The sequence below is a fragment of the Sapajus apella genome, unplaced genomic scaffold (genome assembly GCF_009761245.1).
Source record: "Sapajus apella isolate SASKATOON/1434 unplaced genomic scaffold, GSC_monkey_1.0 scaffold134, whole genome shotgun sequence".
Classification (NCBI taxonomy): Eukaryota; Metazoa; Chordata; class Mammalia; order Primates; family Cebidae; genus Sapajus; species Sapajus apella.
The window spans coordinates 1,790,151-1,862,239 of record NW_022437074.1 but is presented as its reverse complement, the minus strand read 5'-3'; positions in this window follow the sequence as shown (position 1 = coordinate 1,862,239).

Sequence of the window (72,089 nt, the reverse complement as noted above, 5' to 3'; positions counted from 1 at the left end):
AGGTCTGTGGTCCCTATTTTCTTTATTTCTTTAAGATGGAGTCTCACCCTGTCACCCAGGCTGGAGTGCAGTGGCTTGATCTCCTCTCACTGCAACCTCAGCCTCCCAGCTTCAAGCCATTCCCCTACCTCAGCCTCCTGAGTGGCTAAGATTACAGGCGTGCACCACCACACCCAGCTAATTTTTGTATTTTTAGTAGAGGCGGGCTTTGGCCAGACTAGTCTTGAACTCCTGACCTCAGGTGATGATCCACCGACTCCACCTCCCAAAATGCTGGGATTACAGGTGTGAGCCACCACACCCGTCTGGTCCCCATTTTTCTCACTGGCTGTCAGCTGGGGGTTGTTTTAAGCTTTGAGAGGCCACTTGCATTTCTTGACGCATGTCCCTTTTCCTCCATCTTCAAAACCAGTAGTGGCAGGTTGAGTGCTTCCATGTTTACATCGAATGCTTTCATGCTTAGAAAATAAGACCTCCTTCTGTCTCATCTCCCCCTGATTTCTTCTTCCACCACATTTCTCCCCAGACTCTTCTGCCTTTCTCTTCTAGTTTCACAGCCTCATCTGGATAATCCAGGATACTATCCCAACTTTAAGGTCAGTGTATGCTTAATTCCACATGTCAATCCCCTTCACTGCATCACCTAAATTAGTGTTTGATTGAATAATCAGGGGATGAGAATTCATGCCAGGGGGCTCTTTGGAATCTGCCTACCATGAGCAGTCCTTAGGTTATCTATGTAGCCTCCATTGCAGCCACAGAATTCACCAAATGCCTTGTGAATAAAATAGAACAAATATATGAGGTTGATCATGTTCCCACCCCACGTGTTTTTCAGTCTATTTGACTGTTAAATTTTTTTTTGTGTTTTTCTTTCTCCCACCCTGGTGTTTTGCAGTCATGCGCAATGTGCAGCTTATACCCATGACTGGCAAATGTCACTGGATGGGCAAACAACTAGCAACAGTTTACTCGCAGCTCACCTAAGAAGGGTTCTGCTCTCTCTGGATTGTAATTCATCTAGTTTTGGCAGGCTTATGAGATTGATTTCATTTATTCTGTAATTATCTGATGCCTTTAAAATTATATTACTTCTGTAAGTTATCCGGCTTTTTCCTAAAGGTTGCAAGGGTGGGAGGTGTGGTCCTACACAGAAACGTAAACCCTTTGCTTCTATTTAAGTTAAGTAGAGCAAGTCTCTGAGCACTGGCTAGTAAAATAAATTTAGTGGCCCTATTAACCTAGTTCTGAAAGTTTTCCTTGCTATATAACTTTCTCTTAGGTATTAAGGACACCTATTAATAATCCTTTTTTTATTAATAAAACTATAATTAGTTTTAGCCTGGTAGATTCTTCTTTTTTATCTCTTACTTTTTACAGCTTCTATGTTAGTTCTGGCTTTTCATTATCGAAAAGAATTACTAAAAGACTTTCTAACAGTTTCCCCTGGCAGTTAACTTATGTCCTTCATTCTTGCAAGTTTTCAAATGCAATTGTATTTTTTAGTTCAACTAGAGAAACAAAGATTTATAGGACATGTCAAAGGAAAGAAGGCTTTTGGCCAAAAGAAAAGATGTTTCATTTTCCAACACCAAGAAGAGTTGGAAGAAGCTGCTATACTTCTGAGTGGGACATTTAGTGACTAATTTAAGCTAATTGTTTAAAAATTTTGTTACATGATAAAAATAACAAAAAGAATCTTCCCAGTGAAGTTGTATACACTCTGCTACTGGAATTGTTCACTAAATGTCAAAATGCCCACACCACATGTGTGGCACTGACTAGAGAGCTACACTAATTAACCTCTAGAAATCTTTCCATCTAATATTTTATGACTTAATCAGTCAAAAAGTGGTACAGACAAAAGACAGAGGGTTGTATCAGTTGCAGTAAGGGAAAGATAGAAGCAAGGATAAATAAAAGACTCTTCAAAAATGCAGAGATTTATTAATATATACATATATTTATGTTTCTAAACATTAAATTGAATAGCATATGTGTATGAATATATATATGTATGCATACATATATGCACATATATACACATGAACATTTATATTTTCTAATTTAAATTTATATGTAAAAGAATCAAATTTTCATATTATTATGTAACATTTTCCCACTTAACACTTAGTGTTCCCACATCATTTCGTATTTTTTCACAACCTGGTTTTAATGGCTATGAAATATTTTTTAAATTGAATTTGCCACAATTTATTAAGTGAACTTACTGTCATTATACATTTAGTATATGCATACTTTTTACTTTTATAAGGAAATGTAAACATTGAGTTTATAGAGTTCTTCATGTACTCAGCAAATTTGATACTAGTTTATAGATTATTTTCACACTGCATTGCCCAAGTGGATCATAATGGTGTATTTTTCACATCCCATTAGTAATTATTTTAAACAGATTGTTTAAAAATGAATAATACTTCTGAGTAATGTGCAAATGGCAGGCCTTGTGAGATCCGGTTCCCTTGAGACACAACAGATTGAACACACAGTTTACAGATGAAGGCACAACAGCAGAGCACACTACATACAAGGCAAGAGTCTTTGTGTTCCCTTGGGAGTGACAGCCACAAATGAAAATGAAAAGTTAATTGCTGTATTTTAGCATCTTATCAACTTAGCATTTACAAAAACATTTGCTCTAAAAAAGAATTTTTCATAGAATAAAATGAAAGCAAGTTTATTAGGAAAGTAAAGGCAAAAAAGAATGGCTATTCCATAGGCAGAGCAGCTTTGAGGGCTGCTGGTTGCCCATTTCTGTGGTTATTTCTTCATCACATGCTAAACAAAGGGTGGATTATTCATGAGTTTTCCAGGAAAGGGAATTCCCAAATTCCAAAAGCTGAGGGTTCCTCCCCTTTGTAAGCCATATGGAGTAACTTCCTGGCATTGCAATAGCATTTGTAAACAGTCATGGCGCTAGAGGGAATGCCTTTTAGCATGCTAATACATTATAACTAGCATATAAAGAGCAATGAGGGCTAACAGAGGTCACTTTTGTGGCCATCTTGGTATTGGCTGGTTTCTTTCCTCATGCTGTTTTATCAGCAAGGTCTTTGTGACCTGTATCTTATGACAACTGCCTATCTCATTCTGTGACTGAGAATTCCTAACCTGGTGGGAATGCAGCCCAGGGGGTCTCAGCCCTATTTTACCCATCTGCTAGTCAAGATAGATTTGCTCTGGTTTAAACATCTCTGACATAGCTCCCCCTCTCCCTTTTACAAGGGAACCCTTAATCCTAAGAATTGCAAAGAGATGAAGATCCATCTTCTCTAACTTCTTCAGACTGAATGGGGGCGATAATATTCCTTCCTATTAGAGTCTCTTGTATTCAGGGTATAGAGAAGCTCAGTTGAGGGCAATTTACAACTCTGAGTACTAACAAAAGGTGATATCTGGGAGATTAATAAGTGTTCAGTTTAAGAAAACATTCAGTAAACTTATCTTGCATTCCTACACACAGCAATATGTTCCACAGCAGTAAAACCAAGTAAGTATATTATCCCAGGAAACTAAATAAAAAGGCTTTCCATGAACTGGGAAATCACTGGAACCAAGCTAATATGGAGTTGTTAGCTGATTCCATTAGGATACTGATTTTTTTTTTAATAGAGTGAAAGCAAGTTTATCCAGAAGGTAAAGGAATAAAAGATTGGCTATTCCACAGGCAGGACAGCCTTGAGAGCTGCTGGTTGCCCATTTTTGTGGTTATTTCTTGATTATATGCTAATCAAGGGGTGGATTATTCATGAGTTTTCTGGAAAAATAGTGGTAATTCCCAGAACTGAGGGTTCCTCCCCTTTCTAGACCATATGGATTAACTTTATCTCTCTTGTTTCTTCTGAGCAGAAGCCAGAGATCACTAGTTGACTTACAAGAATAAGCATGGTTAGTCTAAATTGCAGAAAAAAACCTCAAGGAGGAGTTTTTTTTTTTTTTTCTGAGGAGGCTAGACTCTAATAACAGGTATACCATAGTTCTAGAAACATAATTTGTCTTTATTCCAGCCCTCATTTTTACTAAAGATAAATCATGATAGAACAGACTTCTTTTTATACTTGGCCTGATTATTTGTATAAAGTGCAGCAAGAATAATTATTTTTTCATATAGGCTTTTTAAGTTGGCTTTGATGGAACTCTGTTCCATAAGGTATCTCAAATAAGACTTAAAAAAAAAAGCCAAGCCCAGCCATCGGTTTTTACCCTTCAATACCTATATGCATTGGGTAAATTCTTCTCCTCTTGAGGTCCCAAGATAACTTGGGACTCCTGAGCCTATCAGAAAGTGACATTATTTACTTACTACAGGTCAGGAACCTTGTACAGGGACTATGTAGACAAGTTCAGAGGCCAGCTTTCCCCAGGGACTTTTATTGGCTCTATAAGTCAAGTTTGGGTCCTTAAAGGAAAGCATCACATTTCAGTCAAAGCCACAGCAAAATAACCAGTTTCTTCAGTTGTGCCCTGTTGCAATGAAAACAAATTCTTTTTACACCTGTGTAAGTAACTATATTGCCATAAGTTAAGAACACTCACAACTAGTTTCCAAATTCTGGAAAAATCAGGTAGTAAAAAACAAATAGGCTCTAAATTTTGTTTATAGGAGTATATTTTACAATTGCTACAAACTATAAATAGCTTAAAATAAACGTTTCCTTGTCTCTGAAAAACAAAACAAGGGATTGGGAATGTTATAAGCAAAAAGTTTGAAAAGATTACTTCAGTCTTGCACTAGTTCAGTCCATGCAGTTAACTCCTGTTTTGCTTGATATTTCTGAACATTCCAGCTCTCCATGAGAGTCCCAGAAGTTTTTTCCTCTTTTTTTAATGTTTTGATCTGCAAAATTATCAGAAACCTGTATTCAAGAGTACCTGTTAAAGTCTTACAGCTAATTATAAACTACCTTTTGAAGAGGATCAAAACAAGACAATTGTCTGTGGACGTCAAAAACTCTCAGGATGGCCGCTATTAGAGGCACAATTGACAGGGAATTTTGGTTACTTCTGTGGCATACAAAAATTGTTTGTAACAACTATAATTATTACCGATAATCCACACTAAATCATATCAAAATGATAGGAGTTTTTCATAATTTTGGAACACATACCAATAACACACTTATACGAATATAACTCAGAGTATAACACCATTTCATATTTGTAAATATGTCCTATATGATTTTTATACCAAATAAGTCAGATTTCATCTTTACTTAGTGTACTATTAATGTTAAAGCCAATTCTCTAAAACCATATAGACAAATATACCCAATCTTAATCAGTTTGATCATAAGGTAAAATTTTCATAAACCTTCTAAAACCCTTTATAATTTTGGCTAAAGAACAGATCAGTACTCCAAGAAAACCTTATTGTGCTTTTATTCAAATGTTTAATTTATGGAAAAACTTAAACTTTAGCCAATGTTTACACACAGAATTTCTTTTACAAAGTTATTTTTACCAAACTTTCCACAATTTGCTCAAACCTTCAGCTTTACCTAATCTAACTTAAAACAGTCCTTTAACTGTCTAAACTAGGAAAAAAAATCCACTACTCATGACTTATAATCTTTTCTCAAAACTACACTTCTCCTTTCTAAAACATCTTGCATGTAAAACTGTTTTTATTTCCCAAAGATTACTTAAGACATGATTGAAAGGCATTGCACTTTTTACTTTTCTGATAAAAATTTGACTTAAGCCTTATTATTTTTAAGGCAATTAATTAAAGCTCTTTTATATAACACACACAACACATATAAATACACAGATAGATGAAGATCCAGTAGTTATATAATTTTTTATTTATTTGCCAGTTTTTTAATTGGATTATTGGCTTCAGGGTGGAGCCCTTGGAGGAACAGGGCTAGAAAAGCATACAGTTTCTATGGCCTAATAAGTAGGCACAGTCATAAGGCAAAAACAGATCCCTGAAATTAAGGATCCCACTTTTATACCAGATCCTGGATCTCAAAATGAGGAAATCAATTCATCCCCCACAGAAGCCTTCTCTCTCAGTTTTGTAGGGGAAAGGGAAGTGGGGACATTTCCAGACTTTCTAGGTGGCCAAGAGTATGCTTCTTTTATCCAAATGTGCAGATAGCCAAATATCCCTTGATAAATACCATTAGCCTTCGCTAAAAGTGTATCTCCTGGGACTTCTGTCAAGATGGCCAAATAGGAACAGCTCTGGAGCTCAGTTCCCAGTGAAAGTGATGCAGAAGTTGAGTCAATTCCGCATTTCCAACCAAGGTACCAGGTTCATCTCAATGTGAGTAGTTGGACAGTGGGTGTAGACCAAGGAGGGTAAGCTGAGGCAGGGTGTGGTGCCACCTCACCGGGGAAGTGCAGTGGGCTGGAGGATCCTACTTCCTACCCATAGGAGGCCGTCAGGGACTTTTCTTGTCACTATGGCACTCTGGTTCAGATACTTCGTTTCTCCCACAGTCTTTATAGCCCGCAGACCAGATTCTCCTGGTCAGCTGGGCTGACAAGTGCCATGGGTTTCCAGCACAAATCTGGGCAGCCATTTTAGCTGGCTTCTGGAATGACTGCAAGACACAGCCACCCATTCCACTGAAGAGAAGGGGGCTGAAGGCAGGGAGCCAAGTGATCTGGCTCAGCAGGTCCCACCCCAGAAAGACCAGCAAAATGAAACCCACTGGCTTGAGATTTTCACAGCCAGCTCAGCACTTTGAGCTTGACATGGGACGGTTGAGCTCGGTGTGGGGAAGGGCATCTGCCACTACCAAGAGGCAGTTCTAACCTTACCTGTGTAAACAAAATCACAAGAAAGTTTACATAGCAGCTAGGTGGAGCCTGCAGCAGCACAGCAATGCCTCTGCAGGCAGACTGTAACTAGACTCCCTCCATGCTGGCCAGGGCATCTCTGAAAAAAGGAAGCAGCCATCAGGGATTTATAAATAAAGCCTCGCCTTTCCTGGAGACAGCACCTGGGAAAAGGGGCGGTTGTGAATTCCAAGCAGCAGATTTAAACCTCCTTGCCCTGCAGCTCTGAAAGGAGCAACAGAGCTTCCAGCACAGCACTTGAGCTCTGATAAGGGACAGATTGCCTCCTCCAGTGGCTCTCTGAACCCCATTTATGCTAAGAGACACCTCATGCAGGAGAACTCTGTCTGACATCTGGCAAGTACCCCTATGGGATAAAGCTACTAGAGGAAGGAACAGGCAGCAATTCTTGCTGCTCTGCAGCCCCTGCAGGTGTTTCCCAGGCAAGCAGGGTCTGGATGGACCTCCAGCAGTCCTGCAGCAGAGGGGCCTGAGTGTTAGAAGGAAAACTAAAAAACACAAAGAATCAGTTTCAACATCAACAGAAAGGACGTCCACTCAGAGACCCCATCCAAAAGTCACCAACTTCAAAGACTAAAGGTAGATAAATCCATGAAGATGGGAAGAAACGAGTACAAACAGGATGAAATCACCAAAACCAGAATGCCTCTCCTCCTCCAAGGGATCACAGCTCCTCACCAGCAAGGGAACAAAACTGGATGGAGAATCTGTGTGATGAATTGACAAAAGCAGGCTTCAGAAGGTAGGTAACTACAAACTTCTCTGAGCTAAAGGAACATGTTCTAACCCAATGCAAAAAAACTAAGAACTCTGAAAAAAGATTAGATGAAATGCTAACTAGAATAACCAGCTTAGAGAATAACATAAATGACTTGTTGGAGCTGAAAAACACAGCACGAGAACTTCGCGAATCATATGCAACTTTCAATAGCTGAATTGATCAAGCAGAAGAAAGGATATCAGAGATTGAAGATGAACTCAATGAAATAAAGTGAGAAGGCAAGAGTAGAGAAAAAAGAGTGAAAAGAAATGAACAAAGCCTCCAAGAAATATGGGTAATGTGAAAAGACCTAATCTATGTTTGATGAGTAAACCTGAATGTGATGAGGAGAATGAATCCAAGCTGGAGAACACGCTTCAGGATATTATCCAGGAGAACTTCCCCAACCTAGCAAGGCAGGCCAACATTCAAATACAGGAAATACAGAGAACACCACAAAGATATTCCTCAAGAAGGGCAACCCCAAGGCACATAATCATCAGATTCACCAAGGTTGAAATGAAGGAAACAATGCTAAGGGCGGCCATGGAGAAATATTGGGTTACCCATAAAAGTAAGCCCATTAGACTCATAGCAGATCTCTTGACAGAAGCCCTACAAGCCAGAAGAGAGTGGGGGCCAATATTCAACATCCTTAAAGAAAAGAACTTTCAACCCAGAATTTTACATCCAGCCAAACTAAGCTTCATAAGTGAAGGAGAAATAAAATCCTTTAAGGACAAGCAATTGCTGAGAGATTTTATCACTGCTAGGCCTGCCTTACAGGAGCTCCTAAAAGAAGTACTAAACATAGAAAGGAACAACCAATACCAGCCACTGCAAAAACGTACCAAATGGTAAAGGCCATCAACACAATGAAGAAAACTGCATCAACTAATGGGCAAAACAACCAGCTAGTATCAAGATGGCAGGATAAAATTCATACATAACAATATTAACCTTAAATGTAAATGGGCTAAATGCTCCAATCAAAAGACACAGGCTGGCAAATTGGATAAAGAGTAAAGACCCATCAAGTGTGCTATATTCAGGAGACCCATCTAATGTGCAAAGACACACATAGACACAACATAATGGGATGGAAGAAGATTTACCAAGCAAATGGAGAGCAAAAAAAGCAGGGATTGCAATCCTAGTCTCTGATAAAGTGGACTTTAAACCAATAAATATCAAAAGACACAAAGAAGGCCATTACATAATAGTAATATGATTAATGCAACAGGAAGAACTAACTATATAAGAGCATATATATATATATATATATATATATATATATATATATATATGTATGCACCCAGTACAGGAGCACCCAGATGCATAACACAAGTTCTTAACGACCTACAAAGAGACTTAGACTCCTGCACAGTAATAGTGGGAGACTTTAACACTCCACTGTCAATATTAGACTGATCAATGAGATAGAAAATTAACAAGGATATCCAGGACTAGACCTCAGATCTGGACCAAGCAGACCTAATAGACATCTGCAGAACTCTCCACCCCAAATCTGCAAAATATACATTCTTCTCAGCACCACTTCGCACTTATTCTAAAACTGACCACATAATTGGAAGTAAATTCCTCCTCAGCTAATGCAAAAGAATAGAAATCATAACAACCAGTCTCTCAGATCACAGTGCAAATAATTAGAACTCAAGATTAAGAAACTCACTCAAAACCACACAACCTCATGGAAACTGAACAACCTGCTCCTGAATGACTACTGGATAAACAATGAAATGAAGCCAGAAATAAAGATGTTCTTAGAAAACAATAAGAATGAAGACACAATGTACCAGAATCTCTGGGACACATTTAGAGCAGTGTCTAAAGAGAAATTTATAGCACTAAATGCACACATGAGAAGCAAGGAAAGAGCTAAAATCGACACCCCATTGTGAAAATTAAAAGAACTAGAGGAGCAAGATCAAACACATTCAAAAGGTAGCAGATAACAATAAATAACTATATCAGAGCAGAACCGAAGGAGATAAAGACACAAAAAACTCTTCAAAAAATAAAAAAGTTCAGGAGCTGGTTTTCTGAAAAGATCAACAAAATAGTTAGATCACTAACCAGACTAACAAAAAAGAAAGAAGAAAAAAATCAAATAGGTGTAATAAAAAATGATGAAGGGGATATTACCACCGATCCCACAGAAATACAAACTATCATCAGAAATTACTACAAACAACTCTATGCACATAAACAAGTAACTCTGAAAGAATGTATAAATTCCTGGGACTTACAGCCTCCCAAGAATATACCAGGAAGAAATTGAACCCCTGAATAGACCAATAACAAGGTCTGAATTCGAGGCAGCAATTAATAGCCTACCAAGCAAAAAAAGTTCAGGTCCAAACAGGTTCATAGCTGAATTCTACCAGAGGTACAAAGAAGAGCTGGTACCATTCCTTCTGAATCTATTGCAAACAATACAAAAAGACGGAATGCTCCCTAACTCATTTTATGAGACCAACATTATCCTGATATGAAAATCTGGCAGAGAAACAACTAAAAAAGAAAATAACAAGTCATGAGTGAACTCCCATTCACAATTGCTACAAAGAGAATAAAATACATAGGAATACATCTAACAACGGATGTGAAAGACCTCTTCAAAAGGAACTACAAACCACTGCTCAAGGAAATAAGAGAGGACACAAACAGATGGAAAAACTTTCCATGCTCATGGTTAGGAAGAACCAATATCCTGAAAATGGCCATACTGCTCAAAGTAATTTATAGATTCAGTGCTAACCCCATGAAGCTACCATTGACCTTCTTCACAGAATGGGAAAAAACCACCTTAAACTTCATATGGAACCAAAAAAAAGAGTCCACATAGCCAAGACAATCCTAAGGACAAAGAACAAAGCTGAAGGCATCACTCTACCTGACTTCAGGCTATACTACAGTAATCAAAACAGCATGATAATGGTACCAAAACAGAGATGTAGACCAATGGAACAGAACAGAAGCCTTAGAAGTAACGCCGCACATCTACAATCATCATATCTTTGATAAACCTGACAAAAACAAGCAATGGGGAGAGGAATCCCTGTTTAATAAATAATGTTGGGAAAGCTGGCCACCCATGTGCAGAAAGCTGAAACTGGACCCCTTCCTTACACCTTATACAAAAATGTACTGCAAATGGATTACAGATTTAAACATAAGATCAAACACCATAAAAACCCTAGAAGAAAACCTAGGCAATACCATTCAGGACATAGGCGTAGGCAAGGACTTTATGACTGAAACACCAAAAGCAATGGCAACGAAAGCCAAAATAGACAAATGGGATGTAAGTAAACTTAAGAGCTTCTGCACAGCAAAAGAAACAATCATTAGAGTGAACCAGCAGAATGATGAAAAACCAGTTGGTTTTCCCAACTAACAGAATGGGAAAAACTTTTTTGCAATCTACCTATCTGACAAAGGGCTAATATCCAGAATCTACAAAGAACAAAAACAGATTTACAAGAGAAAAACAAACCCATCTAAAAGTGGACAAAGGATATGAACAGACACTTTTCAAAAGAAGATATTTATGTGGCCAAAAAACATATGCAAAAAAGCTCATCATCACTGGTCATTAGAGAAATGCAAATCAAAACCACATTGATATACCATCTTACATCAGTTATAATGGCAATCATTAAAAAATCTGGAGACAACAGATGCTGGAGAGGATGTGGAGAAATTGGAATGCCTTTACACTGTTGGCAGGAGTGTAAATTAGTTAAACAATTGTGGAGGACAGTGTGGTGATTCCTCAAGGGTCTAGAAATAAAAATACCATTTGACCCAGCAATCCCATTACTAGGTATAGACCCAAAGGATTATAAATCCTTCTATTATAAAGACACATGCACACATATGTTCATCTTGGCACAGTTTATAATAGCAAAGACTTGGAACCAACCCAAATGTCCATCAATGATAGACTGGATAAAGAAAATGTGGCACATATACGCCATGGAATACTATGCAAGCATAAGAAAGGATAAGTTTATGTCCTTTGCAGGGACATGGATGAATCTGGAAACTATCATTCTCAGCAAACTGACACAAGAACAGAAAACCAAACACCGCATATTCTTACTCATAAGTGAATGCTGAACAATGAGAACACATGAACACAGGGAGAGAGAGTAACATCACACACTGGGGCCTGTTGGTGGGTTGGGGAGGGGCAGGGAAGGGATAGTAGGGGGTGAGGAGATTGGGGAGGAATCACAGGAGAAATACATGTAGGTGACAGGGGGATGGATGCAGCAAACCACCATGGCATGTGTATACCTATGTAACAATCCTGCAAGATCTGCGCATGTACTCTAGAACTTAAAGTATAATAATAATACTAAAAGTATATCTCCAACATAGTTAACATACCAAAGCTCTCTCATAATGCAAAGTACTTTCTGATTGCTCCCAAGAGTGAAAAAAGTCTGATAATGCAATCCACAAAAGAACAAAGCCATAGAACTTTAGAGGGATCTATCTATATCCAATTCCTGGGGAATGAGAAAAACATTTTTTTGTTTTTTTCAAAAATAGGGTTTGTGGCACATCATCTTTTTTCTCTAAGGAGTCCCAGGCTGTTAGAGCTTGAATATCTGCTTTTAATTAAGCTGATTTTTAACCATGCCACTCTTTAAAAAATACGTTTACATTTTTTATTTACCTGACTTTAGCCACACCAAACCTCCAATATTTCTGGCTTTTGAACTTTACCAAAAGTAACCTCACAGGTGAAACCAATGAGTCTTAGTTACTAAGCTACAGTTTTCATTGCTTTTTTAAGAAGGAGCATAGACTAGTCAATTTTGAACTTGCAAAGTCTTTTAACTGCTCAAGATAATTTTTAGGACTACCTATGACATGAGTCGCAAATTCCTGTTCTTGGAAGGCAGAGACGAAGAAAAACTACCACCATGTGGTTACAAGGTCAAGCTCCCAAGGGCATTTTTCAACATGTGGTCTCTGGGCAAGGTGAAAGAGCAGACAGCTGCCCTGAGTAACATAAGTGATAGAAAAGAGAAAGGAAGAAAAGCATTGCCTGTGGCAGGGTGGGGAATGTGAAGAGCTCAGGGAGGCCAGAGAAAGACCCACCCATTGCAGTGACACTGAAAAGTTCAGGCGGCCTCTTATTAGTCATGGAGGTATATTTTCCAGTAGTTCCAACAGCTCTCAAGTTTCCCCTTTTAGAGAAGAAAAAGCCCCCCATGTCCCATGGTCCTGTATGTGCCTAATTCCAAAGCCCTCAGCAAAGAGTTCAAGGCAGATTAATCCAAAGAGAGAGTAGCAGTTAACATTCCATAGTGCCAAACCTGTTTTTTTTTTTTCCATTTATTTTATTGCATTTTAGGTTTTGGGGTACATGTGAAGAACATGCAAGATTGTTGCATAGGTACACACGTGGCAGTGTGATTTGCTGCCTTCCTCCCCATCACCTACATCTGGCATCTCTCCCCTTGCTATATCTGAGAGAGTCTTCACTGAGAAGGGCCTCTAACCCCCATAAATCTTAGGAAGGACTCTGACCTTCCTAAGCTAGGTCTGGAACCCAAGTTTGGCCAAGTGTCTTTGCCTTTTATTAAGAGGAATCTTTAACCCTTTCTGTCTTATGAGAGACTCGCTCCCCTAAGTTGGGCTTCTAACCCAATGCCATCCTCTACCTGGGTACTCTATTACTTACCCAAAGTTGGCCAATTGGTCCTGCAGTCTATTTTCACTGGGTTGAGGGTCTCCTCAGTATTGTCCCTTCAGTGCTTACCAGGAAGATATTACTGGAAAGCGGTCCTGATCTAGACCCCAAGGGAGGGTTCTTCAATCTTGCACAATAATGAATTAGAGGCAAATCCATAGAATAAAGTGAAAGCAAGTTAATGAGTAACATAAAGAAATAAAAGAATGGCTACTTCATAGGCAGAGCAGCTAGAATATTTAAACACTAATGATTTTTCCCTTATTTTCATAAATCTATATTGTCACCAATGAAAACAACATTCATTATTAAATGATTGTTCTCTTGATTTAACATAACATGCAAGTTTTGATGATGACTGAAATGCCAAAATTTTTCCTTTTTTGGTTTGGTGCTTTCAAACTAAAATGTCTCCTTAAAGTTCAGCATTTTGTTAGCCCACACATCCTATACACCTCCTTAAAACAACTGGCAGAGCTTAATCACAACTAAAATGCAGAAACCCATTGTCTTATATCACATTTTCTAGAATTAGAGCCTAGGACGGAGAATCTTTTGAATGTGATGTTTGAAGAAGGGGAGTTAGAAAGCAGGATAGAAAGAAGAAAGTTAAATGGGGACATGTTCTCCACTACAGATGAGTTTCCATCTGATCCTATGAATGGCACCACAGAATTAGTCCAACCGTGGGGCAAGGAACCTTTGTATCCCCACTTTAAGCAATACTGGTAAGTGGGCATCTAAGAGCCATCAGCAGCCAATGTTCACAGCATATCTGAGTGAAGGACCAACAGCAACTACTATAGTCCAATATTTACATTGCTTTGATCCATTTTCTTATCTGTTTATTTATTTTGAGGCAGGATGTCACTCTGTCACCCAGGCTGAAGTGCAGTGGCGCCACTACAGCTCACTGCAGGCTTAACCTCCTGGGCTCAAGTACTCCTCCCACTGCAGTTTCAATCCAAGTTATGTAGCTTGGACTACAGGAATGTGCCACCATACTCAGCTAATTTTTGTACTTTTTGTAGGGACAGGATGTTGCCATGTTGCCCAGGCTTGTCTGAAATTCCTGGGCTCTGGGCTCAAGTGATACACCCATGAAAGAAAGTGAGAGAGAGATTTTTTTTAAATCAGATCTTTCTGTCTCCCTTTGCTACACATTCCTTTTCCATTGGTTACTTGATCAAGGTGTCTTGCCTAATAGGATAAACCATTTATTCATTCCTGAGAGGTCTGAGCATGAAATATCCATCCCCTTATCAGTCATTGTATTAGTCTGTTCTCATGCTGCTGTGAGCAAATACCCAAGACTGGGTAAAAAAAAAAGAAGTTTAATTGACTCACACTTCTACGTGGCTGGGTAGGCCTCAGGAAACCTAGAGTCATGGCAGAAGGGGGAAAGCAACATGTCCTTCTTCACATGATGACAGGAAGGAGAAGTGCCAAGCAAAAGAAGAAAAGCCCCTTATAAAACCATCAGATCTCATGAGAACTCACTCAGTATCACGAGAAGAGCATGAGGATAATGGCCCTCATGACTGAATTACCTGCGACCAGGTCCCTCCCATGAAATGTGAAGATTATGGAAACTACAATTCAAGATGAGATTGGGTGGAGACACAGCCAAACCGTATCAGTCATGGTTCTTACATTTGCCCATTTACAGTTAAAAGATGTGAAGACAAGAGATTCTGTTGTCTCCATTGCTACTAGGGAGCTCAGTTTTGTAGCAGTATATCCAGCCATTATCCTTATCTTACACAGGGCATGTACCATTGAGCTTTTCGTTAATGGTGGTGATCCATTTAGCTGCACGTTTCTTATTGCCTTGATACAGGGCAATAAGAATATCTCTGAGAACTGTTGAGACTGAAAGTCACTTGGTAGATTTTTCTGAACCTATGTAGTAACATGCCTTATTCTCTGAGTATTTTGATTGCTTTGCTGTCTGCCACAGTCTCTACTTATTTAACATGGGCTATTGCTTCTTTCAAGCTTCTGAGAACCATCCCAGTCATATCTTAGATGTTGTCCCTAGAGAACTTGGCAGAGTGTTAAATCCTGTGTAATGGTAGTATGTCCACATATCAATGCATTTTTACTTACTGGCTGAAACAACATCTGAGCATATACTCCCAGGCACTGACTCCTGGTTCCTTCTGGGACATATTTCTCAGGTACTGCAGTGTCTTTGGTGTATGATTTCTTTTGTCCCTTAGCAAGAAAGCTTAACACTTTTAAACAGATTTATTGAGGTATTATTGGCATATAAAAGTCTGAATATATTTAAAGCAGACAATTTAATACATTTGACACACATGTAACCCTCAGAAACCATCACATAGTCAAGATAATGAATATATCTGTCATAACCAGAAGCATCTTCTTGCATATTTGTAATCTCTCCTACTACCCCTCTCCCAGTCCTCAGGCCATCACTAATCTGCTTTCTATGATAATAGCCCCTATGTTCTAAAGGGTTACATAAGTAGACTCATACTTGTATACTCTTTTCTGTCTGGCTTCTTTCACTCTGCACAATTATTTTAGGAATTATTCATGTTGTTTCATGTGTCAACAATGTATTTAGTTTTATTGTTGAGTAGCAAACATTCCATTGTGTGTATATACCATATTTGTTTCCATACCAATGCAGAAAATTGATTGTATTTGTCCTCAAATCAATACGTTGTGCATTTAATGGTTATTATTATTTCTAGGTAATTTCACTAAGTATTACAAACACAGATGAAATTTACAAATAATTTTTTCTTCTATGACAACAAATTATAACATCTTAGAAAGAACAGATAAACTCAAGTTGCTTTAGAATATTGCTTCTAAATTAATAATCAGCAGAGGCAAATTTAGCAGGAAGGGAACAAAACTTAACTTTTAGGGCTGCTCACAGGCACAATTTCCTTCAAGGCCTGGGGGAGACCCTCGCAATGTGTTTTCGTACAATTTGTAAAAGTAAAATATGTTAACTGCCATCAGTTAGGGCTTCTGGGTGTTCCACTGCAGTTTGCCTTGTACTATGCTTCACCCCCAATTATGTGCTCTTGGAAGCAGGCAGCTGTTGAGTTATAACTAATGGGGTAAGTTGGGGTACAGTGGTCCAGGTTTCATGCAATATATTTTTGTTGCTTGCCCAAATGTGAAGTTATTATTAACTGTCCTGCTGTAAGAATGACTTCCAAGAAGAGTACTAAGGTTCATTGTGCTCATTCAAGGCACGATGAAGGGACGATCACATATCGGGACTGGAACGTATACCATGATGCTTGGCACAAGAAATTATGTAGGTAAATTTGAAGTGCACAAAGCTGAAAGCTAGTCTGTGGAATGTTTCAAATCCTCAGACCTGTCAAACTCATAATTTTGCAATAGCAAAGACATACTTAAAACCTGCTTCATATGTGTTGTCAATTCAGAGTACTTAAAATTAACTAGTATTTCATAAAACTCAAAATGTTCTATACGAATTTGATAATCATCCTAAATATGTTTGCCATTACTAATAATGAATCATAAGGCTGAAAACTCAGTAATGAAAAGATAATTTTAATCAATCAATTAAGAGGAAAGTTTAGTGATTTGCTCACTATGTAATCAGTATTACAAAAGTATTGTCCTATGAAGAGGTAATCAAAATTATGTAGCCAAAGAGGCAATCAAAAATATGTAGGAAAAATGTATTAGAGGGTATGTCAAACAGTTGATTATTGAAAATAGTGTATTTGGCACTTTGTGATTTTGTGATATTTGTCAGCTGTTTGAAATTTTCTAATTTTGTGATTGCTTTTTTCTTTATGAATACTCATTTTCTTGCCTAGCTTTGTATTCATAAATTTGTATCATTTTTAAAAATGGAACACAAAATTAGATGACCCACAAGTCCTGTAACACCTGCATTTGCTCTATGAGCAAGATGACTGCAAATGTATGGAGAGAAAAATTATAACATTTTGGCGACATCTATATTCAGTACAGTACTTGACATGCCATTATTAAATCTTATTTCACTCTAGGTCAATAAAATTTTGATGAGCAACAACAGTTAGAGAACAAGCCTTGACCCTACAGGATGATTGCTAAATGCATATAGTGTCTTGTCATGAAACAAAATATTTAAATTTAGGTGTGCATAAGTTTTAAAGATTACCTGCTTCAGTTAATCTTTATTTACTGATCTCATGATCATTATCATTTTTAAAAAGAGTACATCTGCTACAATACCTTGATGGAATTGTCACTATATGACAGAAACTTCTTGGCCTTTCGACATGTATTCTTATTTCATAGAATAACCAAGAGTGGCTGGGAGCCCACTGTCTGTCTAATTTTCATTAATCCCAACAAAGTCCCTAAATACACCCATGCATTTGCACGTGTGTGTGTGTGCATGGTCACACAAACACACACAGACAGAGCTTTACATCAAGTTACGAAGCATATCGTTTTTCTTAAACTCTTGCTATATAGAAATTTTGAAATTTCCATTGATTTTATTCCATTTTATACAACCCAGTGTCGTACATGGAAAAAGAAACTGAGGCATTAGAGATACAAAATACCATGCCCACACTGACAGTGCTCAGAGTAGGTAGAGAGAAATGAGCTGGAATTTAATACCAAGTCTCACCCCCAAAGGGTGGCAGAATATGCCACCACAAAATAAGCCTTATGCCAGAATAAGCCACTTTGGCAGAAGGCTTACTTTGAGCTGAACGCAGTAGAGAAGATGCAGATAGAAGAAGGAAAGCTCTCTGCCCTCCCCATTTGACTAAAGCTGGGCATAAATTGACAAAGCTGTCCTTCCTCCCCTCTCTACTGGAATGACAGAGGTTGATCACTGGAGACAATATTAGGCTCCTGTCAGCCTGGAGACTGCACCTGAGGAAGCTACATAACACACTTTAAAAAGTATCCTCTATCTATAATTTCTCATAGATTTGCCTTCCCGTAATTTGCTGCCATTGGGACTCAAGATTCTTTTCCCTAGTCTTGTAACTTCTTCAAATACTTCTTGTTCTTTGTAGAAGATGGTATGTAAGGGACAATGCTAAACCACCTCTCTGAGAGACACTTTTTACCTTTGTTTTCTCACCTATGTATATTAAATTTACAGGTTAATAAACTTCTGCTTGTTTTCCTCTATTGATCCAATGCAGAATTTAGAATGATAGAAGAAATACATTTTTCCTACTCTATATCCCAAATTCCACCCTCCAAATCCTAAGGATTTTCCCCCAAAATTTAACCTCATAATTACCTCTTTTACCTCACCAACATTTCAGAACTGGATGTCACATTTTATTAGCTCTCCCATTATTGAGTTAAGTAAAATCTCTCTAATGTGTGTTTTATGTGAGTCATGATTTCTCTTTTTAAAATTATCCTTTAATAAAATATAATGTAATCTCTGTATTTTAAAAAGACATTTTATAAAATCTTCTGTCTGATTTCTGATTTCTCCTCTTGCTCCCTTTCACCACTCTGTAATTTCTGTTTCACAATAGAGTCTATTTGCTCTCAGTTCTGACTGTTGGGTCTTCATCTCTCCCTCATACTAAACTTGCTGGATTTTGTGACAGTTATTCTTTTTATTTGGAGTAAAGAAATTTTCAAACTTACTTTGATGTAAACAGTTGGACTTGTCAATGAAAAAAAAATCAACACATTGAGTTTCAAAGACATTGATAAAAACTTCAGGCACATTAAATTTAAAATTTAATTTAGCAATGAACAATTTGCAAATTGGGCAACCCCCAGAATCACAGCAGATTCATATCTGACCGTTTGTCTTTGTTAATAATCTGGTTATTACTTGAATTCATTTCCTTGAATGTCTAGCTAAACAAATGAATTAGACAGACCTGCACAGTCTTTTTTTCACAAAAGGGCTGAAGGTAGCTGAGAAAAAAAAAAAAAAAAAGTGAATTTCTATCCTCCCCAAACACCACTTTTATATTCATTATCTGTTAGAGAAGCACCTTATGGGTGTAAGAACTATGGTCTTTTTCTGGTTAACCCGTTGCATATAAGGGGATCCAAATATTTTTCCTTCTGGTCTTCCCAAATTGTGCAACACGATTGTCTAGGCTTTCTTTAGCTCCTGATCCTCACTCTGTCACTACTTGAACAGAAAAGATTATACCAGATTTTAAAAAAAATGTCATGTTGTAGAAAAGTTTCTTAATGAAGCAAGCCCTCTAACAGAAATAGTCTTTAATACCTTGAGGCTTTGAGACAAGAGGAAATGGTGAGATGTATTTTAATGGCTTACTGGTTTTATTTTATTTTATAGTCAGGTATGCCATTAGAAAACTTTAAGTGTTCTTATTGATGTAAAAGCCTAGAGCATAAGAAGCAATCCTTACCTTTTATGAAAGCTATTTCTTTTTCTGAGAAGTCCATAAAATCAGGCTAATTGACTAAATTTTCTGTTTAAATTGAAATCTCTCTGCTTTAAAATATGCAGTGGTCTGGATACTTTCTTCCATTCCTGAGTTAAATGACAATCCCTCTTTTATTTATTTTGTTTTTAAACAATTATAAAGCTGATGTCTAAAATATCCTACCCTAGCTGCAGTTTCGACTTCTTATAGTGGTGAGAAATGGTTCATTGATTGAGATAACACATGAGAGAATAAGTTAATAGAGAGAAAGGGAACTGACTGGACCCTGGGAAACTGAAGAGGGAGAGAGAGGTGAGGTTACTGCAGTGAGAGAAAAGATGTTTACTATAAATAAACACACCTGTATATTATCACCAGTGTAAGTACACTCTGAGGCCAATCTTCATTTTCCTCTTCTGAAGAGCACTGAAGGTGACATTTTTCCATTTCTGTGTGATCAAAAGCATCAGAATATTTGATTTTTTAAAGGAAAGCTAATATGAAGTACTTAAAGTCTATGACCATATTTCATGAGTTTCGATTAGTATGTTCTGTTTCAAAAATCTGGAATATGTGAACCGATTTTTTTAAATGAAAAAGAAATCATCTCCATGTTGAGAACAGGCTATTGAACAGAAAAGTTCTTTATTTCACTATTGACCACCATTTCCCTAGCAGAAAAGAAATCATATCACTATGAAGAAGTTCTCCTTTAGGGTAATGACATGTTAAATAGATACAGACAAACTTTTTGAAGCAAAAAGTGACAGCAAATTAGAAAATGATGCTTTTTAACTCCTTACTTCCCAAAAACACCCTGCAGGATATGTTAATAACTGCCCTAATATTTGGAATTATTCTTTTTGCATCTGAACACAAGTAAGTTCTTGGATTTTTGTATATTTTCAAGTCTAGTTTGATCAAGAGCAAATGTCCTTCACTGTGTTTAATCTGATCTCCTCCATTTACAACACGGTAAGTTTAATACCTTTGCCTCTATTTCATCCCTGAGCTCACCCCCTGAAAGAAGTATTTTTTTCCTTTATCGCCAATTATTATAAACTAATTTAGCCATCTGCTTTAGACAATGAGAAATAAGACAAGGGCTAAATTGTGAGAATTTTCTCTTACTCATCCACAGATCAAAAATAAGGCTGTACCTCATTGGCTTCTGGAGTTGGCTCCTTATTGCAATTTCTTGTGTGTTTCCCAGGTCTGTGTTTAGTGACTTCAAATTACTAGCAAGCAAATGATAATGGTGGGGGTATTACACTACAGAAGTTGGCAAATGCTACAAATTCTAATAAAAGATACTTTTTTTTTTTGCAAATTTCTCCAATACCTAGAAAGATGCAGGAAGACAAACAGAATCCACATTTGCTCTCGTTTCCAGTGATATACAGGAACACAATTGGTTGTACTGTTACCATTGGAGGGTGTCAAGGTTCTTGGCATCTTGAACAAAAAACTGGATAAAACATACAAACACACAAGGAAAAATGAAGCAACAAAAACATAAATTTATTGAAAATGAAAGTGCACTCCACATGATGGGAGCGGGCCTTAGCACAGGGGCTCAAGAGCCCAGATATAGAATTTTCTGGGGTTTAAATACCCTTTAGAGGTTTCCATTGGTTGCTGGGTATATGCCTTTTGTAAATGAAGAGGCTAAAGTAAAATTACAAAGTCATTTACATGGTGTACACCCTATGTAAATGAAAAGGATGAAATAAAGTTACCAAGTCATTTACTCTATGTATACCTATGTAAATGAACAGGATATTTCCTGTCATAGCTGAAGTGTTTCCATTTGATTTAGTTCTAGGAAGTTCTTAGGTTGCCTGCTTCCAGGCCCTATTCTCCTGTCTCGGTACCTAACTTTTTCTTTTAACTCAAGAACTATGTCAAGTAGAGATAGTCTACTTTATATACATAGATGTCTAGAAACCACTATAATTTCTTTTGTAAAATTTCTCACTTCCTTTACTAGCGACTTTACTTTTTGATTTCTCTTTTGCTCTTAATTTTAGCCAGTTGATTATTTTATTTTTGGTTTTCTTTAATCTTCAATAATAGTATTTTTTCATACTTTCATCATTTCTTTTCTTTAAAAAAAAAGCTAAAAACAAGGTTTTACACAGGTGAGAAAACAAGATGTCATCTCAGAAGCTGGGACAGCAGTTTTCTTCCCACATCTGAAACATGCCTCCAACATTTTTAGCTATTTCTATTCTAATTCAGGGAGTGGTGGCTGCATGAGTCAGGGTTATCCAGAGAAACAGAACTAACAGGGTGTGTGTTTGTATAGAAAGAAACAGAAAAAATATCTAAAAATTAAAAAAAAAAAAAACAGCCAACAAAACAACAATAAAAACACATTCACAGAACATCCAGGCTTGTGTTTTACCAAATATCTGAGTGCCATAGGCATGTTAATACCTATAATTAACCATTACGGTGGCGTCTGTTAGGTGTTAAAGAAATATGTTTAGCATTTTAGAATGAATTAATGCCTTTGCTAAAAACATGCAAACTAATCTTACTTTAATTGCTTGTGGGAAATGAATAATAAACTATTTCTCTTTAAGATGAAGAGCTTTGGAATCCTAAGACCAAAGTTAAATGTCTTGCAGTTCTTGTCTTTCCTCTGACCAACTGTGGACTTCATCCGAGTCATCTGACTTTGTGACTGAGCTTATTGACCACTGGATCAGGCCTTGCTAAATGCAGCTTTAACAAAAATTACTACCCCAGGTTAATTCGACTTAAATTATGTCTCTTTACACTCCTTTGAAGAAATGTGCTATGAGCATATAAATGTGATTATTACAAGAGATTTAATACTTCCATTAAGACAGAAACAGATATTTCTGAATTTCTTCTTCAGATATTCAAATTAAAAGCATTTCTGAGCTACTTGAAGTGTTGTCCTGGGAATAATTACTAAAGTTTCCTGCAGCCAGGCACACATACACTCTCATAATTACTGCCATTTTCCTGGTAGATATTCCCATCAGATATTGAAAAAACTTTATAGGACAAGATTTTCTATTAATAAGTAGTAAGTTTCAGAAATGTTATATCTAAATGCCTCTTTTTGTTTCTGATTCCAAACTTTACAAAATAAAATATGCCCTTTTTTTCCAGACTTAGAAAATAATTAGCATAAAAAATGTTAAATCTTCAAAGTTCAAACTTTTGTAACATTGATTGTAAAACTATAGCACTTAAGACTATTTGAAGGCTAGTTGTCATAGTGTATCTAGTGGCATTATTCATTTTATTATATATACAACCCTATATTTCTGCATATTACAAAAGTGGCTAAAAGAATTTTCTGAATAATTCTAATAAAACAGATACTTTTTGTTGTTGTTGTTGCAAATTCCCCCAAGTACCTAGAAAGGTGTGGGAAGACAAATACAGAATCCACATTTTCAATGCAATTACTCTAATTCTTTTTGTAAATGAAACCCAGTTTCCTTTCATAGCTAATAAATGTAGATATATATAGATATAGACTTTTATTTCCCTATGGTGAGGATTCTATATCTAATTCTTAAACATTTATAAGGAGCTTATATTTATTTGAAAGCCACTACAATTTGGTTCTATGGAGAAGGCAGTGAAAAATTAATTTCTCACTGTTATGGTTTATTTTGTATGGATCTTGAGTAATTTGATTATCTCTTGATAAATGAGCTTTCCTACATTCAATGTACCCATGAGATTTAGAAAAACGTCCTTCCATTCTTACAAATGCCTACAAATATATAAAATTTCCACAATAATAAAATGCCAAGTACTTTTGATAATTATTTTTAATTTTTTTTTTTTTACTCCAGGTCACATAACTGATGACAAGATGATTGTTTTCAGCTGGTAAACTAATTCTCCATAAAATATGTTACAAACTCCAAGACTTACACGTCTTGCTCTGTAGGCTTTGTGATAAATTATCCTCTTAAACAGCATCTATTTTCTAACTTCCCATGATAATATTCCATATTATTCCACTCTGCAGATTTTTACATGGGCTGTCCTATGATCATTTAATGTTTCTTTCAGAATTTAGAAAGAGTTTTTGTTGGAAATGAAAATTATAATAAAACTTACAATATGTAAATTAAAGCTATGGAAGGATGATGGATGTTAAACTTCATTATTTTAGGGTTAGAGAGACTGAGGCTAAGAAGATATTTCTAAGTTTTCCATAGAACACATATTTAGAAAATGTTCCAGTTTTTTGGACCCATGTTCCAGTCCTCTTTTTACTATTCTGCCAGGAATTAAGTAGATAGCTATTTATCAGTTACTAATGAATTATAGCTTGTCACATTAAAGTCTCTTTGCTCTGTTCAGCCATCTGCTCTTAGTATTAGTTGGAAAGAGAATGTTGCATGGGGGAGGGATGTTAACAAAATGAGATATTTAGTGTATTAATGTGGATCTTATGTTTGAATAAGTAATTATCTTTTAAAAGAGATCAGACCAGGGATCAAATTCTGGCATGAGAGTGTGAGGTTCTAGGCTGAACCACACTACAGTAAAACTGGTAAAAATTACTTTTAAAATAACCACATACATTTAATGCCTTTAGATGTGGGTCTAAAGACAAACAGAAGATGAAGAAACTTTTATTCAAAAAAATTCATTAAAGTTCATTAAGAAAGGCAAGCGTCTGTGACATTTGAAGCAAGACCAATACCTTTTACTCCCTTCCAACTCAGGCAGAGATTCCACTCCAAACTTCCTTTGCTGAGAACACAGGCTTCTATCTCTCTCTCCAGATGCCAACAAGGGAGCGTTCTTTTTTCTTGTGGATCAACTTTTTTTTCTTTTAATTTTACTTTACGTTCTGGGATACATGTGCAGAATGTGCAGGTTTGTTAGATAGGTATACATGTGCCATGGTCATTTGCTACAACTATCAACCCATCATCTAGGTTTTAAGCCCCAAATGCTTTAGGTATTTGTCCTGATGCTCTCCCTCCCCTTGCCCTTCATCCCCTGGTAGGTCCTGGGTGTGATGTTCCCTTCCTTGTGTCCAGGTATGTTTATTGTTCAATTCCCACTTATGAGTGAAAATAAGCAGAAGACAGAAAAGTTTTCTGTTCCTGTTAGTTTGCTGAGAGTGATGGGTTCCAGCTAATCTGAAGGTCATGAGTTTGATCCTCATAAGGGGCACCAGCTGTGGCCTTAATCACATCAGTTCTCACACAAGGACCAGCTGTGGTGTTGATCATGTTGGGTTTCCTCACAGGGGAGTACCAGCTGTGGCACTGGCCATGTCTGGGTCACCACCTGAGATGTTCATCACCACCTGCAGAGGTCTGTTCTGCAGACCCTGACTCAGCAATGGATGAATGAAATACACTCACACACCCAGTGCAGTGATTTGAGTGGGCTAGGACTGGTCGTCAGCTGCTCTCAGACTGCAATTGCAGCTAACCGACAGCTACTCCCTGTTCCTCCTTGCATTTATTCAGTATAGATTTAATAACAGCGGTTCTATGTCAACACACTTGTGGATAATTAACATTGTTAAAAGAGTGGTTTTACAAATGATAAAAGGTTTTGGTTTCTGGGCCAAGAACATGCACCATTAATGGGTAATCCCCCTTCAGCCTTCCTCTGAGAGGACCATCCAGCAAAAAGTTTACATGAGTAAACAATTAGAGTAGAGACAAAGGAATGTGGAGTAAACAGACTTAACAGGGGAAGCCTTTATTAACCCTAATCTTTACCCTATGACCTAATGCTCTAACGTAAGAACTGGCTGCCTTCAGCCAGCCAGTATAATTTAAAACTTTCTGCCTTCCAAAAGGTTTGAGACAATAATCTTATAACTTTCCCTAATATTTCCCTTAATATTTTGCCAACCACCCTGAGTGACTCTCAACCTGAACTCATTCTATGTCTGTATAATATTCCATGGTGTATGTGTGCCACATTTTCTTTATCAGTCTATCATTGATGGACATTTGAGTTGGTTCCAAGTCTTTGCTGTTGTAAATAGTGCTGTGATAAAGATAAGTGTGATGTGTCTTTATAGTAAAATGATTTATAATACTTTGGGTATATACTCAGTAACAAGATTGCTGGGTCAAATGGTATTTCTGGTTCTAGGTCCTTGAGGAATCGCCACACTGTCTTCCACAATGGATTAACTAATTTACACTACCACCAACAGTGTAAAATCGTTCCTATTTCTCCACAGCTTCACCAGCATCTATTATCTCCTGACTTTTTAGTAATTGCCATTCTGACATGAGATGATATCTCATTGTGGTTTTTATTTGTATTTCTCTAATGACCACCAATGACAGGAAGATCAGAATAGTTTTCTTATCCTGTCCTAGCTGTCACTAAGACTAGGGAAAATGCAGTCAGAGGTGGGACTCCTTTCTTCTGCTGAGCTCGCATTCACATAACAGAGGCTGTACTTTACGTACAACACTCCAAAGATATGGAGTCCCAGTTGTACTTACCCTGCTTGTGATCTGATAATTCCATGCCAGGAGAGGGAAGTTGACCTCATAGGCTATCATCCCCTTCTCTCCATGGACTGCATGGCCCCTAGAGAAGGGATGCCATTCAGAGAAGATTAGCATTTTCTCCACCTCAACTCCAGTGATGGCTCAGAAATTTTGCATTAGGCAGAGTAAAAGGAAAGGGGGAATTAGGTCCTAAAACTGTCTAACCTTTTCCAGAGATAACTGACTTCGTTTGTAGTCGAGCATGGAGAAATTCAAACTTAGGGATACTCTCAGGAAAAATGGAATTTGTGGTGAAAGGCAATTAGGAGAATACTTTTAGACCTAATAAAGATGTACTCTAGACTAATGGTCCCCAACGTTTTTGTCACCAAACTGGTTTCATGGAAGGTAAGCTTTCTATAGACTGGGGCAGAGGGGATGGCTTTGGGTGATTTAAGTGCATTACATTCATTGCATGCTTTATTTCTATTGTTATTACATATTGCCCATATTGTAGAATCAATGGGAGCCCCAAGATTGTGTTCCTGCAACTAGGTTCCATCTAGGGGGGATGGAAGACAGTGACAGATCATCAGGCATTAGATTCTCATAAAGAGCAGTATGTAACCTAGATCCTTCACATGTGCAGTTCACATTAGACTCTCCTATGAGAATCTAATGCCACTGCTGGTCTGATAAAAGGCAGAGCTTGGCTTTGCTTGCTTGCCTGTCACTCACCTTGAGTTGTGTGGCCTGGTTCTTAACAGGTCATGAACTGGCTGGGGACCCATGCTCTTGACTGTAGGCAGGCTAGTTTGGAGGAGAGAACAGGGTAAAACAGCTGGAAAGGGTCTTCCTGGAGTCACAACAAATATCGAAGAGATCTTAAAAGTTATTTCTTTAAAGAAGTCATGGACCAGAGACAATAGCTTATGCCTGCAATCCCACTGCTTCAGGAAGCTGATGCAGGAAGATCATGTAAGACTAGGATGACACCAGGCTGCTAGGCAACACAGTGAGACCTCATCTATACAAAAGCATAACCAACAACAACAAAAAATTAACTGGGCATTGTGGCATGTGCCTGTAATCACAGCTATTTGAAAGGCCAAGATGGGACAATTGCTTGTGTCCAGAACACTGAGGTTGCAGTGAGCTAAGATCACTTCACTGTACTACAGCCTGGGCAAAAAAGTAGGTCTGCACCTCAAAAAAAAAAAAAAAAGTCATAATTGATTGAATTAGCTCATAGAGTAATATGCCCTGAGGTATTTTGGAAAACAATAGAGTGATCAGCCAGCAATTAGTAGAGTTTGACAGCTAGGTATGGTTATTGAAAGAGAGAAAGGCAGCCCTACTGATGCTAGTGTCATCATGGGGCAACTGGGTGTATTGAAAGCTGCATCTTCCTAAGAAGCAATATTAGAAGCTTAAGACTGGGAGAATAGAATAATGTCTAGTAGTGACTAATGAAGTCACTAAACAAAAACAAACAAATAATAACAAGTCCTGGAGGGTGGTGCAGTAGTATGCAGAATTACTACAATATAATTATCTAAAATGTCAGGTTTCTCAGAAAAAAATTATGAGGCATGCAAAGAAACAAACATTATGCCCCATATGACAGAAAAAAAAAATCAAAAAACGGGTAACAAAGTCGTAATTGATTGAATTAGTTCATAGAGCAATATGCCCTGGGGTATTTCAGAAAACAATAGAGTGATCAGCCAGCAATTAATAGCGTATAACAGGTGGGTGTGCCTATTGAGAGAGAGAAAAGCAGCCCTGTGAGTTTAAGCAGATATCAGATTTAACATAAAATACTTGAAAATAAGTAAACATGTTCACAGAACGAAAAGAACACATAACTTAATAGGTAAAGTGTGATATAATGACAATGTTGTATTCAGTAGAGCATATCAGTAAAGAGAGAGTAATCATAAAAAAGAACCAAGTGGAAATTCTTGAGATAAAAAATATAATGACAGATAAAAATTAACTCAAGGTGCTCAAGTAGATTTGAACTGGCAACTGAAAAAATTAGCTAACTGGAAGATAGACTGAAAAATATTATGCAACCCATAAAACCAAAAAATCATTTTTAAAAAAGGAACTGACACTCAGAGAAATGTGGAATACTATCAAGGAAACCAATATACATATAATTGGAGTACCAGAAAGGGAAGAGAGAGAAAATGGAGCATACAAATTTGTGAAGAAATAGGGGAAGAAAACTTACCATATTTATTGAAAAATAATAACTGACATATTTAAGAAATGTAGCTTTCATGTATGATAAACACAAAGAGATTCAAAAGTTGACATAATAAAAATGTCAAAAGTAAAATAGAAAGAGGAAATCTTGAAAGGAGTAAGAGAAAAAGAAACAGCCCAAACTAAGAAAACTCTCATCACTTATAAGAGAACATCAGTAAAATAATCACTGAACTCAGTGATAGTTATATAGGCTGGAAAGCAGTGGGATGGCATATTAAAGGTGCAAGCATTAAAATGTGAACAACAAAAATGAAACAAAAAAGCTGTCAACGAAGAACCTTCTATCCAGATAATCTATCCTTAAAAAGTTAAGATGAAATAATGACTTTGCCAGGTAGACAAACATTGAGGGAGAGTATTGCTAGTCAACCTGCCTTACAAGAAATACTAAAGGAAGTTTCTTAAGCTGGAAACAAGTGAGCCCAGGCAGTAATTCAAATCCACATGAAAAAGTGCCATTATGCAATCAAAAAAGTATAAATACATATTTTTTCTTTTCTTTGCATAACCAATTTAAAAACTAATTGTATAAAAGCAATTTTTTATACAGCTAATTGTATAAAAGCAATTTTGTTCTGGCAGAAAAGTAATTCTACTTGTGTCTGTTCTTTAGAATATCAATCTACATGAAAATATAGTAAAAATAAATTCATGTTCTGTTTTATTTTATGTACATAGTTGAAGTAAGAGAAACGCACCATGCAACAAGACAGAAGTATCATTTTTTTTTATTTTTCTTTTTGTCTCCCTCAGAGAGTGCCACGTCCTTAAATTTTTTATGTCTTTGTAGAGAGGTTGGTGATACCTAGGTGGGCTCCTGCATAACTTAAAAATTGCCAATGTAATGTACATATTTTGACTTTAGCCATTTTTCTTTTAAGAACTAGCATGGCTTAAAAAAAAAAAAGTATATACAGGCCTGGGCACAGTGGCTCATGCCTATAATCCCAGCACTTTGGGAGGCCTAAGTGGATGGATCACTTGAGTTAGTCAGGGGTCCAAGACCAGCATGGCCAACCTGGAGAAACCCCATCTCTACTAAACATACAAAAACATTAGCTGGGTATAGTGGTGGGCATCTGAGGTCCCAGCTACTTGTGAGGCTGAGGCAGGAGAACTGCTTGAACCTGGGAGATGGAGGTTGCAGTAAGTGGGGGTCCTGCCATTGCACTTCAGCCCCACCCTGGGTGACATAGTGAAACTCTGTCTCAAAAAAAAAAAAAAAAAAAAAAAAAAAAAAAAAAAAAAAAAAAAAAACAGTATATACAGGAAAAGAGTGGTTTAAATTAATAATAATTCCATGTATAGCACACTAAAAATATCTGACTTAAAAATTTCCTACTTTTCTAATAAAGTAAGTTTTTTTCCATTGCAAAATAACCTACTGACACATATCCTTAAAAAACAAACAAAAAAAAAACCCTTTCATTTGAAAAATTATGTTCCATACTATCAAAAACTGATTCATGCAGTAAGTTTTCAGGATGGGATGCTACCTATGGTATAAAGTGAGATTCTTTTGCATTCTTCTCCTGAGAATTACATGCTTTAATACTTATGGGCATTCACCATTCAGCAACTTACTTTTCTTCACAGATAGTAAAAACCGATCAATATTAACAGTACTAGAAGAAAGTTGACTTTTTCATAGATTTGTATCTAGATCTAAAACTTCCCAGTTTTCCCTCTGGTTGTGGAGATAAAACACTCTGCCACAGTGAAAGCGTGTGCCAGACAGGTCAAAGCACTGAGGAAGGTTAGTCTCCTGCTCCTTGCAGATAGGGACAGTTCTTTTTCATCAGCCTCATGCTCTTCCTTCATTGTAGCAGTTGTTTCTTTATGATTTGCTGTAACAACTCTTAAAAACTGGCTAATGGGGATAATACCACCAAAGTATTTCCTTAATGAAGAATTGGCAGTATTTGGAAGACTGAGATACTTACAAAGAACAGATGGATCTCCCCATGAATTTTAGGTTCCCAATTTCAAAATTAGGATTATTGCTTTTGTCAGTAGTAGGCAAATGAAAATTTATCATTAGACATGCTCTACTAATTGATGTGTTCATACTTTCCAGATTTACTTTTTCATATTCTGTCTTAAAGGTATATATTTTGTAAGTCTTCCCATTGTAGCTGAGGGGAGGGAGTGGGGCATCCGGAAGATGCTCCCAATTTCCCCATCTGATGTGCTCAGGTCCTCTACCTCTTTTACCTCAGGAATGGAGAAGGGGCTCTGAAGGTGCAGTGAGCTTACCATTGGAATAAATATCGTGGACCCAAAGAGTTTAGCGGAGAAGCAGGGAGAGAGAGAGAGAGAGGGAGAGAGAGAGAGGAGGAGAGGAGAGGAGCGGAGAGGAGAAAAGAGATGGGAGGCAAGGCGTGGATGGGAGACATGGAGCTGAGAAACTGCTTTTGAAACCACACCCCTTGTGGACCCAGGAAAAGAAGTTTTTTTCCTTAACACCATCCCTCACTATTTATTACCCACAGTATCAAGTATTTTGGAAGCTTTGAGGGAGTAAACTGATGGACTAATAATAAGGAGTAATTCAAGTGTAATATAAGATTATTAACAAAACCTCACTCCATGTTTGTTAAGTTTATGAGGGGGGAGGGGGGCTTGGTCAAGGGAAATGTGAGGAACAATCCTAAGATGTACTTAGGATTGTTCCCTCCTCCTGCTGCTCCTTTCCCCTGGTCTGTTAGGTGACCATACTGGCTTTGACTGGAACAAGCTGGCCTTACATGCTTTTTTTCCTTCTAATGCAACCTCTTTCCAGTAGCCTTCAAGGTCTCATGCCAACACACCTCAGTTGATGAATACATGTCCAGTGTTCAGGGCCCACATTGAATGACCAAGGTGGTCTCACTTAAAAGCTTAACAAACAGAGAGGCTGGGCATGGTAGCCCATGCCTGTAATCCCAGCACTTCTGGAGGCTGAGGGGGGCAGATAGCTTGAGCCCAGGAGTTCAAGCCTAGCCTGGGCAACATAGTGAGACCCCATCTCTACAAAAAACAAAACAAAAAACAAAAAAATATTAGCCAGGCCTGGTGGCATGTGTCTGTAGTCTCTACTACTTGGGACGCTAAGGTGGGAGGAATTGAGCCTGGGAGATCCAGGCTGCAGTTAGCTGTGATTGTGCTGCTGGACTCTAGCTGAGAGACGGGTGAGACTCTGTCTTAAAAAGGAAAAAAGAACATGAAAAACATAGTCCAGGGCTGGCATATAATACACTTGCCTCTGAGAATTTCCCGACCTGAAAGAAAACCCAGTGAGACTCCTCTTAGAAGCCAGGCTTGATTTTCCTAGTTTACTTTAAAACCACTTCCATAGCTGAGGGGCTTTGCAAACATCACCTCATGCCACCCTAACAACGCTGGAACGTAGCCTTTTTGGCAGCTTGTCCTATTGTTTGTTGCTCTTGGATTCAATTTTTTTATTCCAGAAGTTTACTTCATAAGTTTGAAAACGATTCCACAAGGAGCACAGAAGTTTTCTTATTTCTTGTGATGGAAAGACTGACCAAAGACTTGATTCTGTGGTAACACAGCATTGGAGGTTCTGGCATGTCCAGGCTCACTCCATTTATTTTATTTAATTCACACAGAAACACTTAAAACGAGCAAGGGGTCATTATTGGTTGTTTCCTACAAATTAGGGCACATAAGCTCTGAGAGTTCAAGTGGTTCCTTCCTGTCACTCTGTTCTTATCATAAGCAGTGGGAAGATAGCATATGCTCATCTGTACATCATTTCAGAATGAATTTTGAGATAAAAGTAAGTGTTCACTGTTTTTTTTTTTTAACCAGGACCATAAATGTATTTTTAAATGTCAGCTATCTTCTCCTTCACAGGACACTTATCTTTTTTTCTTTAAAGAAATTTCCATTTTACCTCAAAGTATTTAGGGCAGCTGTAGGTGGGCCTCTTCCTTCTGTTTTTTTATTGGTGCACATTATCACCTGTGAAAGCAAGCAGAAAATATAGAACACCGAAATGGAGCAAAATGAGTGGCAGACACTGAGCAATTCTTGTACAACATGGGGATATTTTTGCTGCTGATTTTTAAAACAGTATTTTCCTCCAGGTAAAATGAAAGGCATTCTCCCAAAGCACCATAAACACTTTGGAAAAGAAAAAGAGAAAAAAAAGGAAATGCAATCGTCTTGCTTTCAACTCACTGGCCTGCAAGGAACATCTCAGCATGTCATCACTGTAACACTTTTATTTTCAGATTCTGAGTCAGATTCTGAGATCAGCACCAAAGCATACTTGCACATCATAAATAAAGAGCTCTCTGTCTCTTCAGTGCCTCCTATATGTCCAGCAATGTTCCAGATGCCTTAGACACACATCTCAATGGTTCAGTGGCCATTTTGCAAAAGAGGAAAAGGGAGCTTACAGAGGTTACTCGACAGTTTCAAGGACAGACATCTAGGAAGCATTGGCTTACTTAATTTCATAATGCTAATGCTAATGAACATATTTCACTGTAGTTATTTCTATTTCCATGCTATAGCTGAGGAATCTATGTCAGAAAATTCAAGTGGATTTTTTAATAGTACCATTTCAAGCAAAGGCACAGTCAGCCAATGCATTGTCCCCTGCTGCTGCAAGAGGAGCTCTTTGAAGTTTTGCTACTCAGAAAGTAGTTCAGAGTGGCAGCATGGGCATCACTTGAGATTGTGTCACAAATGCAATGTACTGCCCCACTTGCTGAATCAGACTGTGCATTTTAACAGCCTCCTCCCCACCAAATGACTCCTGTTATTAATGCTTGAGAGGCACTGCATTAATGCTTGAGAAGCACTGCATTCATCACTCTGCTTCCCACAAATAGACAACTTGGCAACACATTGAATATTTCAGTCTTTTTTTTTAAATCTTTTTTTTTTAATTGCATTTTAGTTTTTGGGGTACATGTGAAAAACATGCAAGCTTGTTGCATAGGTACACATGCGGCAGTGTGATTTGCTGCCTTCCTCCCCATCACCTATATCTGGCATTTCTCCCTACGCTATCTCTCCCCAACTCCCCACCCCCTGCTGTCCCTCCCATATTTTCCCCCAAAAGACCCCAGTGTGTAGTGCTCCCCTCCCTGTGCCCATGTGTTCTCATTGTTTAACACCTGCCTATGAGTGAGAACATGTGGTGTTTGATTTTCTGCTCTTGTGTCAATTTGCTGAGAATGATGGTTTCCAGGTTCATCCATGTCCCTACAAAGGACACGAACTCATCGTTTTTGATGGCTGCTCCCGACCTGGGGATGTAGTGACGAAAAGTAACAATACAGGACTCTTTTGAGGCCGTGTAATTTGAATATTTCAGTGTTTTTAAGGCAGCTGATGACTGTTTTCAGCAGGAGCTGCCTGTACTTTCCAAAAGCCACCTGGGATTGATAGAGGGCTCCTTCCTGAATCCCTGGCCACAGCACTGCCTGTTTCCACCCCCGATCTGGACACCAGTCACCCCACATAGGGAATCTGTGGGTCCAAGCAGGAATGAATGGCTATGTTCTTTTTATAATTTAACTTACCCACGTGAAACAGCACTAACCTTTATATGCTATTACTGGTTCCACTGTGGAGAAGCTGATCATTCATTCTTCCTGGAGAAGCTCCCAAAGGACTCTTGAGTTCTAAGGGGCTCTGTTGCCCTCTAGGTTCATATGAATGAGCCTGCCTGCCGCTTCTTCCTTTGTGCTGAGCACATGGGAATTTGCTGAATGGTGTGTTTCCTGGAAGGCTTCATTATTTCAATCCCATTATCTCTACATGTACTTGTTATCAGCTGGATAAAACCTGATTGCATGCCTGTCTTCTGTGTTTTCTCGTTTTTCTGTCATTTTCTGAAATGTACGCAATACAATGTGCAAGCAGGAGTGAGCATGTCCCCTGCAGTGTGGGATCAAAACGTTGGAGAAGCCTGTGTGCTGTGTGTGGGAATGCTAACAGGTATCTTCATAGCTAACCCGCAGCAAAAAGTATCATGTAAACATGGTTCTTCTGCAGAGTGGAGATTAGATTACAGTATTTTACAGCTTGGGAGGATTTTTAGACATTTGTCATAACCACTTTTGGTAGTCTTTCCTAATTATGGTAATGGAAACATAGTGTCATTTATAATTCCGTACGGTAGAGAGCTTTCCTTTTTATACTTGGTAACACAGAAATAGCTTGAGGATGATCCTTTTAAGAAATATCAAAAATTCAATTACTAAACAATATTTATTTGGTCCTCACCATGCACCAGGCATTGTATATGATTCTGGAATTCAGCAAAGAACAAGACAGACAACCCCCCCTCATCCTCATCAAGCACCTCCAGGGAACAGGAGAAAAGATGATAGTTGTAGTTTTTAATAATGGCTGAACTGGAGAATAATCTGTGAAGCTTTTCAACTTATAGAAGACTGAGCATCACTCCAGACCAATTACATCTGTATCTCTCTGACTGGGACTCAGACATCAGTATTAAAAATAAAAAGCACAAAAATAAAATCTGCCTGGATATCAAATGTGTCACCAGGGTTGAGAACCATTGGACTATGTGATATGTGGGGATCCTTAACAGACTTATAATTTTAGGAGGAAGAGCATATTGAGTAGAGTTTGTGAGCTTTGAACTGAGGGTTTCATGTTCTCATGTGTTGATATTTTCTTCATAACTTAAGAACTTGTAGAGCAATGGAAAAAATAAATCCAGTCTTCATCATACTAGCTGTTGATATATTACGTCAGTATAATTTTATGTAGACTGTGAAATTCCTCATCACTGGATTCTACCTGGCAACTTGGATTTGGAGGAGTGCTTCTTTCAGTGGAAGCTTTGTTTGCCTGGAAAAGACGTCTTGTTTATATAATTAAGAATCAGCTTCCAGCTCCATCCTTGTCTCTGCAGAGAACATAATCTTGTTCCTTTTCATGGCTGCATAGTATTCCATGGTGTATATGTACCATATTTTCTTTATCCAGTCTATCATTGATTGGCATTTGAGTAGATTCCATGTCTTTGTTATTGTGAATCACTATTCACACGTGCATGTATCTTTGTAATAGAATGATTTATATTACTTTGGGTATATATACAGTAATGAGATTGCAGAGTCAAATAGTTCCAGACCTTTGCAGAATTACCATACCATCTTCCACAATGGTGGAACTGATTTACATTCCCACCAACAGTGTGAAAGTGTTCCTATTTCTCCACAACCTTGCCAGCATCTGTTGTTTCTTGACTTTTTAATAATCACCATTCTGACTGGCATGATATGTTATCTCATTGTGATTTCGATTTGTATTTCTCTAATGATTCATGATATTGAGCTTTTTTTTATACGTTTGTTGGCCACATCAGCAAACTAATGCAGGAACAGAAGACAAAACACTGCTTGTTCTCATTTATAAATGGGAGCTGAACAGTGAGAACACATGGACACAGGAGGGGGAACCATACATATTGGGTCCTGTCAGGAGGTGCGGTGAGGGGAGACAGAGCATTAGAAAAAATAGTTAACGCATGCTGGGTTTAATGCCTAAATGATGGGTTGATGGGTACAGCAAACCACCATGGCACACATTTGCCTATGTAACAAACCTGCACATCCTGCAGATGTACCCAGATCTTAAAATAAAAATAAAAAATATATAAAAGAAAAAGCATAAAAAGTACACAGAAAAAAAGGACATTCTATTTAATAAACCCACAACCATGTAAAGACAAACCACCTGTAACCCCCAAATTATTGAAATTTTAAAAAGTAATTAAAAAAAAAACAACAAATTCAGTGAGTAAAGCCATTGGCAAAGCGACAGTCTTAACAAGGCTAATTTGTGTCAGCAGAGAGACTGGGAGGAGACGAGGGAGGAGGAGAGGAGGAGCAACCACTCTAGAGCCCAACAGTAGTTGGTTTCGTAGGTCACTGGTGATGCTTTGGAGGAAATCTCAGAGGAGGCAGAAAACAACCCCTTAAGAGAAACTTTTCGGACCCTAGATTTTTTTTTTTTTAGACGGAGTCTTGCTCTGTCTCCCAGACTGGAAAGCAGTGTCATGATCTCGGCTCACTGCAAACTCTGCCTTCCAGATTCGTGCAATTCTCCTGACTCAGCCCCCCAAGTAGCTGGGAGTACTGACTGCCTGCCCCACGCCCGGCTAACTTTTGTATTTTTGGTACAGATGTGGCTTAATCACATTGGCCAGGCTGGTCTCGAACCCCTGACCTCGTGATCTGCCTTCCTTGGCCTCCCAAAGTGCTAGGATTACAGTTGTGAGTCACCGTGCCTGGCCTGGGACTCTAGATTTCAAACCCCCATTGCACTCAAACATTTAAGTTTCCCACCAAGAGAGACATAATCTGGATCCATTGTGTTCAGCTCCGAGTAAAACAAACACAATAAAACTCCCGGACTCCTGCCTGCTCTGAGCACCTACCACCACAGGATCTCAAGGTGATCTCAAGAGGTCACTTGTTGCAAGTGTGTGAATCAGAAAGAGCACAGATTTGGGGAATACTGTAGACCAGAACGCCCCTACAGGGCCAGGACTTAGCGCAGCCGAATTGTGAAGCTCTTAAAGATGGATTCGAGGCCACCGCTTCCTCTCAGCACGATAATAACATCTTCAAATGCTCATCGGTAGCTCAGAGATCTAGTTAAGTTTTGTTTCTATACTTTCATTTAAAATCTCTGAGTTAAATTTTGCACTCAGTAAAACAAGGGTATCAAACCTATTGCCCCTTAGAGACTCCTGGTCTCTCAGCAATTCTTCAGTATGAGTTAATAGAATGGTACTTTACAAATTCCTTTCTTGCATGAAATCCTTAGAATAAATACCTAAGTTATGAACAAGACAGGGCTGAGGTTCTGAAAAGACCAGTGGGAGTATGTGTTTCCTAACTTCCTGCGGGTTTCTAAACAACCATCTTTCCTCTGAGTTTCATCTCTACTGACCTCACTGGTGTCTTTATCTCATCATGAATTTGCACTTATTTCTATGTCACACTAGCACTTTTAAATAAGTGTATGTCTCTGGGACTCCATTTCTCCTTTTTCTGTTTCATGTAATCTTGCAATATCTCCAAATTTTTTCTTTGCACAAATTAACTTTTGTATATACCTCTTCACAGTACTAAGTGGACAAAAGTTCTTCCAAAGAAGTAGCTTTGCTTAATTTCTTTCACCTGCAAACCTATTATTTAATTCAATGATTAACTGAACATGCACTGTGTGTTAGAGACAGGCTATAAATTGGTGGGCACATCAGACATAGTCCTCATATTCCCAGGGTTGACAATCAGAGTAGGAAGATCTACAGAACATTCACAAGTGCTCTGAAGAGATTGAACAATGTAGACGATAAGAGATAAGTGGCCTGGTGGGCATGGCCAAGGGAGTCATTTTGGAGCATCTGGCCCACAAGCAGACACTGAAAGGACCTACAGGAGCCAGCTTTGCAAAGGCAAATACCAGCTGATTCAGTGCAGCTGCATCAGGCTAAGTGAAAGCTCTGAGATACAAAAGATAAGTTTCTGCCAACAATGTGTTTAGTGAGGCAGATTTTGACAGGAAAATTAGAGGAGGAGGGGCATGAAGAAACATATACCTCCTTCCTGGAACTTTCTATGTACATCTACACCAAAGATGGTGGAGTCACATATTCACTTGCAGCCCTGACCCTCACCACCTGCCTGGGTTCGCTGCCCATGTCTTCATGTGGGTGCTTCACACACAACTAAAATCATCCTACTCTAATGTGGGTCCACTATCTTCCCCGTATGAGCCAGTTCTCCCTCCAGTGTTCTCCTGCTTAGAGAAGAAATGTCTACCAAAAAACTAGTAAAAAAAAATTGCTTCTTTAATATTATAACTGCAGTAAATGCTAAGACTCCTTGTGATAGTCTATGCAAAGAATTGCATAGAAAGAAGCACAGTAGAGGAATATAAAACCAATAAAATGGCACTTACGCTAACCTCCAGTTGAATCTCTTAGAGAAATGTGAAAGGAATCTAATTCACGGTAGAATTACCTTTCTTAAATCTCATATCTCTCTTTATCGAATTTACCCACCCTGGTCTTCCACATACTCACGCCATATCCGTAATTTTTAAGACATTTTTTTCCCTCCATGAACACCTGCCTCCTTTTTCCAGGCCTTCTTGATGTAGAAAATTTTGCTTTTCTAATGCCATCTCTACATAGTCATTTCTCCTCTCCTCTCTCAGTTATAAAGTATATGTAATCTGAGAACAAAACAAGCAACAACTTTTCATTATTTGAGTGAGGAGACCTCGTTCATAAACCCATTTACCTAATTTACAGATTCTTTAAGCATTGCAAATTAAGATGAGTATTTGCTTGGCCAGGTATAATTTGTTTTGTATTTATTTTTAAGTGGAATTAGCTAAAATCCCAAATGGGTAAAGAATAAAACACATCACATATGTTGACTCTGATAGCTCCCTAAGATTTCAACAATTCCCTTTTCTCATTGTTTAACCAGCTTGTTTCCTTAGTCTGAGTCTACAACATCTGTTTACATCTCACATAAATCGCTGGGTGCAATTTTCTAGTTATTTTTCTCCTAACGAAACTCCATACATCTTAATACAAATTTCTTCAGACATTCATTTTCTCTTGCAGTAGAGGTGTGAATACAATCAATAAGTGTGTCTTTACTTGTTTTATTTATCTTTCATTTTATTGTTTCTTTTATTTGTAACCATTGAAAGTGGAAATCAGGACAACTTTTCTCTTAATGTTTGGCCGAAGCCTCACTATAAAATTACTCTCATATAGCAGGCCATTTAAGAAAACAGCAGGCAGAGACTACAAATCAGTAGATAATTGCTTTCAGCTTAGTCATTCGTCACCCAGGAAGTGCTCTTTGTTGTTTATATTTTTTGATTTCTCAAGCTGACCTAAGTGCTTAGAGGTGAGCATAAGAAATTCGGTTGTATGTCGCGTGTGTTGTTTGAAGCCATCTGTTTGTATGGGATAAAAGATAATTCTTCAGGTGTCACTTTCATCACTATTGATGGGCAGGATAGCAGTTATTTTCCCCAGTCATCTCCTCTCATTGCATTTTCCATCAGTTCCCCCATTCAGCGGATGATCCAATTAATGTCAGGGACAGAGAGTTTGACAGCTTGCCAACACAGGTGTGCTGTAACTGCCCTTCTTTCGTTTTTATTTTTCCTTCTATCTGAACAAAGACGGAGACTGCATTTTCAATCACAGAGCAAAGAATCTGCCAGAATATTTGTGTTTTCTTTTTTGGAAAAATAAAGCTTGGGAAGCCTAACAAAGAAAAGCAATTTATTTTGTAAGGCAAATGTTGATTCACGGCCTTATTATCATACCTAAGATTATAATTACATGCTAGTTAATTTAATGATAAACATGTACTGAGTACACATTCTTTTTGGCAAATATATACTGTACCAAGTTTCAAAGATAATTAACACTGACTTCAAAGGGCTCATCGACCAGCCATAAAGACATAAGTCCATAAATAGCACACAAACAAACATAAATGGAAACATAAAAATCACAACATTGGTACTACAGAAAAACGTGTACCATGCTATGAAGAAAAGGTAGAGAAAGCCATCTATTTTATGCAGGGTCGTAAGAAGGCTGTTCAATCGAGGTGACTGTCAGCTTGCCTGTGGAGCAGTGTACAGGCAGGGCATCAAGCAATGGAGATGGAAGAAAAACCAGCTTGGGCAGCATTCAGAGACACAAAAGGGCACACCCATCCTAGGCAGAGCTCACTAATTGAATTGAAGGGTAGGAGGAAGTGGAAGATATGACTATGAACTAGGTATGATGGGTAGCGTCTAGTCATGATTGTTCTACGCCACATCAATGAATTTGGATTTTATTTTGAAGGCAATGGAGTGTGACCAGTGGTTTGAAGCACTGAATCTGGAGCATTCTGATTTAATAGGAGAGTGAATGCAAATCAAATGAGATGTAGTCATAGATGCTTGGGCACATAGAGCTACATAATGTAAGACATTAAAGAAGTTAAGCAATTATTTTATAAACATATATTAAGGATCTCCTACGTGGTAGATGGTAGGGAAAATGAATTAACAGGCTCACCACCTTAGGAAGCTTACAGCTGGTAGAAAAAGCTAAATATGTACACATGAGGATAAATTACTTGTTGGAGCTCCAAGAAAATGCTGAAAACAGAGCCACTTACTGCTATGGAGCATCTGGGAAATGTAATAGAGGAGATAAAATCTGAATGCTCCAGGTCAAGTAGGAGCTTTTAAAATAAAGGCATGGAGGTGGGACATACTTCTTATTAGAAGATATTGTCCAGCCAGAATGGACAAAATGAAAAAATTAAGCTAAGGTGCTCTTCTTGAAAAATAAGAGTGAACCGTGCCACCCTTAGCCAAGATAGGGAAGCACAGGTTTGGAATGAGGAAAGAAGCATGCTGTCTTCCATTTGGAGCATACGAAAGTCAGAATAACAAAAACAAGCAAGCAGCACTGTCAGGCAGCTGGAACAGAGGGTCTGGAGCTCAGGAGAAACACACATGTGAATGTGTTGATTTGGGGGTCAGCATCCTGTCAATGGTAAAGTCTTGGGAAAATATGAGATCAAATAAGGCAAGTGAGTAGGCTAAAAACAGAAGAGAATGCCAAGAAAAAGCAGAAGCCACAGAGGGAAACTGTAAAAAATATCGGTGAAGAGGAGGAAAGGCATGCGAGGCAGGCCACAAGGCCAAAGGAGGGGGGTTAGAGACTAGGTGAAGATTGTTTTGCAATTGGCCACAGGCCACAATAGAAAAATTACTTCCTTGAGATTGGCAGTGGAGTAAATCAGATTTTAATTGCAATTTTAATTAAGAAAATATTTTTTTAAGAAAGTGGAAACAATATACAGTAATGTTTCAAAAAGTTTGTTGGCAAAGGAAAGACAAATAAGGGCAATTATTTAAGGGAGTATATTTTAAAGAAGAAATTTTAGGTGGGGACATTGGAATATACTTTTAAGACTGGCAGAAGTGGATAAAATGCAAAGACTGAACAGTCGGCAGAGAAAAACGTAATGACAGAGTAGAGTGCTAGAGGCCATGCTGGACACTGACCCATCACAGGAAGCGTCGGCCTCAGTCTCTTTCCTAGACAGTTTGATGCTGTGAGCCTGAGTGTGTCCTGCATGAGTTAAGCTCTGAAGAATAAACAGGAACCTGCAGAAGTTAACAGCTAACAGCTCAATTTTCTCTGTAACAAGTGAAAGAAGGTGATCTTATAAAAATAAAAGGCTAGAGTAAAAGAGTGAGTTGAAGGAGAATACTGATGGCTTGAAATAGTCCCTGAGGTGTTTATCAGAAGCAGACTGGAGCAGGAGAAAAGCAAAGAAACCGTGTCAAGCAACAAACCATCATCCAAACAAACAGCATTTGTGAGACATTTACCTAGGTGTTGATAAGGAGCACAATTTCTGACAACATACAACTAAGCTTCAACCTCTGACCTGGCCCTAAGGTATTAGCTGTGTGACTTTTGACAAGTATAATACCATAGCCTCTCTAAGTTTCCTCATAAGAAAATTGAGCATAATATGAGATCATATGGTTTGGTTGCATCTCCATGCAAATCTCATCTTGAATTGTAGCTCCTACAATTCCCACGGGTTGTGGGAGGTAATAGAATCATGGCAGTGGGTCTGTTTATGCTGTTCTCATGATAGTGAATAAGTCACACAAAATCTGGTGGTTTTATAAAAGGGACTGCCCCTACACAAGCTCTGTTGACTGCCACCACCCATGTAAGATGTGACTTTGCTCCTTTTTGCCTTCCACCATGATTGTGAGGCCTCCCTAGCCATGTGGAACCATGAGTTAATTAAACCTCTTTCCTTTATAAATTACCCAGTTTTAGGTATGTCTTTATCAGCAGCATAAACATGAACTAATACATGAGATAATATTTGTAATTCTCTAGAACACTGTCAATCTTTTAGAATTATCATCTTTTTATTTTAGGACTTATGAGATAGACAGAGACCTTGAAGAGTAGTCAGAAGACAACAGTGAGAAAGAGGAATTAATGGCTGAACACATAAGAGTTAGGGACCACCTGAGTGGAAGTCTTCCAACAGACATATGTCCAATGACTTCTTCCCCCATGCTGTGGAAAGGATGCTATGTATAGGCAACCATTTTTCATCATCAGCTAAAAAGAAGAATTTTTATCATTAAATGATAAAAATTAATGGGAGTAATAAGTATTAGTGTTAGATATAAAGAAAAGAACTTCCTGAGAGCAAAAGTATATCCCACAAAACCTATAAAATGAGTAACGTTTTATGTATTGGTAATGGAGAACTGGCAAAAAGGAAAAGGGGCTATAGCTTTTATATGTGTGCTTGAAGAGTTAACTAAATCATGAAGAGAGAAACAGAGGGATAGCTTGGGGAAGAATAACTCATTGAAGAGGAATTGCTTGGTTCCGATCAACTTTTCTGGAGCTTGATATACATTTGAACAAATATAATTGCTTCAGAAGGCAAAAGTTGTAGGTATGCTATTGGCCTGAAAGGGCTAATGTGGCTTCCTTCACTACATTCTATAAAATATTTCTATCCAGTAACTCACTCATTGTGATGGTTAATATTGAGTGTCAACTTGATTGGATTGAAGGATGCAAAGTATCATTTCTGGGTGCATCTATGAGGGTGTTGCCAAAGCAGATTAACATTTGAGTCAGTGGGCTGTGAGAGGCAGACGCACCCTCAGTCTGGGTGGGCACCATCTAATCAAGTGCCAGCATAAAAGCAGGCATGGAAAGAGCAGGCTGGTCTGAGTGTTCTGGCCTCAATCTTTCTCCCATTCTGTATGTTTCCTGCCCTTGAAAGTTGGACTCCAAGTTGTTCAGCATTTGGACTCTTGCACTTACACCAGTGGTTTGCCAGGGGCTCTTAGACCTTCGACCAGAGGCCAGAGGATGCCCTGTCAGCTTCCCTATTTTTGAGGTTTTCAGACTCGGACTGGCTTCCCTGCCCCTCAGGTTGCAGGCAGCCTGTTGTGCTACTTCACCTATTTATCATGCTTGTCAATACTCCTTAATAAACTTTCCTTTGTATATACATCTACCTTATTAGTTCTGTCCCTCTAGAGAGCCTAGGCTAATACACTCATCACATGAATATGCCACACTTCCTTATCAAAGCCAACATTTGCCATAACATCCACCACTTAAGAATGTTACATAACTCAATAACAAAGGGCTAGTAGTACCATCTTCTACAGATACTGTGAAACTGATTCTGTTCAGAGAAATTTGTTTCTCCAGTTTTTGTGGAATAATACCTCATGTTCTAAATGACATAGTAAATGGATCATTAGTGATATGAGAAGGTAAAAGTAGATGTCCACAAGCTTGAAGGCTCACATTGCAATCACACCTTGAATCCCCTCTTTCCCACCTCCTATTGACTAACTCTGTTGTCCCCATCTATTAAGCATGTCTAGAATGCTGCTACTTGCATCCATGGCTGGTCTAAGCCACCATCCTGTTTTGCTGAGATCACTGCTTTCTAATGTTAACTCTCACTGGTAGCCCTGCTTCTCTGCTTGTCCCTCTTCAAGTCTCAAGAAGACTGCCAGAGCAATCCTTTAGAAGCACTAAATATGTTACATCTTTGCTCATAGCAGTCCTATGGTTTCCCTCAACTCTTGGAATTAAATCCAAGTTTCTTAGCCTGGCTTACAAAGTTCCTCCAGGAGACAGCTGTTTAGTAGAACACAAGGCTTCCTCCTTCTTGCCTCTGTAGCATATGATACTCATTTTGATATAGTGCTTGTGTTGTGATTTTTATTATGTGTTTCCATTTATGCTTGCTCTTGTATTATTTATGGAATTCAGCCTTCCTCAATGGTCGATGAGCTTCTTGAAGTCAGGAGATAGGCCTTATTTATCTTTGATCCTTAGTACAACATGTGTTTGTTGAAAAATAATATGAATTTAGTAAATAGCACAGACTTGTGGCCTCCCTCCCTGTATTCAGGTCTTTGCTGTCTGGTTTCTGTTTCAAAAACCTTCCCTAGCCCCTAGCTGCACATCCAAAGTGACTGTGCTGTCATTTTCTATCTCCTAGCCTTCTTATTTTTTCTTTTAAACACCACTGTCAACACTACAGTATGCACTTTAAAGTGTTGATTATCTGTTCTCCTTCACTAGAATATAAAATCCAGATATAAAGGAACTTGGGTTCTTTTTCAGTTGTTTGTCCTAAGATAGCTGAGATCTGAAAATAGTTCCAAGTGAATGATCGGTGCTTAGTATTTAGTTGTTGAATGAATAAGGTATCTCCTCCCCTCAGAAGCATTTTGACATTACTAACCTGGCATTAAAATATTTAACAATGTATTGCAAGGACACTGACCACTCAGGTCAGATAAATGACCCATCAAACAGGATTTTGTTCTGTTTGTCATATTAGACAAAAGGAATACTCCTCTTGCTGTTGCTGTAAGCAATGCTTCCCTACCCTCAGGCTCATAATACATCCTTTGCATCACTGTATCCTTTGTATGTGGTTATAAATGTACATGCCAATCACTCAACTAGATTGTAAATTCTTGGAAGACAAGAAATGCCTTCTTCATATCACTTCTGCTATTTTAAATAGTTGCTGAAAATAATTTCCCTGTAAGTATTTACTGAATTCATGGATGGGTTAATTAACAAATAAAGCACTGCCAAATACCATGAAGCTTCATGATGTTTTTTTGTGTACTTTCGACAATGTTTGTAAATGCACAGTATAAAATCAGTACTTCAATAAATCTAAGGTTTGATTATATGATGATTCATTTGAAGTGGTTTCCACTGTCATTCACCTTGGGCAGGAAATGTCATTTCCTTGAGAGTATGTTTGGAGAGATGAGCTATTTAATCTCTCACTGTGCAAGAAAAAAAAAATGTTACCAATTTTCTCCAAGTACCTGTTATTTGCCAAACAGAATGAAAGAAATGATATCCTTGGTAAAGCTAAGTTTAAAGATAAAGACTAAATTATCTTCCTGGTGCATACCAATATTCTCTCTTTTACTCCTTTCTATCAAGAGTTTGACGTTGAGTTCAATTTTGTCAACAAATGATATCTATTACCCCGAGAAAGAGTTAATAATATACTCACCAATTCAAAGCCATCCTTCTAGATAAAGGTGGGGGATTTTATCGGAGGAGTCTGTACCAAGAAAATTTTCATATGGAGAAATATATTGACAGACTGAAATGTAACTTGTTTATGGTGACTCCTGTAAGAGGAGGAATCAATAGTGCTGCACTGTTGTTATCCACTGAGTGTGAAAACCTGAATGAAAAAAACAGCAGCAGAAAATCATCTCAAAATTTCTATAATATCCTATCTTAATGACTGGATGCTGCCATTAATGGTTTTCATCGTATGAAGAAGTAAACACAATAATTGCATCTCATATGAATAGCTAACCAACATCGGAACAGCAGAGTCATTATCTAAATGCATTTTGCATCGACTTGCCAGAACATCCTCAATGACTGTAAGGAGCATGAATCCTAACTCAGTTAAAATCCAAGGTAATAAACAAAAGCTCTGTGGGTGGTCATGTGCCTCCCGCGGGGTGTATTGGTGAGTCTAGAGAAGAAATAGAATTAGGGATTTTTGAGCTACAGATGGAAATATCAACTCAGAGCAATGTAATAAAATCCTTACACCTTGGTGAAATGTTAGTTTCAAGCCAGTGGTATTGAAATGGTTTGGTAGTTCTTGGACCTATAAAAAAAGAAGAATCTGAATAAAATTTTTCTCTTTAGCACTACTGAATATGTATTGTCAGTCTCTCCCAGATGAAAGATACTTTCTGCCTGAAAAACTCTTATTCATTTTCAAAATGAATTGAACTTCTAGAAGACACCCAAAGCCAGGATGTCTCTTTGAAAGAAAACTACAAAATATGGTGACATCCTTTCTGACTTTGATGTCATTTAGTTCAGCTAAATTTCTTGGTGTAATTAGTAACACCTTACACTTCTAGAACACTTTACATTATAAAACATAATCACATACATTATTATGATGGATTCTAACTATCATCTCAGTTGTTTTATAATCCATTTTGCATATGAGAAAAAAAGGTTTAGCATTGATGCTTCCTGTATAAGACTGGAGAGCTGGGAAGTGTGAGACCAATACCTCATCAGAAACATCAGGGCCTAAAGAATCTATGACATCTTCTGCTATCCTTGGTGAAATGTGTTTGTTATGTATGTGCATCAAGTAGCTTCAACCTGAAGCAGCATGAAAAAGAAGCCGAGCTTGCCTTTCAAAGCCTTCTGCTAGTCCCTCTGCTTTAGGAGGCCACTAATTCAGCCAAAACATGGGTGTTGAGAGGCTACCAATGGCCAGATCCTGGGTTAGAGAACTTTGCCATTCTCTTTCAGACTATTCTCAACCAACAGGATTTTCAAATACCCACCCAGTCCTCTGTCCAGGCCAACTTTGTGCTAGGTGGTATGGAACACGTGAAAGCATAACAGCTGCCAAGCAGGCTTATGAACACTCTCTTGGTTTATCATTTATTATCTCCATGGGCACGGGCAACTTATTTTAACATCTCTGACCCACTAATTTCTGACTTGTAAAATGGAGACTAAAATGCCTGTATTATAACATTTTTTGTGAAGACGAGAAAAGCATATAGCAAAACATGAAACCACAGCTTGCCCCTTTTTTCCGATGCTCTACCATAGAGCTAATGCAAGCAGACTAATCCCCAACCAAATATGGAAAGCTGAGAAGTATCAAAAGGATGTCCTTCCTTTATTTTTGATGGATATCTTGAAGTTTCCAAAGCCTTGATTCAAAGGAATGAACTTTTAAACAGCCCTTTTGGTAGAAATGGAGCCCAGATCACACCATGCATTCCTATAAAAAATACATATTGTGCACCTACTGATGTCAAGAATTGGGTTAAAGAAGAATAAACTATGGTCGCTGACTTTGAAGAGCTCATTGCAGCAATTTAGCACTTGTCCAATGTGGAAGATGGTGAGCAACTCTTCCCCGGTTTCACCACCTGGTCTTCCCTCCTAAATCACCTTTCCAAAGCGCTCTGTGATAACTGTCTTCCTTTAAGGATCATTTGAGGATTCGCTCTTCCCAAATACAATATAATAGGAGCTATGAGCAATAATCTCATTATTTCTCTGTCTGCCCTAGAGCATGTCGCAATTTAATTATACTCATTCATTACCTCTGTATATCTTCTTCCATATAGTGCTGTCATCTCAGCTCTCTTACAACCTCTGTTTTGCTTACCTGGTATAGAACTACATCCCCAGCAAGCATGCAGTTCTTGTATTAAATTTAGTTGAATTAGGCTACATGAAAATATATAATAGTTGCTGGTAGTAACAGCTATTAAACATTGAGATTAATATTCAAATCAGGTCACATAATCCAGTCTCTTTGGGAAGCATCCATTTTCTAAGATGATTTAGGCATGGGGTTACACAATAACATTGAAGAAAATGTAGATAAGTGTGCAACACTTAATTTATTTGAGTTCAAGTTTGTTATCCATGCATTCTTTATTTGTTACTGCCTTAGCAGGAGTAAAACTTTTATCTAGAATACTCAGCCCTTAGCAATAGAGTTACTTTTTAAAGGTAAATTTTCCGGTAGGTTATGAAACATATTGGATGAAGCTATTGTCTTAATAATGTACTCAATAGAATAATTGCTTATCCGTAACTGTGAAAAGAGCAATTTTACTAATATTGTCTTCCTATACTGATTCATCCTTCAAAGGATACCACGACCAAGATTTAGAACCATCTTGTCCATTTTAAAGTCTATTGTATTTGTCCTCACAAAGAGCCTTCTGAAAAGCTGTAAATGGAATTTGAAGAAAATATTTAGACAGCTCTCTGCTACCCAGTGCATCCTCCTACTTAATTAAGAGGCCAAAATAAGTACTGAAAAATAAATTATGAACTACTTTTAAAAAACTTTGCAAGGAGAAAAATACAATAACAAAAGTCCTTCCTAATTGCATCCTTGGCAGCCCGGGCATCTCACTGATGAAGTTTTCTCATATATTCACAGCCTCTTGCTAATGAGAACATTGAGACTTAAGTCTTGACCCTTAACAACATTTTCTATGCCTATGCTGTTCGTTTTGTATAATCTAATAGATTAGAGAGAAGGTCTGCCTTAAATGAGGTCACACAAGACAAGAGGAAATGGCGATTGTTGATGTCTGACCCTTTTGGTCTGTTTACGTACGTGTCTATAGATAAATAGTGGATGTGTTAGAAGAAACTCTCCAATGTTCCTAAGACAATATTTTATTCCAATAAAATATAAGTAGATCTATGAAAATCATTTTTATTTCATTATTCCCAAGTATTTCAAGGTATTTTAAAGATTGTCTTCTTGAAAATAAGGTTGCAGTTAAACATTAGCTGTGCTTATCATTCACTGTAGAAAGATATCCCAGCATATGATCTAATGTGCAGTTGAATGAGAAGCTACTACTAAGTGTTATAAATCAAGGGAGAAACTACCTTTTTCTCCTGCAGTTTATTGTACTACAGGTATTGATCAACTTACAACCTATGCAACTTACGACCATTCAACTTTACAACCACAATCACTAGCCACGACTGCTCCGCATCTGGCAGCGCAAACGTTGCCCAACTGGGCGTACGACAGTGCGGACCAGCTTCCGGCAGCACTACCATCTCCGCGTGCACCATTTCAACTATTATCCCAGACTCGGTACAGCAATTTGTGTTATGTGTCTTGGATATTTTTCATCAAACCCCTCCCAATAAACGTCTTATACATTTCGAAGCAATGGACCCAAACATTGAATGATTTGCAAGGATTGAACGGATGGCGCATGATGTGTTTCATCCGTATCGTGAAATTTATGAAGAAAAAAAGAAACATACAATTCAGACAAAGCTCACCATGTTTATGAAAAAAGCAACTCTGGTAACCCCAACTGCTGCCTCAGATGACGACATCAATGATCTGCAGCCAAGCACCAGCGGCCACTAAAATGTTTCGTACATGTTTATATATTTTGATATGTTTTGCAATTGGGAAAATGTTTCCTATGGTATTTTTTACACCTGTATTTTGTATTTTTGTATGCACCTGTATTTTGTAATTTTGTATGTTTTTCAAATATTAAACCAGTTGTACTGGTAATGCAGTGTTTTACTTAAACCTGACGAATGTAAAAATAAGAAACAAAATGGTGTAGAGATGATACAAATGGCATAAAATGAACAAAGAAAATTATGATATCTAACAATAATGAAAGAAAATTATGATAAAATATGACAAAGATTTTTATAACATCATTGCACAGTACTGTACATATAGCCTACTCAACTTACGACCAAATCGTGTTATGACCGGTCTGTCGGAACCAATTGTGGTCATAAGTTGAGCACTAGCTGTAATTTAGTATACCTGAAGTGCTAAAATCAGTTTGCCTGCTCTAATTTGCATTTTTCCAAAGATGCTTAATAATTTGCCTTGAACCTGGGTTCACTATATCAGACCATCAGAGTCTCATAGAAAAAATAGTGATGGTTGGATAAGAGTGCTGTATGAATCTGCCTTGCATTTAATGTCACATTTTCCTCTATTAATTTTTCACTGTTATTTACTTCTGCTATTTACTACACACAACTAGAGAAAGGTCAAGTTAGAAACTGACAGGAATTGAAGGCAGATGCTCAAGGACTGAACATATTTTAAATGAATAGGATGAATTTGTCTTTTCTATGCTGACTCACATTCACAAGTCAATTTGTAAAAAACACAAATATGTCGGTTGTTTTTAAGTTCCAGATGAGAGATTAATAATTAAAGAATTAGCAAGAAAACAATTTTAAATCTGGGTTAATAGGAAGGCAAAAGAGGCTCAAACAAAAATTATTTCCCGATAGAAATGTGGATTAAGGTTTAGTCTGGAGAAACATTCAAATTTGGTCTTAAGGTAATCAAAAAAATTACAAGTTGCCCAGTAAAACAGAGGATGATAGTTAAAGTTATACATTTAGATAATTGTTTGATAGCAATATATTTCAAATATTACATGGGACATACTTCTACTTCACTTTTATTTGATGTTTATTTGAAAATCAAATTTAACTGGGCATTCCGGTGTTTTTATTTGCTCACTCTGGCAACCCTAATTAGGATATTGAAATTTGGGCAGAAAATGAAAACAAATGGAAGCTGTATTCCAGGACTAAATTGTTTGCTCTGATCACTCGTTATTTGTTGAATGAACAAATGAGCATATATTTCAAATATGCAGAAGAAGCTCTCAATTTGAGAGGAACAATCAGTAGCATTTAAAGTAATCAGGACTCAGGCTGGAGAAAAATTGTTTTCCTAGAAGGACAACTTCTTCAGTATCTTGGAAGGGTTCCTCAAATAGTCTTGAGTCCAGGGGTTTCTATAATAGGGACCATGCTCTTCTCCACTGGGGATGGTTCAAGTCACCTTGTCAAACAGCAATGGATGATAGGCATTATAATAATCAGAAAATGCATAACAGAAATAGGGCTGAAATAGGTGAGGGGTGAAATTCAAATACCTTATGCTGAGTAGAAAAATGAAGACAGAGATTCTGCTAAAGTAAATCAAGTTCAATGAGGTAGATAAGACTATCAATTACTAAAAGCAGCAGTTTTAGATGCCTTTGGCCCCCACCATCTCACTGAGGCTTAGGGGCTGAGCTGGTCAGAACAGAGAGGAAGGAGGGAACCTGGCTTACAGACCTGAAGGTCAGGCAGCACAATAGAAAGGCTACAGGTCGCAGGAAAAACCAGCACAATGTGGTGCAGTCTTACTGGCTCTGCAGAGGTTAGAGTTGTGCCATCCCTGGAACATCTTATTTTAAGTGCCAAATTAAGGAAACTGTGTCATTCTGCTTTATTTTGAAGTCTAATGCCAGCTAGTTTGATCATAATTAAATGATAGTGGAGGATGTAACAAAAGGAGATGTACATATACTGAGCTTGTCTCCTTTCCTCCTGTCTGTCTTCTTTCTACCTCAGAAGGCATCACTGGTTTTTAAACAGGTATCTGGTGTTCTGCCATCTACGTAGAGAGCCAACCAAGGACAATTATTTGTCTTTGTTTCTATTTCTACTGTTGAGGTTAGAGGTTTTCATCATTATGAGTTCTAGCAAGGAAACTATAACAAACAACATGCACAAGATGGTGAAATTACATTATCCGAAGAATTCTTTATCATTAAAAATTAAAAATATCAGGGATCAAAATCAAACGATGTAATAATGCTTGGTGGATAAATGAATAGTTTTAGTATTAGCTGGAAGATTCTGGAGACAGTGAGAGGTTTTATTCTGTCCTTTGTGCATTGCTGCTGCCTACATAATGTTAGTGGGCGTAAGTCACTGTCACAATTACTAGTCACCCACTTCTGAATGGTACTGTACTGTGAAAAGGAATCCACTTAGCCTAGATTGCACAGCAATATATAAATTGTAATTTACAGGGAAGGTATTTTGGAATCAGGATTAATAATAGCAATAATGATTACAATAGTGACAATGATAGCGAGCATTCACTGAGTGCTGTTTATTGAAGTCTACCATTTAATAGTTTTGAAACAAGAAAGGTTCCCTTGTCCCCCCCCACAGGGCATATGACAGGGGGAGTGGATCACTTCCTCAGTGTCCCACTGCTCAAACTTCTAGGGGAACATACAGACAGGGAGGCTGTGGGGCTCCAACCAACAAGGCAGCAGTGTCTAGGGGTGGATGTTTACAGCTCCTGAAGCCCCAGTGGGCCTGTGTAACAGGGTACTCTTTTAGTTTAGCTGTCTCTAGGTGGTTTGTGTTAACCAGCTCAATTAGACCCTCTACTCTGTTGCGAGGACAGAGTGCTTTCTGTGTCCCGAGTGCTTGCCTTGGTGTACCAGAAGAATCTGATCACATGTGGGCTTGGAGAATGACTGCAAGGTTTAATTGAGTGGAAGTAGCTCTCAGCAGTTGGGGGAGTCAGAAGGGAGATGGGTTTCCCTGGAGCCAGGCTGCTCAGTGACCCAGGCTCTCCTCCAACTGCCCCAGCCAAACTCCTTATCGTTCTGCCAGTCGATGACCTGCTGGCGTCTGTCTGTGTGCTCTTCCACTGGCTTGCTCCACTGGACGTCCTCTTGATGTCTAGCCACTGTGCGTCTGCGTGCTAGGATCTTGGTTGTTTTTTTTTTTTTTTTTCTTTTTTTAAAGACAGGGTTTCACCATGTTGGTCAGGCTGGTCTTGAACTCCTGACCTCAGGTGACCCACCCGCCTTGGCCTCCAAAGTGCTTGAATTACAGGCGTGAGCCACCACACCCGGCCAATGGATCTTGGGTTTTTATGGGCCCAGGATGGAGGCATGGAAGGCCAAGGTGCTCTTGGAAAAAGCAACATTCGGGTGTGAAAACAGGAGTGCCTGTCCTCACCTAGGGCTGTGGGCACTGGCCTGAGGGTGAAACCCTAGCCAGGGACCCACTTTTCTCTACTCAGCACTTCCCTGTCCCCTTCCCATATCACTTTGATCAAATATGTATTTAGGTACATCTTATTATTCCCATTGACTTGTGACAAAACTGAGGTTTAGAGCACTAAAATGTGTCGCCCAGGTTTATACCTTGCTATCTGACTTTAGAGTGAATGATCGGACCATTTCCCCTCATGCCAGAAGGTGAAAGGAATACTGAAGGACACTTCAAACCCTCACAGCACTTTTTACACTGGTTTCATTAGTAAATATTTTCCAAGATTTTTAAAGTCAATTAACTGGTTTATGAAAGAAAAGAAACCACATTATGACTCATAACCATTACACATGCAATAACAGGTTGCTTTAAAAGCTTACTTTGTGGTTACTGAGGCTGCATGTTGCTTTAAAAAGAAAACAACAAACAAACAGAAAACCCTGTAAGAACAAGCAGCGACCTGCAGTTAGGCTGACCACAAAGGCAGTGGAGCTGAGTTAGAAAGGTTCTGACCAACAGACAGCCAGGCTTAGCACGAAAGCACAGTGAGCCCCACATATTGCAAATTTACAATAAGTAAAATAGAATCCTACTGTGGGACCCTACTTAATGGGTCTTCTCAGCACCCAGCAGGCCAGCAGCCGTTGCAGAGCTGGTCTGCTTATTTTCTCATTCGCCGGCGTGTAGAAGCTCACTGGCCCACTGGCAGCACAGCATGGATCGCTCAGGTGTGGCCATCTGAACTTGTTTGGTAGAGATGCAGCCACAAATGTCACCCTTCCGTATGCAGTTACCTCGAAGGAAATAACACTGACATTGGAACCTTCTTATTACTTCCAAATCGGGGTGAATTCTCATGCTGAATTTGATTGCTTGTTAAAAATTGAAGGCAAATCCTCAGTTTCCAAATAGCTGTAAGCCCAGGAACATTACAGAGCACTTTCAGGGAGAATTTCCTGACAATCATATCCCTGAGATCTCTAGTAAATTTCCTCTTTTCTGTCATTCTTCCTGAAACAAAAACTGTGAGGGAGGAGCCAAGCCTACTCCGGTCCTGCAGGAACATTCTCATTTCCTGCCAACACCTCGCAGTGCTGGGCTTGACTGAGGTGTTCCTCATTTTAGGTCCAGCCTACATCACTATAATCTAAAACCTAAATAACTATTCTAACGAGCCAAGCCACGTAAAACTGCCAATGTTTGACTGTTTTTCATCCAAAAAGTTGGTCATTTCTAAGGATTCAACTCAGTACTGATTAGATTCAGTTTTCCTTCTTTTTGCTGACTTTGAGTCTAGGATGCTGTTTTCACACAAGCGAGTGAAGAAGCCTCTGTCATCTTCAAAGTCAATCTCTAAAATTCCCTGAAGTCCTTCCATCATACCTTTAAGGGCAAATTGCCCCACACACACTTTCCATGTTCCAGTTTTAGAGAATGCATTTATTTTTAGTCAATCAGGCCACTTTAACATTTGAGGATACTGTGCTTGTGGCAAACTATGGGCTTTGTGAACTGTGTGCAGGGCGCAGAGGCCAAGGTGAGGCTGTGTGTTATGAAGGCACATCCTTTAAATTTAAAATGGAATGGCACCCTTTCCCTGTCAAGACTGTGTACAGCTTTATTCTCAGCCAAGCACCTCGTCCCGGCTCCACATCTGCTAAGCGTGCGCCTGGGATCTTGCGTTCTGTTTTCTCTAAGCCATGTGGCACACCCGTAGGATTGTAAACCAGGGGCCTGGGGCTGGGAGTCCACATCTCGGGATCAGCTCCTCCAGTCCAGGGAGAGAAAGCAGAGACAGCCTGTTCCAGGAAGCCCCACACATTTTATCTACGGTTCTTTCCTTTACATCACTCCTAAAGCGTAACCAGTGACATTCTGCCCCGCTTTCTCCTCCCCACAAGCCTCCTCTCAGCAAGGATTTTGTTGCAGGTGCTTTGAGAGAGAGGCAAGTCTCTGTATGGGAGGACTAGCCAAAGCTGCCTGCATTAGGAGAGCCTACAGGACTGTCTCAGGTCTTTTGTTCAGAGCAAAGAAGAACCCAGATAGCCATAGTAAATCGATGCAAATATTTTAAAGAGGTATAGTCATTCAGGCTGTTTCAGGGTTAAGCGGGTAGAAGAGATTTTAAAAAGTATTACAAGAGCTTGACCTTGAGTATGTTCTGCAATAGAAAACGCAAGTTAACTCTACCAAATTAAGACCCAATACCTTAAGAACTCCTTCAGTAACCCCACGTAGGAGGATTCACTGTTTTATTGCTATTGACGGGGGACTTCTAGAAATTAGCAACCTTGACATGGAGCTAGAGGCATTCCAAAGTGGATATGTGTTCTTTATATTTCAGGAATATATCTGAGGAACATATCTTAAAATCGTAGAAAATAGAACATCCTTAGATTTTCTTATTAATTTTGCTTACAGTTTTAAAAGCTTAGCAACCGATGTTTGGAAGATATTTTTTAAAAGTTTAACACTGTCTCTTTAGGAAACTGTTTTTTTTTTTTTTTGGTTGTTGTTTGTTTGTTTGTTTGTTTGCTTTTTCAAATTTATCTCTATAAAAGGCATGAAAAGAGTGAGAAAACCATGGAGGCTGCTGGCCTTACTAAAAGCTGACCGTTACCATCCTGTTTATTAAAGCAGGTACTTATGGTTAAAATTTAAAAAGCAAGATCATACTTATGGCATGCCACTCTCCAATTTATTTATAATAAATACTCTTGATCTGAGCAGTGTTCCCATTTCTACAGGCATGCCCTGGACGCTGCTTGTCCAAGTATAAGGCACAGAATTTGGCTGTTGCCCGGGAAGTCTGTCCCTCTGCCTACCCTCACACTGCACTCTGCAAGAAGACACTGTAGATACTGGGGCATTATAAGGAATACTTTTGGTCTCTGTCCAGGGTTCCTGGTACGGATCTCCTATAACCCTTGGGACTTCCTGAGTGGCAGGATAATGTCTAGTTATTCATAAGGTTCCCTTTTGGATCACACCTGAGGTGTGATGTTAATTTATGGTAATAATATAACTTAGAGTTGGGCATCTAAACTGCCTCAGGATAAGGCTGGTCACCAGAATAAGCCAGAAGTTTCAGTCCCACCCAATTACCTCCAGGAAGGAGCAGAGGGCTGGAGATTAAACTATTAAAATTATTGAACAAGATTTGAGGAGCTTTTAAATAGGTGAACACATGTGCCAGGAGAATGGTCCATCCCAACTCCATAGGGACAGAAGCTCTTGTGCCCAGGTCTTTTCTGGTCCTTGCCCTATATAACACTTTATATCCTTTTCATAAATCAGTAAAATGCCTTTCTGAGTTTTGTGAGACACTCTGGCAAATGATCAAACCTGAGCAAGGGATTGCGGGAACCCCGATATATAGCCAATCATTCAGAACTGTGCGTGGCAGGGTACTTGTTACTGGCATGTAAAGTGGGAGCAAATATCCGGGAATGGAGCCCTTCAACCCATGGAGTGTGTTGCGTATTCTAGGTAGTGTCCAGATTGAACATATTGTTGGATATTCAGTTGGTGCCTGGAGGGATGGAGACTTGCTTGTTGGTGTCAGAATGCACCCCAGAGAAGCAATGCCACTTTGACATGAAATCGAGTAGACCTAGAAACTTTGCAGAAAAGATGCCTTGTGAGTAGGGACACCAAGCAACCCTGACAGATATGGATTCTTTCAGCAGAATGGGCTCCCCAGTGGTGAGCCATGTAGGCACTCACAGCACCATCTGGGAGAAGGGCCCCCCATGCTGCAAGATAAAGCTCACGGCCTGTAACTGGAGAGCTGCAATGCAACTCACTCTCTTCTTTCTTAACCTAGATCTCCTCCTTGTCCTCTAGTAGCTATCATAATTTTAAGTGTTTCTATCAGGAATTTTAAACAAGTTTCCTTTACTCTCCTGAAGGCTTCATAGTGGCCTTTTAGACTTAAATAGTACTTTTAGTTGTAAAGAGGTTGACTTTTTGTTTATATATGTATACATATTATTTTGTGTATATGTTTATTGATATTTTAAAAATTACATTTTTTTACAATTCTGTTTACAAAAATTTATTATATTCTATTGTATTTCACACTTTTAGAGTAGTTGCCCTTGGCCTGGGTATTGGATTCGGTGAAACAGCTCCCCCAACCTCTGCCTATACCAACTGACCACTAATGGGTGGTTCATTCACTTTACAGAATCTTGTGAGGAAAGAACTGTCAGACCTTTAAACACAATTAAGCAGAACAGTTAAAAAATCTTTTTAACAGTATTCACTAGCTTTTGCTTCACTTTTACTCACCACTATTTGGCCCGTGATCCAGCAGATCTTTTAAATCAAAACACTTAGTTAGCTTTCCCTAGAGAAGGTTCTAACCTGAAAGGGGCCAAATACAGCCTGGGAAAGGGCAACTCAGCTTAGCACCAATTTGTGAAGTAGTGTTGCTTATCTTCAGCACAGAGGAGCCTGCTGACAGAATACAGCATGTTAGAGACACAAGGCAAGGTCAAGGGCAGGGGAATAGAGGACACCAGCCCAGGAGGATCTAGCATGGGGAATGGCTCTTTGGGGGCAGAAACTATCCTTCGGTAAGAGGCTAACGCTTCCCTCTTTACTCTCTGGGCTTTCGAGGGGGTGCTATAGGCTCTGGATTTGGAGACTGTCCATAGCTTGAGTCCTGGGTCCTGGAGGGATTCTGCAAGGTCAGGCAGCAGAGGCTGATAGGAAGGCATGATGCAATGTTAGAGGTATGGCAGCTGGCAGGAAGGAGAGGCAAGGCACCCATCTGGAGAATAGTGTTAAAAAGAGAATCACTTTTTCGCCTGAGACTCCAGATTGTGGGTCTTTACATATCTCCTCCTCTCAGAATCAGGATGGCAAAGTAGCCTCTTCCAGGGACAATTGGTGCTGGAAAAGGAAATTGGGATGGTCAGGGGACCCCCAGCAAAATCCCAAGTGGACAGTGTCCTCACTTTGAGTTTGCCAGGAAGCTGAGTGAGAGTGTCCTCTCCCAGACAACAGTTTGTCTACCCCACATGCCAGAATGTAGCCTGTGTGGTATCTTACCAGCTCCAAGGGATGCTGTGGCCACATGCAGCACTAGATTTAGTTATACATAGGGAGCATTTACTTAAACTGCACCAGAAAGCTACTCATGTCTTTTAACCCAAAGGCCTTTGGGTAAGGACTAAAGTATCACTTGGAATTCCCCATAACATTTTTACCATCCAGCTTAACATCCTGTCCTCCCTCATTCATGGATACTGCATAAAACCAGGACCTAGACCTAGCTCCCTGCACACACTCTGCTTTATGGTTGCCAAGAGAGCAAAGGAGAACTAAAAGGTGTCAGAGCTAGGCCAACCACTGTGTAAGTCCTAGGATCATTGAGTGGCATGCTTAACCTAGGAAAATCATCTTTTCTTGCTACTGGGGGAAATGAGACAGACTTATTGATACCACTACCCTAAGCTCATCACAGTCCCCAGGAAGTACATATTTAACGTAACTGTGGAATTGAGGGTAATTGGTGCCAGCCACCAGGACCACACACAATGCATTTATGCACCCGTGGAAACTAAGTACCTTGTTGACTTAGAACCAACCCACAAGCAATTGGGCTCTCCTGAAAACTGGTGTTGACCATCCACCATGATCCATTTTCACCATGATCTTTAATGTTTTCAGAATGGAGATCTGCAATCTAATTGCCTGGAAGACCCACACCCTCACTTTGATTTGGGATACTGTGGCTAGCTTTGTCAATATGATTTGAGCTTCTATTAAAGATACCCTTATTTCACCTACTTATCCAAGTCATTTTCATTCCAGAGTGTGGTGTATCTGCTCCATTATCTTGAAAGTCACTGCATAATCAATCTGGCCCCACATTTCTTCCCAGGAGATACACTGGCACTCTAAATCCAGAAACAAAGGCTCTACATGAGTACAGAAGCGTGACATCGTGTCAAGGCCTCATCACCGTGTCAGTCACTGTGGTGGAGAGCCTGGTGCCCTTAATGAAAATGGAGAGGGAACTCTGATTGTTCCAAAAGAAATAAGTCAAGAGACTGGATGCTGAGATGAGACTTTAAAACACATATTGTAGTTTTTTCTCACAAAGATTTGGAAGCTTTGCATTATCTTGATGTGACTGTGGATATTACCAGGAACACTGACAAAGGATAATACACCATCAAAAGTGATATTTTTGAAACTCATGATATTGCGGAATCCCTGAGAAAGTGTGCTTGAAAAGATATATATGTATCTCCAGGAACTAATAGAACTCTATATACATAATACATATTGAGTAACTATCCTCTCAAAGTATGAAAGAATATCAAATATAAAGAAGACATGCTAAAATAAAAATAATTGTCTTAGGTCTTCTTTTAGAATACTTATTTGACTCTTTCTCAAATTAGAGTGGCTAATTTCAGGACATATAGATTGGACACTGTAGATTTATTATTATAAATATCAGCCAAAGTCTTTCCCCTTTCCTATGCAGTCTTGCTACCCAATTCTTTCTTAAACATTAATCCTCACCTAACCTATTATAGAGAAAACAGGGACTGTGAATTCACTCAGTTTCTCATATCCCTATCTCCCCACTTCCAAATAGATCTACACAACTTATCCTTACCTATCTTAGAGAGTTTTCTCCACCTGTCCAAGATAAATTGCAATACCTGATAATGCTCTGGAAATCGCTTCGTCCATCAGTTATTTATTTTGCTTCCCGTGTCTCTCTTTTCCATCACCTCTGGCTTTTTTTCCTTTAGATTGCAAGTCTATTTCACATCTTTAAAAAATCACTCATAAAGTGTGCACATTTATTTTAATTGTGATCTAGACTCTCTTCTGTTAATAGCTAAAATTATTCAACATATTTGGTATGTTGGCTGATTCCAATGTTTCAATGTCCATGAAAACATGGGAGTTTGGTGCTTCTTCTCAACACTACGGGAGTGTCTTTCGCAAAGCTCTCTGATGAATCCTATGACACTTAACAGCCTGAACATGTTCAATCATTATTCATAGCCTCTTTGCATATTTAAAGCGGTTAATCTTCCTCTCTTTGATCTTTTTTTAGATGTTGTGACATGGTTTTGTTCTGATTCCTTTCCTCCAAGTCTCCATGATCTTCCTGGAAATTCATATTTATCTCTCCATGATTCTATCATCCTCTTTTTCCTGTAGCTCCTTAGTCATCTCTTCTACCCTCTGGCTTTAAATACCACTTATATACTAATGATCCTTAGAGCTGTGTCTCTATCTCTATTTTCTATCTTGTGCCAAATTGGTATACCATTTGGTATAAAAGTGAATCTGCTACATTTCACCATTTCTATCCCCAAGAACAAAAATTAGTTTGCTCCCTGTGTGACTAATATTACAACCATCTATCCAGCTCTTCTGTTTGTACACATCTAGTCAGGTATCAGTTTCTATATTTTCAACATCCTAAATGTTACTCAAATCCTTCTTCACTCTTATTTTCTCTGCCTGGCTAATTCCCCATCCACTCTTGCCTAGACCATAATGAAACAAATCTGACAGATCTCCTGTTGTTAATATTTTGAACTGCCATTGGCTACACCACTGCCATAGGGTTCTTTCTGAAACCCATATCTGATTATGCTGTCTCTTCCAGATGGCTTTTTAAAAGAGCAGAGGCAAAAGGCAGCACCTGCACTGGCAGCCTGGATGACCCTTCTCTCCACACAATGTAAATTAATATGTTTTAAAAAGTTGTTTTGAGTTAGGAAAAGTGAGAATCCCTTTTTCTGTCTTTAAAACTAGTTAGTTGGAGATTTGATTTTAATCATTGATGTTAGAAATTCCTTTCTCCAATTCCTCCCAGGGTGCTCTGGTCACCAGCCCAACCACTCCCTTCGCCAGTTATAAATGTTCCATCAGCCTCATGATTCTGCCTCCTGGTTTATAATCTGAACCTATTACTGGTAGGGCATGGTGGCTCATGCCTGTAATCCCAGCACTTTGGCAGGCTCAGGTCGGAAGATCACTTGAGGCCAGGAATTTGAGACCAGTCTGGGCAATATGTTGCCCATAGAACACGACTCCATCTTACAAAAAATTGAAATAAAAAATTAGCCATGCATGGTGGCATACACTTGTAGTCCTAGCTACTTAGGAGCCTGAAGCAGGAGGACCACTTAAGCCCAGGAGTTGGAGGCTGCAGTGTACTATAATCATGCCATGGACTGCAACTCCAGCCTGGGTAACAGAGTAAGACTCTGTCCCTAAAAGAAAAAAAAAATTAATTAAATTTATGTGTGTGTGTGTGTGTGTGTGTGTGTGTGTGTGTGTGTGTGCCTATTCCCCTAACTTAGTAGGTACTGATAAATGCAAAAAAAAAAAAAAAAAAAAAAAAAATGAAATTGCTAAAAGTTGTCACTGATATTGAAAAATCACTGTATAATCACTAATGTATTTTCTGATAACCTGGAATAAATTCAGCTTCTTTTATGAAGTAATAAAGTATAAAATCAATTATTGTCTTGGATACTGCCAAACTCCCTAAAGAAGTCTAAAGTATGGAATAGTTAATATGTAAAAAGGGATATTATAATTTTAATTTTGCAAAATTAAATAACACAGGGTATATTTATGAGTGGGCGACTGAAACAATATAAACAAGTTGTTGAAAATAATTATCTTTGGGTGGTTGGGTTATGATGATTTTATTTTATTGTTTTGCTGTTTTCTCTAAATGTTCTGCAAAGCTGTAGTAATTACATATTCTGTAAAAAACACAATAAATGCAAAAGAAGACTTGACTGGAATACAAGAACATGCTTTCTTGTTAACAGTGGTTATCTATGAGTGATGAGGTTGTGAATAATTTATATTCTCATCTTTGTTATTATTTTGGTTGTCTTTTTTATTGTTTATACATGAACTATTAATAACATATATTTTATAATATTAAACTAAAGACATTAAATATTATTTTCATATGAAAAGTTAAAAGGGTCTTCTCCAGGATTTCATTGAAAGCTAATTTCTCAGCTAGTGAGACTATCCAAATTGCTAACCATTTTCCCCAGAGTCTTAGAATTTTCCCTCCAAATCTATCACTGGAAAAAAGCTGAGGAATGCAAGAAAAGGCACCAAAAATGGTGACTGTATGGCTGACGGGAGAATGTAAGTAGCCATGAGACTGCAGTGGGTATAGAATAGCTACCTTCTTGGGTGCACCATATTCTTGCTGTGCAGTAATGGCAGAAGGCTGACTTCTGGAAACTGGAAAGTGTTCAGCCGTCTGTTCTATGAATGACATTCACCCGCCATTGACCCCTCTCAATCTACCTCAGAGGATGCACAGAGAAGGAGCTCCTGGTTGTTTGCCAGGCTGGGATTTCTTCCTTTTCTAAGCAACGCAAGATTGGATGTAGTAGATGAAGCTATATCTCAGTGTCACTCCTTCTAAGAGGAAGAGGCAGTGCTTTCTACCTCTTGCCCAGTGACCCAAGAAACAAATCACATCCATTCTGCCCACAGTGCCCTTTTCTCCTTATTGCTTTCAGGCATGGCAGAACACCTTCAGATTTCACACATAAATCTTTCCTAGGTCTAAAACACTGAAAAATGATTCCCTTTGATGGGTTATCTGTGGCATATCGTCAACCTAGCCAAACTTTTCCATATTACTTAGCATGTAGATGGGCTATCACCCCAAGAGCTGAATTGTTGAGTGATCAAGGAATGCAAATCAATCTTAATGTTCAGCTTTAAAACATAACTAGAAAGTTGAGTATATTTGAACATTATATATCCATAGCATAATGTTATTTATGCAACATCATTGGGAAATTTACCTGCCTATGTTGATTAATTTTCTTATAACTGAAGACAAACACATTATGAACATGAAAACTTTTATCTTAATCACTTTTATTGATTTTTCCTTGAAAACATAATAGCCTGTTACAATAGTGCACAAGGAGAAACTTAACCATTTAATGGACATAAAGCATCATTCTCAGTTTTGATTTATGGACTAAGTTCTAAGGCAATGTACCTCCTTCACAGACTATTGAAAGAAAGAAATTTCACTTACTGTCACCATAGGCTTTAAAGTTTCTTAAGTAGTGTATGTGGTTCATGTGAAACAGTGATAACTCCAACTACCACTAAGGGGAAGCGTTAGAGACCACCCCCAGACACATTGCTATTTTGAGTCAGCGCTAACCAGGGTAATGAGCTGTCCTGGTTTGCACTACTGTTAGATTTCCTGAAATACAATTTTTTCAGTGCCAAGACTGAATTATTCCCAGGAAAACAGGGACAAGTAGTCGCTCTCATGTTCACCAATGGGAGACAGTAATGCTCATAGGTATGACAGAGGTACCCAGTGCTATTAGCTCTAATGCACAGAGTTATGATCTTGGATTGCTTTCTGTTACTTAGTTAATTTTGTCTTTTTCTTCCAGGGGCAGTGTTCTTTTCCTCAACTATGATTTCTTGCACTGCTGGTACTAGCAGCTTCACTCTGCGTTTTCTCTCCTAACTACGTTTAGTTCCGCTGTCCCTCTTTTCTGCTCTTGCTTTGCTTTTTCTATCTTCTCTTCCCTGTCACTTCTCCACACACTCCTTGTTACTATTTCCTTGCAGTTCTTATTTCTATCCATACCATTTCTCCTGCCTGTCTCATCCTTGCCCGAAGGGAAACTTAGCTTTATATCCTCTTTCTCCCAGTGAGATTCCTTCTTTCAACTTAGACAAGCTAACATGTGTGTCACATGCTGGGCTATCTCTGTCTTTCTTGCTATTTTCAGCTATATTCAGTGTCCAGAGGACCTTTATTAATTAATCTTCCAAGAATGTTGCTGCTCTAGTGATTGAGAGTCTCCAAATAAGGCCATTCTCCAAAGCAAGGCCAACAAAATGTCAAGGCTTCGCAAGTCACTGTAAGAAACAAAAAAGTGGACTCTTCATTAAGTAAGATTGGGAAGGAAGAAATTAAGCACCTGGAAATGGATGTTTTATGGAAAGGTCTCTCAGACCCTGGGGTGTCCATTGTAGGTCACCAACATGAATCACGAAATTTCCTGATATGCAGTTATGAAAGGCTGCATTGACCATCCCAGGGCACCCCTCGCCACACTGCCGCTGAAGCTCAGGGGTGTGATGGTATTTTTTTCTGGAAGATGGCAGTAAAGTGACTGAGGAAGTAGTGCCTTTTGCTAAATTATACACAAAGTCTTTGAATCCTTGATGGATGGATTACTAGCAGGGTTTTCCAAATTTGTTTATCCAGGGAACGTCTTATGGGAACAGTGTTCTGGGTAGAACAATTTGGAAAAGGGGTTATTGTACACTTCAAAGCATATGCAAGCCTTTCTTTTATTATTTCATCACTGTTACAATCTCATTCTTTAGTGTTTGGTTGTATATTTTATATAAAAAGCATAGTGCAGGTAGAATGCCACGTATCCTTTAGAGTAGCCATGGGCATGAGAAGACACAATTATCAATTATTTACTGTCCATTATGTGCCCTCAATTTTTTTCTCTTAATTACTATGTAAATTTAGATGGCCAAGAAGCTTTAAATGCAGGCATCATGGGGAACCGATGTCACTAACCCCTCTTCCAGGCTCTCCATGTACATACAGGATCTATGTTATTGACTGTGGAGAGTACTTCAAAGCACCCCACAGCACTGTATTTAAAACCCAGTGCTTGAAAACCCTTAACTCTGTTTAGTCAAGAGATTTCCCTCCTCTGTGTTCTAAGACAGTATTTTTTTTTTTTTTTTTTTGAGACAATGTCTTGCTCTGTCAGCGAGGTTGGAGTGCAGTGGCACGATCTCGGCTCACTACAAGCTCTGCCTCCCAGGTTCAAGTGATTCTTTCACCTCAGCATCCCTAGGAGCTGGGACTACAAGTGCCTGCCACCATGCCCAGCTAATTTTTGTATTTTTGGTAGATATGGGGTTTTGCCATGTTGGCCAGTCCGTTCTCAAACTCCTGACCTTAGGTGATCTACACACCTCAGCCTCCCAAAGTGCTGGGATTACAGGCATGAGCCACTGCACCCGGCCTAACACAGTATTATTTCTAAAGAGATAAGTTTCTCGGGCTTTCCAAACTTGTTTTGTTATGGAATAATAAATTAATAGTTTAATGTTTCATACTTCATTATAGCCTGTTACATTGTTCATTTTGAAAACACAAGCATGATATATTTTGTTTCCTTTCAAATTTACTTCCTTTATGCCCATTATCTGTAAAATGCCACCCTTTCTACTACACAGTGGCACTTCAGGACACTTTTTATACATAAGGAAAAAATATTTGCTCTTTACTGAAACAAAAAAAAATATTTTAAAAGAATATTCATTAATCTCATTCTGAAATGATTTGAGAATACTTCTGCCAGACATGGAGAGTTGGTTTAGTTTTCATATCCAGATTTCTCCAGTTTCTTTTTTTTTTATGATAAAGTGCCTGGGAAATCTGGGGAAGAAACTGTTATAAACAATTTGTTTATAAATTTAGTATGAATTTATAACTACTATAAGAGAAACTTATCTCTTTAGAAATAATACTGTCTTAGAACACAGAGGAGGAAAATCTCTTGACTAAACAGAGTTAAGGTGTATGGAACAGATGGGTCATCAATATTTCATCAGGTGCTTTTCATAAACAGAGCTCCAAGTGCTTTATAAATATTAGCACAATATTCACAATATCTCTCAAGAAATTGGCAAGAAAGTGGCAAACACAATTCAATAATCCATTTCACAATTTGGAAAACTGAACCACCTAGCATCTCATTTTTTTATTATTTGTTGCAAAAAAATATCTGCAGAGATGAGTATTGGACAGAAAGTTAGTAACAGGTCCATGAGAATCTGATGAAAGATTCAAAAGAAGGAGGATGCACATGCTCATGATAGAGTGATACCTCTTTAGGAAGGCCCTAAGATGGTCACGGGGACCTTCCTAAAATGTGGTGACTTAATCTTACCACAATAGCATGAGTCAGTAGGTCTAGGATACAGCCCAGTAATGGGTGGCAATGAAACAAGCTTTGTGTGTGATTCCCCATGACCCTGAAGTTTGAAAAACACTGCTGTAGAGAAGGGGGCCACTGGGCATGGTACTTATGTTCAGTGATAAACTTGGAGAATGAGCACATGACATGACCTTGCAGCAGAGCCACATGAAGGAACTTCCCTGAGCTACCTGAGGCAAGTCTGGAGCAAGTTTTTTTTTTTTTTTTTTTTTGTTTGTTTGTTTTTTTTTACAGACATTATTTTCCCTTCATTTGTGAAAGAGAACAAGGTTCAGAACAAAGAGAGGAGACTGCTGAGGATTATTCTAAGGCTAGAGATCAACATGGCTTTCATTTCAACACTGACTTGGGAGGAAAATGGGCAAACACACTACAACTGCTGTGAGTCTGTGGTCCTGTAGAAGGTCAGCCCCAGTGAAGTGAGGACACTGTGTGGGGTACATAACCGGGGGTTCTTTGTCATGTACTGAGAAAGAATTCAGGACATGAATACATGTAAGTTGGTTAAGGAGTGGAAAGCTTAATAGACAGAAGAAGGGAGTCCCTTGTGAAAGACAGAGGGACATCCAAAAAAAAGGGAGGCGAGGGACAGCAGCAGATTTTACAGGCAGGTTGGAGAAGGTGGTGTCTAATTTACATAGGGCTCACAGATTGGTTCCATCCAGAATGACATCTACGTAGAGTGTGGGGGAAGTCTGGTAGCCCCACCCTAACTTTCTTACACAAATAGGCTTTCCAACTGATCAATACCACCTTGTCTTCTCCTTTACAATATATGTGGCTGGCAAGGAAGGGAAGATGCAGCCACCATTTTCAAAATGTCTAGTCCTTAATTCCTGCTGGCATTCACCTATACAAGCTCCCAGGTTGCAGGGTGCATGCACTTTGTTAGAAAATGACTTGAGGCTGCTTTCCATTAAAAAAAAAAAAAGCCTTACCAGGGACTCCCATGCCCTTGCTATCTGCTTAAGTAATTCCTTCTTAACTTCTATATTACCAGGGAAGCCTTCCTGAAGGTGTGAAGCCCCCTGAAGAATGGGAATTCTTCATCCCCAGATGAAGATGTGTACCCTGTCAGTTTCTGCTTTTTCCCAGCAGACATCATCCAGGATTGAGGCATCACACAGGCTGCATGGATGAGTGAGATGTCCAAATGGGACTCTTCCAGAAGCACTTACAGCCTGAAAACATGGCAAGCATGCCACAAACTCCCATCATCTAAAGTCAGGCACCAGGCCACCTACCCAGGCTATGTTAGTCCATTTAGAGTTGGTATACTGGAAGATCTGAGACTGGGCAATTTATGAAGAAAAATGGTTTGATTGGCTCACATTTCTGCAGGGTGTATAGGAAGCATGGCGCTGGTATCTGCTTCTGGTGAGGCCTCAGGAGGCTTCTACTCATAGAGGAAGGTAAATGGGGAGCCATCACGCTACATATGAGAATGGGCACAAGGGAAAGAAGCAAGAGTTCCCAGACTCTTAAGCAACCAGCTCTCCTGTGAACTGTGAAGTCCCTCAAGCCATTCATGAGAGATCTGCCCTCACTATGATCCAAACACTTCCCACCAGGCCCCATTTCCAACACTGGGGATCACATTTCAACATGAGATTTGAACAAACATTCAAACCATCACAGAGATGACCAAAAATGGGGTTTGTGAACCTAGGCTGGGCACGTAGTTAAAAGTGTAAACCTGAGGGCTTCTTTGTAGATAGCCCTTGGAGGGCTATGTCTCAGCCAAGGGAGAAAAGTTTCACTGTGAGACCATGACCCAGGTTTCTCAAAACCCCTGGAGCACTCCAGCAGGGACTCAGGAACAAGGGCCATGGAGGAAAAGCCTCAGGGGAGGGCTCTATGGCAGTGTTGAGGCCTTTCTCCCCAGGGTCCGCTCAGGCCATTCAAAGATTCAGCTGAGATTCAGAAAGAATCCTATTATAATCTTCTTATGATATGCATTGAAATGCAAACAGCTTTGTGAGGTGTAGAGCTGGGAACCTATGGAAATGAACCCTTAAAGACTTAAGAGTGTGGGATTGTCTTGCAGAACCTGGCGCTCAGCTCAATAACCACAGACTTGGCCTGAGTTTAGGACCTCACTGGCTCTTTGTTTCTTGATATATAAAATGAGCCCCTGTTGGGTTAAGTTTTTGACTCTTAAAGCTTGTTGGCAAACCAGTACTGTGACAGAACCTGAGGGTGGGGCTTGGAAATCAAGAACTTAAAAATCTCTCTAGTTGGCTTTGTGTACCTTGGAGATAAACATCCCTAAGGCTACTTCCCACCTTCAAATTCTATCAATTCTTTTATCAGAACACCTTCCCAATCAACAGATTACACAGAGCAAGGCCCTGAGGAGGACAGGACACAGGTTGGGAAGGTCTGGTTAGTGGAGATGACACTGAACACAGTCCTCACAAGTTAGGGTAGGTGTGAGGGCGGTGCCAGGGCAGGTGTGGTTAGAGATGAACCGGAAAAGTTACCTCTGTTTCTCCAGGACCACGTGTTTGGTAGTGTTTAAAAAAAATATATCAAGGAAATAAGATGGTATCATAAAGTTTTGAGAGGAAAGAGCATACTTTGTCTCAGCTATGCTGTACTTGAAGTGACAGCAAGAAATCCAGGAAAAAAATCATTACTTTTTTCTCTTTTTTGGGGGGGAGATGTAGTCTTGCTCTATTACCCAGGCTGGAGTGCAGTGGCACGATCTCAGCTCAATGCAACCTCCACCTGCCTCCCCAGTTCAAGTGATTCTCCTGCCTCAGCCTCCTGAGTAGCTGGGATTACAGGCATTTACCACCATGCCCAGCTAATTTTTTGTATTTTTAGTAGAGACAGGGTTTCACCATGTTAGCCAGGCTGGTCTTGAACTCCTGACCTCAAATGATCTGCTCTCTTCAGCCTCCCAAAATGCTGGGATTATAAGTGTTAGCCACCATGCCCGGCCAAGACATTATTTTGGAAAGCTTAATCATATGGTTAAATATTGCACACTGAGGCACAAAATATCTTAAATAAGTCTGGGGAGGTGTTTAGTTCATTGACACGAAGCTTTATCCTGTGCCCACCAGAGACTAATCCAAGTTATAAAGGTTATACTTTCAGTGCAACAAATATTGATTGCGTTCCTACTATGTGCAAGAGACAGACCAGCTGTGGGGTAGCCTGGACCTGCCCTCAGTAAGCTGACAATTTGGTGGATAATACAGCTGTTCAGGGTATAGGAGCATCATTCTACTGTTGCATTTACTATAACCTAAATGCAATGGTGGAGAGAGGGCTGTAACCCAGCCTGCAGATGACCAGAGAGTCTTCTGTGCTGTTGTATCTTCTCTTCCCTTCTTGTCACTGTCTTTGATGTGCATATCTCTCAAGCTTTTGACTCCCAAAGTTTGTTGATAAATCAGTTTGGGTGCTAACAAAATGACCAAGAACTTCAGGACCAGCTCACACCATGTGTCTTACAAGAGAAGTTTTGCATTTCATCTTTCTTATTGCAAAGCCACTAAATTTCCCAAAACTCGTGGATTGGAATTACAATTTGCAAACTCCTTGGGCAAGTCAGAATCTCTATGAATGTTGTATGTCATTGAACATTGATAAGAATTTTTCAGATGGTGAGAATTTCCCCTAAGCTGACAGCAAGCTATCTCTAGCATCCATGAACTGGTAACCTGTGTTTTTCTAATTCCTCTTTCACAGACAGGTTAGCTCTTCAGATCTCTGGGCTTTCCTCACTGAGTCTTGAATTCCAGCCTAGAGTCTTGATCTCTGAAACACCAGTGAGTCCCCGAAAGGTCAACACTTACATATGTATATCAAATATGTGTATATATATATATATATGAAGGAGTCTCAGAGTATTGCTCTGCTCTGTCACCCAAGTTGTATTGTAGTGGCACCATCTCAGCTCATTGTACCCTCCGCCTCTGAGGTTCAAGTGATTCACCTGCCTCAGCCTTCCATGTAGCTGGGATTACAGGCATGTGCCACCACATCCAGCTAATTTTTTTTTTTTTTTGTATTTTTAGTAGAGACAAGGTTTGGCATATTGGCCAGGCTGGTCTTGAACTCCAGACCTTCAGTGATCCACCCGCCTCAGCCTCCCAAAGTGCTGGGATTACAGGTGTGAGCCACTGTGCCTGGCCTCACTTATGTGCTTCATCAGTTTTAGTTCCTTTTTTTTTGTTTCTGGCACTTGGAAATTATCTATCAATTTATCTATCTAAGCATGGATATAAATAAAAGTACCATACAGAGCTGTGTTTAAAGTTCAGACTTTATCATTGTTACGCTTGAAACTGGCGCTGTTATTTACTTGTCTGTTTACAAATCAATTGTCTTTGGGCATTTGATTTAATATTTCCATGCTTAAATTTGCTCACCATGGAGTTGTTTTTAGATAAACTCTCTTTGTTGTAGAGCAATGTTAGGTTTACAGGTAAGTCACAAACATAGTACAGGGAATTCCTTATACCCAACAGTGAGTTTCTCAGTTGTTAACATCTCACATCAGCATGCACGTTTTTCTGCCGCACAATTCCAACCTGAATCCCACGTGATATTTAGTCCTTATGTCTCCTTAGGCTCCTCTTGGCTGGGACAGTTTCTTAGTTTCTCCTTGTTTTTGGTGAACTTGACGATTTTGAGGAGGGCCAGCTGTTATTTTGTAGAATGTCCCTAAGATTAAGTTTCTTTGATGTGCTTCTCATGATTAGGCTGCTGTTAGGGGATTTTTCAAAGGAAGATCACAGAAGTAAAGAGTCATTTTCATCACATCACATCAAGGGTACACACTGACAACATGACTTATCACAGTCGATGTTGACCTTGATCACCTGGCTGAGGCAGTGTTTAAGGTAACGTGGTATCCAAGATGGGATCCTGAGACAGAAAAAGAACATTAGATAAAAACTAAGAAAATCTGAATGAAGAACAGACTTTAGCTTGTAATAATGTGTTGATTTTGGCTCATTCATAATGTTAGATATACCTTACTGGTGTGAAACATTAATAATAGGAAACTTGAGTTTGGGTTTAGTGAGATTCCTAGTATTATCTTTGCAATTTTATTGTAGCCCAAAGTTGTTTTCCATTTTTAAAAATTATAAATAAATAAATAGAATTATGAAGAAAAGGAACACCTACTGTGCTTTATCTTTTTAATCCTTCCTTTTCCCCAAACCCATGGCAACCAGTCATCTATTATCAATCTCTATTGTTTTTTTTTTTTAAAGAATGTCACATGATTGGAATCATGCACTATATAGCCTCTTCACACATATTTATTTCACTTAGCAATGTGCGTTTAAGATTCTTCCATTTTGTTGTATGTATTGATAGCTCACTAATTTTATTGATAAATAATATTCATTATATGAATTCTATCCATTCATCTCCTGAAGGACATCTTGGATTCCTTCAGTTTTTTACAATTATAAGACATTTGCATGAAGATGTTTCTGTGGACATAAGTTTACAAACCAGTCAGATAAATACCTAGGAGCACAATTGCTGGATCATACGGCGGTAGTATGTTTAGCTTTGTAAGAAACTGCCAAAGAGTCTTCCAAAGTGGCTGTATCATTTTGCTTTCCACCAGCAATGATTGTAAGTTCCTGTTCCTTCACATCCTCTCCAACAAGTGGTATGATTGTTTTTTTGGATTTTAGCCATTCTAATAGGAGTAAGATTTCATTGTTATTTTCATCACAGGCATTTTATGAGAACTGAATGTGATTGTCATTTAATTAATTTTTCCTCTTATTAAATAATTTATGTATTACAGTTGTTATATTATATCCAGATTTCTATGTGTATTAATGGACTGAGTCCCATCTACATCAACTTAGTTTACCATGTAGATTTCACTTCATTTCATGCAACCTTTGCTGCTCATTTAACATGAACTTAAGGCAGTTTATCAGTGCCAAATCTCATGTTTCTGTACAAGTTATTATTTCATAGGCAGACACATTCCAAATTAAACATGAGGGATATTTGCTACTCAT